The 71,876-nt window shown below is 51.3% G+C and overlaps 1 long non-coding RNA gene across 1 annotated transcript; it reads right to left on the bottom strand.

The window, feature by feature from the left end:
- Window positions 1–40,073: 40,073 nt before the first annotated feature.
- On the bottom strand, window positions 40,074–56,346 carry LOC109547593 (uncharacterized). Its single transcript, XR_002173406.3, has 2 exons — window positions 55,977–56,346; window positions 40,074–40,457 (listed from the first exon to the last, which is right to left on the bottom strand). It is a non-coding gene; the product is annotated as an uncharacterized lncRNA (long non-coding RNA).
- Window positions 56,347–71,876: the final 15,530 nt, after the last annotated feature.

Raw genomic sequence — 71,876 nt, 5'->3', positions numbered from 1 at the left:
TGTAAGCTATTAATTAGTGTATACTTCCCACTCCCGTGTGCCAGTGGGCATGGGAGCTCAGGTGGCGTCAGTGTAGCACGTGGCAAGCCTTACGGGAGCCGCTTAGGAGGGGTGAGGCGTGAGGGGCACACCCGTTCCTCTTCACGGTGATGCAGGGGTCACCATCCACGCCGGTCACACTGGTCACGGGTTCCATTGCTTGTGGCCCAGAGCCTCACAGCATCACAGGCTGGGTGGGTGTGGGAGGGGTGAGGCTGACCCTCGCAGTGGAAGGTCACGGCCCTTCCTCAACATAACAACAGAATGTCTTCTGGTCCATTTCTCCATAACCTTTTACCCAAGCTGGGTTTCCCCATCCACTGCCCTCATTCCCGACCTGACGCCACGTAGACCTCCTCGTCCCGATGTTAGCGTGTATCTTACCTGGTTTTAGGTCCTGGCAAACGTTTTTTCAAGCATACTGCTTCTTTTGCAGTTGCTCTGTCTTTGTAAACCGTCCTAATCATTTCCCCTTGCCACTTACTCTGTCGAAAGCAGAGCTCCTGATCAGCGAGAGAAGCACTGCAGAAGTGCCTCTGAACTGCTGGGAATTACCCAAGAGAATGACATGTCACGCAACTTTATACTTAACAAGTGATCTCAGTGTGAAGCTGGGTACATTTTTATTTGGAAGACTGTACATATAAGTATAATGATATAGCTAAATCTGTTAGCTTGTACCTAGAATCCTGGTTCAAAAATACAGCTTTTAACCAAATGGGTAAGTTTCCTAGAGGATGCGGGATTTTGAGTGGCCTTTTGAGTAAGGCTGAGTGACAGGTTTGGGGCAGCAAAGCGCTGCAAACAGGGGCTCGGCTAAGCGCAGGCGGGGGTTGGGTGGGGCAGCGGGGTGAGCATTTTGGGAATCACAGGCTCCCAGGCCTGTTCCCTCTCTCCCCGGCTTGACTCGTCAGCGTGTGGACAAAGCAGGGCTGGCAGAATGTCCACTTCCTGTTAGAGACGATGTTTTCTTTGTGGCTTCTTTGGCTATTTTGTTATTGTGTGATGCTCATCGAACACCAGGGGTGTGAGTGCGGGACGTGGTGTGTATAATTAGCAGAATCCCCGGCTTTCGTCAGTTTAGACGTGAAAATCTGTGTAAGGAAAGTGGAACAGAGCAGAGCCGGCAGGGGGAGAGGAGAGTGCCTGAGTCACATCAGCGACTCGTGCTCCGGGTGGTTCAGCTCGTAAACACGTGCAAACGCTTCCAGTGGACGTGTCGCAGACGTGCACACAGACGGTTACCTACCTATCTGTGCTCTCTATTTATCTGATACAGGCCCTCTGGAAATAGCGTGTTCGTAACTTTGTTTTCGTTTGTTGCCCAGAGCCCCACCCTAGGGCTGGCTGGGGCCTCATTGACCTCAGCTCCTCCCTCTACCCAGCCCTGCCCCGCCACCCCTCACGGAGGCTGTCTTCGGGAGAATTCCCAGTAAACTTCCCACATGCAAAACCTGGTCCCAAAATCTGTTTTCCCAGGAACCCAAGCCTGGCGACTCTTTTAGGGAAAACGTTCTAAACTATCCTCCTTCGGAGAGAAGCCCATACACTGATGGCTAATTAGCTTGCTTGGCAGACAAAGCCAACGCCACCCTCTGTGAGAGAGTCACGGTAAAGCTGCACAGTCCCAGGACGGCCCAGCTCGACTCACACTCCGCTCCCGGGGACGCTTCCGGGAAAGGATGGGTGGTTCTCCATCCCGTCCCACCACGTGGAGCCTGTCCAGCCTGGGCACTTACTAAAACTCCGAGTCTACGGGTCTTCTGTGAATTGAGGCCGGTGGCAAAGAGGAAATGAGGTCACCAACGAGGAAGGCCAGGCGAGAAGACCCTCAGCACACACTCGCCCATCCGGCATGGTGCTCGGGTGACAGCGCCCAGAGTGGGAAGGACACCGGGGGGGATTAATATCTGACGCTCGTCCGTTGTTGGCAGGCTCAGAACGCCAGCTGGGAGACACCTAAGCCAGCTTAGTCTCATTTTATTAGCACTTAACCACCCAAAAGGATCAAAGTCAACAGAAATTCTGCTTCATAAATATCCCCAGAGCCCCAAGTCCTTGTAGGGAACGTACCCATACTCAAGCTTACCAGACGTCTCCCAGAACCTGTCTGGAGGCAGAGGTGGGACAGTCTAAGGTGAAGACATGTCGCGATGACGCGCCAGGTAGCGGCCGCCTCCCCAGGCACCGCCTCATCCTGCGGCGGAGGCTGCCTGCCCAACAGGTTTTAGGAGAACAGAATCCTGACTGGGTTTTCTTTCACTCCCAACATATGCCAGCCTCAGCCAGCCAACAACAGAAGCTACTTCAAGGCCCTGTGAGCGGCTCAGAATCGATCACGCCCTCACCTGCCGTCCACCCCGCGGCAGGTACAGAGGGCTCAGGAAAGCAGAGGACAAGGCACGGCACCTCCACCGGCCCGGCCAAGCGGGATGCCGCTGGACTTCAGCCAACCGCTGGATTACAGTATCCCGTTTCTGACAAGATTACAAGAAGCAGATTAATCCTCTCAGTGCACCTTAACTGCGGGAAAGGTTTCCATGCCCGAAATCCACCGAAGGTTGATGACAGGTGTGTGTCAGAGCAAGGCCACCGCGATCCCGTCCCACCACCCAGAAGCGGGGGGTCCACCCGAGACAGCATTCTCTCTGGAGCACGTGCACACACCCACGAAAAGCACTCTCGGGAAGGCGCATGTCGATTTTAAACGAGCAGGCCTCCACAGTTTTTCAGTTTCAGTTTCATTTTTTCAGTTTCTCGATTTAAAAGCATTCAACAATTTTACTTTCTTACCATGCTTTTAAATTATGAAAAAATGTATAGAAAACCTAAAAAGAAAACGATAACACAGAGGTTATTTTTAGATATTTAAAACTGGGAAGTATTGCTCTTATTCCTAAAACCTGGCTGACAAAGACCTACTAAACTCACGAGGAGGCTGAACTCAGATTCCTGATGGTATTGGCTCTGAGCTTCACTGCAAAATACACCTGGCCACCCATTTGGGGACAAGAGCATTCCTTTTCCTGCATTCATGTGTGCAGGACAAGGACCGGAAAGGCTGCTGCTATGGGCTGAACTTTATCCCCCCAAGTCGATGTGTTGAAGCCCTAACCCCCCCAGGACTCAGAACGGGACTGCATTTGCAGATGGGCTTTTTTTTTTTTTTGCGGTATGTGGGCTTCTCACTGTTGCGGCCTCTCCCGTTGCGGAGCACAGGCTCCGGACGCGCAGGCTCAGCGGTCACGACTCACGGGCCCAGCCGCTCCGCGGGATGTGGGATCCTCCCGGACCGGGGCACGAACCCGTGTCCCCGGCATTGGCAGGCGGACTCTCAACCACTGCGCCACCAGGGAAGCCCCAGATGGAATTTTAAAGAGGTGATTTAGTTAAAATGAGGCCACGTGGGTGGCCCTGATCTAGCCTGACTAGCGTCCTTAGAAGAAGAGAAGATCAGGACACAGACGCACGCGGAGGACGACCACCTGAGGACAGCCCCTGTTTTGCTCAAGTTAGTTTTGGTTGGGTTTCAAGCATTTGGAATTAAAGTCTAAGGCACGTACAGCCAGAGAAATGTGCATGGCGACTTTGTTTATACTCAAGGCTGACCAGACAGGTGCGACACGGAGCCGCTCTTCCACCATATTTATTTGGAAAACGTACACAGGACCTCACAGTGTATTTATCTGGATCCCATAACATGACGATCTACAGAATATATCAGACAAGCTTACTTTCTTACATGAATTAAAAGTACACTGTGACTGATGCCTTACCTCCTTCAGCTGGAGGAAAACCCCTGTCTGGATATGGGTATGTAAATTTCAAAGCTGCCCTTTTTCAATAGTCTTTTTTAAAACTGAAGTACAGTTGACTCACAATATTATATGACTTTCGGGTGTACAGCACAATGATTGACTCAATATTTTTATAGATTATGCACCATAGAAAGTTATTATATTATTGACTATTTTTCCTGTACTATATATTACATCCCCATGGCTTACTTATTTTATAACCGGTATTTTCCACCTCTTAATCCCCCTCAGCTATTTCACCCTTCCCCTCACCCCCCCAGCCCTCTGGCAACCGCTAGAATGTTCTCTGTATCTGTATTTCTGTTCTGTTATATTTGTTCATCTGTTTCGTCTTTTAGAGTCCACATATAAGTGAAAACATACAGGGTTTGTCTTTCTCTGTCTGACTTATTTCACTTAGCATAAGAACTCATATAACTCAATATCAAGAAAACAAGCAATCTGATTAAAAAGTGGGCAGAAGACCTGAACAGACATTTTTCCAAAGAAGACATACTAACGGCCAACGGATAGCTGAAAAGATGCTCAACATCACTCGTCATCAGGGAAATGTAAATCAAAACCACAATGAGCTATCACCTCACACCTGTCAGAGCAGCTATTATCCAAAAGACAACAAGTAACAAATGCTGGAGAGGGTGTGGAGAAAAGGGAGCCCTCCCGCACTGCTGGCCGCTATGGAGAACAGTCCGGAGGGTCCTTAAAAAACTACAAACAGAGCTGCCATACGACCCAGCAATCCCAGTCCTTGGGCCCATCCTTCCCCGTCCGGGGCAGCCGGTCAGCGGAGAGAGAGGACAGCAGGGCCGTGCCCGTCTGCCCCGGCGCATCCTCACCCCGCCAAGAACTGGGGCCCTGCTCACTCTTCCACGTGGCGTTTAGTCTGAGCAGAGGCAGGAAGACGCCTCCCCCCATCCCACCGCCAGAACAGGGTTTCTGCGAGCTCCTGACACACAGTCACACCCTCCGGACCTTCAGAGCCAGTTGACGACAATGAAACGGCTCCACACACTCAGGCAAGGCTGCCCCGAGAAGGGGAGTTTCTGAGGGGCCCGCTGCGTCCTCTGTCCTGCTCCTCCCTCGCTCTTCCCACCTGGGACGCAGGCAGCTCCCCAGACAGGACCGCTGAGGGCAGGGGAGCGCACGGGACCCGGAGCCGAAGCCACCAGGGTGGGTCTGTCACAGGCCGGGACACAGGACGAGGGAGCGGTGAAGACAAAGCAGGTCTCTGCGAGCCTCTTCTCTGCAAGGAGACCCTCAACTGCGTGCAGGAGCTGGGCCGGGGCCCGGAACGCGGAGGCTGGGCCTGGGGTCACGTCCGAAAATGCGCCTTTGGCCCAACCCATGGTTTCAGATTTTACTCCAAACAAAGCATATTTGGTGAGGAGGTACCAGCGTCCGCCAGTTTGTCCTCTTGGGTTAGAAGGATTGATCTGCTCTATACAACTCACTGCTGGTTGTAAGAAGCGAGAGGGGGAACGGGCCCCGTTTATTTAGATGTGGAAGTGTTGGAATTCCATTTCCTCTTTGATGAAAAATTTGAAATGTTCACCCTGTCACAGAACAAAGGGAACTGTGACTTCTGTTTCACCATCTGCAGAGCTGATTTCATGCACTTTTGACAGTTGCTATCATGCTTCTGACAGTGACGATTTCCCCGCCAAGGGAAGCTGGGGGGTTCTGCACCTAACCCGTATCGCTCATTCCCAAATGCCAGCTTTCTGTAACCTAAGGAATGAGTTTAGCGGATAGCTTTGCCTTCAGTTTGGAAAACAGCCCCACAAATCCCTACTGAGGTGATTTCCTTAATGATCAAACAAAACCATCCTGATAAGTCACCTGCTTCGACCTGCAAAACATTCAGGGTGGGATCCTCACAGGACATTCTGGCATTGGCCTTGGGCCTTGGGGAACGTGGCCAGGTGGCACCTGGGCCAAACCACACTGACCATGAGCCATGCTTCCCCGAGCGGTGCTGTGGGCCGGTCCTGTGTTCTCCCGGGGAACCCCCGACAAGGAAAGCGCGGCCCCCTCACGGAGCTAGCTGTCCACAGAGACACGGCCACCACTTGCATAATCACAGACGTTGGACTAAAGATACAGAGACAACGGAGAGCTTCCTGAAGGAGCGGTGTTTGTGTGCATCACGATGCCCCACCCTGCTGCCCCGCAGACCGGGAAAGTGGACGCTCTCTTTCTTCACAGCCCTGGTCTTCCTCTCCCACCAGCTCGAGGCCCCTCCCGCACAGAGGACCCAGGATTTGACAGGAAGGTACGTCCTTCTGGCTCGGCATCACCCTTCCGAGCCTTCAGCTGCTGCTCTGGCGCCTCCGCGCCCTCTCCACCTCCCGTAAGGACCCGCCTGGGCAGCCTGCACCTAAACAGGGTGAGAAGGGAGGGACAGGAAGGTTCGAACATACCTTTCCCCACCCGCTCTGAGCGGCAGAAGATTTTGAACACTGTGCCAAAGGCCATCCGTCAACAAACTCTCAGGGCAGGCGTTCCTGAGACAAAGCGAGGGAACCCGTGGATGCAGGCTCGGGGCATGTCAGCCCCCCACCCCCAGAACAGTCTGGCCCAGCAGGAGAACTGCTCCGGAACCAGGCTCTAAAAGGAATCACTTTTCCAGTTTAAAAACAAGAGGAAACAGAGAGATGTCACCACCATGAAAGCAGTGTGTCCTTCGTGGGAAATTTCAACAGGAACACTAGCCCTTCTCTGGTTTCTCAGTGCAGACTGACTGTTTCCCTGGTTCCCTTTTTAAACACCACGAGGTTCACATGGGTTCATAATAACGGGCTGAAACACGACCGCCCAGCCAGTTCCCTGAAGGGCGCTCCTTTCCATAACGTTGATGGTAACCCTGTGCTGTTTAGTAAACAAATGCCGGCTTAGGATTTCCCAGACAGAAATGAGCCGCACCAGGGAGGCCACGCACATAGGCAGGCGCCCCGCAAGACGCTCCAGGGGACACACCTGCGTCTTCACTGACGATCAACGGGCCACTGCGAGGTGGGAATGGGTTTCACGAGTCCAGTTCATAACTTGCTGGCCGAACTTAATCAAATGCACAGGACGTGTCCTTCGAGTAGGAGCACAGAGAGCCCTTCTAGGAAAATTAGGATGCTACTGAGCTGCAAAACGGGGTCCTCTGAAGCTCCTTCATGGGCGTAAAAATAGCTGTACTTTCTGGAGAAAAATTATAGCTCCCCATTCCCAGGTTTTCTGTGGTCATTAACCTAGAAGCGCGGGGTGACACAAGGCCTCCCTAAAGACCCCACCACTCAGAAAAGGAGTGTTTCCCTCCCGTCTCTCCAGACAGTGTCATCAGGGTGTTTGCTGTCAGGCAAACAATGCACTTATCTGGCTTCTTTTCAAGTCACCCGATTAACTGGAGAAACAGAGAGAAAAGAGCGTGTCCTTGCCCAGGGCGTAAATGTCACAGAAAGGCCAGGGGACTGCGCCTTGGCTGCAGCTCTGCTGGGTCTCCTGCAGCACTCCTGGGCCTGCAGGTGGCTGGCTCCATCCCCCCACCGCCCTGCCCACTGGGCTCCAGGGCTGTGAAGGATGCTACAAGGCCCACGTCACAGCTCTCGTGAGCAAGGCCGCAGCCTCCTCCGCGGCGGGCGCGTCTGGAACTTGTCAGGGGAGGGTCCTGGGCGGGACGGGGGCGCACTGGGGCCTGCGAGCTGGTGGCTCCCTCCTCTGGTCCAGCCTGGCCTCGGGGCATGAGGGGCAGAGAACCCGGGGCCTCCCAGACCCAAATGCGCCCTCGAGGTAGAGAACCCGAAAGGAGTTTAGCTTAAAATGGAACCAGGGACGTGAAATAAAGAACCTCACACCTGCACCCACATGGAAAGGAGGCCTAAGAAGGGAGAGACTGAGCTCCCCAAACGCCCGATTTACGGAAAACCAAAACCCACCTCCTGACCAGCGACCGTCCGCCAAGACTCTCTCCCGTCCTCAAGCCACCGGACTTGCCGTTTGGACTCTGCCCCAAGCCCTCAAGGCCTCACCTGCGGTGGCTGCATGTGCATTTCCATAATTGCCAATTCCTGTGCTAGTTCCATACAGACTCACTTTCGGTTGTCTGCACTTGCTTCAGTTTACCTCTTCATTTAGGTGGATAAGGACGCGTCTTCCTGGAGGAGGCGGCTTGGCCACCACTGGCGTCAGCGCAGGTGCTTGGCGATGAAGGACTCACAGTGACAACGCCACCAGCTGACCTTCCTCGGGGCAGGACTTCGGACCCTACGTACCTTGGAGGCGACCTGAGCCTCCAGCGCGGTCTCTCTGGGGACCCTTAGGAGGACGGAAAATGCCAGGCTCCTGCGAAGGTCTGGAGACGTTGGTTTTCAGTGATCCCGAGGACATGTTTCTTGTAATAAAATGCAGGAAGTGAAGTGTGTGTGCATCTAAGTGCGTGTTCATGTTGTGTGCACGTGGGTGTGTTTGTACACTTTCGTCTTCCTGGCTGGCGCTGTGTGGGCATCAGAGGGGCAGTGCCACCGGCCCGGCTCTTGGGAGAGGGAGGTGCACGCCATAGGGTTACCCCTGGGCCTACCTGCCGGGAAATGGGCTCCGCGCACCTACAGGGCGCGCCCTGGGTAACCAGGTTTGGGGCCGAGGCTTGACGTCAAATCCATTTGTCCCCAAGCCTCCCTTGGGGACATTGCCGGCCCAGCTCACAACGCAGGCGCGTGGCCCCTGCCCCTGACCTGTCCCAGCGGCTGGCCTGAGCTGGGGGCGTGCAGGGTTTGAAAAGTAAACGCTCTTCTGAACCCTGTGGGCTCATTATTCCCTAGAACAGTGGTAACATAGTGCATTTTCATTTACTTAGCCTTAAATATATGTAAATTAAAGGGTTTTCTTTTATTAAAAATAACACTGAAACTCACCACTGATGTGTTTTTGTTATTCTAAAAAGAAGCAGCACCGGAGGAATGAGGCTCTAATGACATTTCACATTCAGACATGTGTCTTGCTGCAGAAAGAGGGGCCTCCGCGCCCCAGGTCTCAACGCCCAAATAAAGCGCCGCCCGGCGGCGACTCACTCCGCGCACGCGCTCCTGGGCTCCAGTCAGCATGGGGCGGACGGCTCAGCCTGGTTGGAAGCCTGACTGTAGCCAAGAAAAAATAAGAAACTGCATCTCTGCCCACTGGAACCGTGCAAGGCTGGCGCCCAGCGCCGGGCGGGGAGAGAGGTGCCGGAACTCCGGTGACGTCTGCTGGCAGGCAGGGCTCAGCCACCACGGTCTGGCCTCCGCGCGGCCCGGCCGCAGCCTAGACATCACTCGGCCCTCATGGGCCCCTCCTCCACCCGGAGCTCCGCCCCCTGGGCCCCTTGGAACCGGCTGGACCCGCTGTGTCCACGCCCCGGGCTGCCTCGGAGCCACAGGAAGGGACGCTCGCCATTCGCAGGGCAGAGGCCGAGCTGCAGGGGCCGGCGGGGCAGCGCCCCCTCCCAGTTCCCGGTGCCCGGGAGCTGGTGCCCCTTCCCTGGCTCCACGCCTAAGCCTCTCGCCACCCGGCATCTCCCCTCTGCACACGGTGCCTCCTCTCCTCCTCTCAGAAGGGCCTTGAGCCCACTGGAGGAAGCGCCCACCCTTCCCCACCATGACCTCGTCTGACCTTGACGAGTACATCTGCAAGGACGCTGTCTCCTGATAAGGTTGCATTCTGAGGTTCCGGAGAACGTGAATTTGAGGCGAACACTTTTCACCGCAGCGCGCCCCTCGTCTTGTGAATTCCCGAGGGCCATGCCGGGCGGGGGGGCACGCCTCTGGGATCCCCAGGAGGATGTGGCCCGCCAGCTCGGCATTCATCCCTGGTGCACTATTTTATGAGGACTTGAGCCCAGGCCACCAAGCGCACCGTCTTACACTCGTCTCGTGGCGTACAAGCCTTCAAGGACCGTGGCGAGTCCTCGCCCCTGCGGCCCCAGGTGACAGGTGTGCGTGGACGGGCCTTGCAGTAGCCTGCCTCCGCCGCGGCCTGGACGCAGCCATGCTGCTCCCATTCCGTCCTCAGATGCGCTCACCCTCACTCTGCCAGTGCTAAGACCCTCTTTCCTGCAACGTCCCTTCCAACCTCAGGACAGGGGAGGCCACGGCTGTGAGGACAGTTAGTAAGAACCTGTGCTGGAGAAGGGGAAAAGTGGCGTCTGGGACGTGGGCAAGTCCAGCGGGTGCCGAGGCAACAGCCAGAGGAAGGAGTGAGGTTAGCAGGCCAGGAGACAGGCAGCGGTGCAGATCCCCCTTCAAGAACCGGAGCACGAAGTTGAAATTGAACGTTATCACCCCCGTGTGCAAAACTTCACCCTAACCTCACCTTCCGCCACAAGCCCAGGGAAGAGCTCCCGGTGAGAGCACCTGGGGATGGGGCAGGGCAGCGTGGAGGACAATCTCCTCCCCTGGGACCCCGCCTTGTCTCCCAGCCCAGGGAAGGCCGACGGCTCACAGCTAAGACCCCCTCCAGAATCGTCTCGGCCAGAGGAGGCCATCCCTCTGCAGTAGGTGGAATACTCTCCCCCAAATTTATGACAACAGGAACCTCAGAATATGACCTTGTTTGCAAACAGGGTCTTTGGAGATGCAGTTAGTAAGATGAGGTTATATGGGAGGGGGATGGGGGCCCTGATCCAAGATGACTGGTGTCCTCGTACGAGGAGACACAGACACAGAGAGAAGACAGCCATGTGACCAAGAGATGTTGAAGAGATGCTCCTACAAGCCACAGAGCTCCAGAAGCCAGAAGGTGTGGGAAAGACCCTCCCCTACAGGTTTCAGAGGGACCACAGCCGGGCCGTCGCCTTGACCTCAGAACTTTGGTCTCCAGAGCTGTTAGACAATAAATTTCTGTGCTTTTCTGCCTCCTGGTTTGCAGTACTTTGTTCCAGCCACCCCAGGTTACACCCCTGCACCTCCTGACCTTTCCCAGGCCTGAATCTGAGAAATCTTGGAAGGGCCATTGCACCCCGAGCTCCCCACGGGGCTGCCCGAGGTGTCTCTTAACCTGCACTTCAGCCCAGTCCTGCGTGCGGATCTCCACCTAGCGAGCGACGCATTGGCTGCTGGGATGCACAGGAAGACCTTTGCGTCATTTCGTAAGGAATCCGGCTAACGCTGCTTTGGTGTGTCGTCATATCCCAGAAACCTGTGATCCTAGCGTCAGCAGGTGTGCACGTGCAGGCGCTCACACTCCCACACACACACTTCTGAGAAGGGAACCCGGTGCTCCACTTGCTGGGGTCACAGTTCGGTCCATCAAGGGTGAAGCCCAGGCAAGTGGTGGCTTCTTAAATAAACTTCACCGAGATGCCAGCAGCTTCCACTCCTCTGCTCCACTAACTGCTAAGCTGGCAGTAGAGTTGGGTCATCTGCGCTCAGAGCTTCTTTCTCTCTGCACTTTTCTAGTAAATTGTTAGAACTCTGGAGGGTGGGGAGGGGTCAGTGCTCCACAACCTGATGCATCAGTGGGGCGGCCCTCCCCTCACAGTGGCAGTGGGCCACTGGCCGTACTGGTAGGGACCCCCAGGCCCTGTGGCTGTCTGGACTGACCACTGCCATCAGGTGGGTCACACAGGGTGGGGCGGAACTTAATGATTTATTTGGACCCACTGTAGCCAACACGCTCTCAGGCAGGCAGACACCATGCCTTGTGCTGAGAGGAGCCACGACTGCCCCCCAGGCAGGAGGGGTCGGCCATAAATAAGGGCGGCCATGGGTGCTGAACACGGGTTAACACCTCAGGGGACCCCAACAGGGCTCCTCAGATGAGTTTCCCTCAAGTTCACCCCCCAGGGTCCAAGCAGAGCCGTACAGATTATCTCTGAATTCACCCCGTAAGGACACTGGTTCACGCAGAACCTTCCAGGGGCTGAACACACACTGGCACCAGCCCTTTGGTCACGCGAAGCTGAGGCTCAACAACGAGCAAAGGAAGTTCCCTCACCCACCTGCAGGACACTTCCAGGACGGGTGGGTGAACCTGGACTCAGGAGGGCTGCACACAGGGGAGAAGAAAACAGGCAAAGCCTGACGCGCGGGAGGGCATTAAGCAACAGCTGAGAGGCTCCAAAGGGGGCGGTGGATGTTGACTTTTGTGGCAAAGCACAGCCGGGTCCTTTGAAAGAGCAACATCTGACGCACAGCCCGGCTACAGGTGTGTGGCCCCAACCATCCGAGACGAGGATAACTGTGTCGTATGAAGTACCTTCCATAGTTCTGGGCCCTGAGAGGCAGGGAGTAGGCATATTTTTTATGGACACATGAGGTGTTGGGTTTGATGCACCACTAGACCTGGGGAATGGGCTACACCTGCCAGCTCTAACCTTCTAAGACGTCGAAGCAGCTATCTTCCCAGTCCCTTTGTTGCCATGAGATCGCAAGTTGGCAAAGCTAGTAAAACGGCATAGCAAGAACCCAAATCTGTGACTCCTGGAGATTCTTTACAAAGACCTATGACGTGACCACTTATTCCTTCTTTTAAATAACTTCCACTTGTATTTTGTTACCTCTAATCCTTCTTGGAAGTATTCTATCAATACTACAAAAGGAACCATTTTTTTTTCTAAAAAAAACATCGTACTCAGGTAGAGAGGAAACAACTGGCCCAGTTTGAAAGCCAACAAATCCATCCCCAAAAAGATGGTGCCCCGTGATGAGAAGGGCGCAAGGGTCCTACCACCACAAACTGCTTCCACGTCAGCTGCCCTGTTAGGTGGCGGAAACGTACTGAGCATCTCGCGGGCTTGGGCTTAGGGATAAGAAAGAATGAAGAAGCAGGGGCCAGCACCGAGAAAGCAGCCATTTGTCACCAAAGCAGGAATGTTTACCAAGGTGACAACTTCCTTGCTTTCATTAGGCCCCAAATGTGCACCGCCAACCCTACGGGGTGCGAGGACGGTCTCGTGGGACGGTGCTAATGTGCCCCCAAGCCCCATCCACAAATACAGTCGACCCTTGAACAACACGGGGTAGGGGTGCTGACCCCCCAACGCAGTCAGAAATCTGCCTGTAACTTCTGACTCCCCCAAAACCTAAATACTTATAACCTACCGTTGACCAGAGGCCTTACCCATAACGTAATCAATTAACATATATTTTGTGTGTTATATGTAGATATAAAATTTTATGCATTCAAGCCGTACCTAAAATTTCTTAATTTTCTCAATATTTCTGGGTCGCATGGTTCACCCGTGAGTTCTTTTCAAACTGTCACAAAATCTGCAAAAAAATTTCCAATACACTTATTGAAAAGAATTTGCATGTAAATGGACCCATGCAGTTCAAAGCCATGTTGTTTAAGGGTCAACCGTATTTTTTTAAATGAGAGAAGCACACTCATAAAAGGAATGCTTAAGAAATACTTCTAAAGCGTGGAAGGATGTTCAGCAGCTCAAGCAGCTACTCTGAGCAGAGCCTGCTTTCTTCTGTGGATAACTTCCTGAGTCTCCGCATAGCCTCCTCTGAGCCTGGCTCTTTGCTGGAATTTCAGATCCAGGTGCCCACAGACAACAGTTAGGCAGGCTGCATGATGGAGAAACTAATCTAGGCTCCTGTGGTTCCAGGTATTCTAAAATTCCTCATTTGCCATGGACCGCTCAGTGCCTTTCCTCAAACTGAATAAATAAATTATGATTACAAGTGTGTTGATTCAGAAGCCGCGCACCGGCTTTCAAGGAGATCTCCCGAATTTCAGAGAGGAACACGTGTCGTCCAGCCACGGTATCCAGGCCGGAGCAGACACCTCCGTGCTCTTGTCATGATGGGTGGTTTAGCTCAGGGAGAAGACAGCATCAACATGAACACCGTTCTCCCTTCATGCCTGCACAGGGCACCTGCCTTCAGCATCTCAAGGGGCCGATTTGGCCACATTTCTGTCTGGAGCAGAGGGCAGGGGTCAGGGGCTAGAGCCCAGCCCCACGAGGGAGGCAGAAGGATGCACCTGCCCCGCCCCCGGCTGATCGCGGCTGCGTGGCTCACAGCAGCTCTGTTCACAGGCAATACGGCCCAGGGAGGCTAACGTCTCCTCCTAAGTTCAGGTTAGACCAAAGCTCCTTCCTCGCGTTTCATCCAATTTGTCCTTCTCCAGGCCACCCCTGCCTTCCGGATGCCTCCCAGGGCCACTCACAGGGGATGGGCCAGCCCCGTGGGACATCGGGCCCGGCAGCCATCTGGGGGCACCCCTCTCTTTAACAGGCCGTTCTCGAGGAAATTTGGTAAAAGTCAGGGAACCGGCAGGGTGAGAGGCACTTCAGCGCCCAGGACACGAATACCGCAGGTGGGTCTGGAAGGGTCCCGGCAGGGCAGAAGTGGCAGACACGCAGGGGTAACAGGGCGACAGCAGTAAGAACGTCTGCAGGGCTGCGAGCCGCCCGTACTGTGAGTACAGGCTACTGGCCGCAGATCACAGGTCCCTCCGAAAGGGACAGCCCATCCCAGGGCAGCCGGAGGCCCCTCCCAGCAGAGCTACCCATCCGGCAGCCGCGGACGCATCCTGAAACAGACCCGCGCCCAGCCCACGTCTGCGACAGCCTCGCCCACAGCAAACAACCTGCGAGGAGCAGTGAAACGGTCACGTTCTGTCCACCCCGTTCCTCCCCCGTGCCGGCCTCAGCCAGGGGCCCAGCAGTGACGCACTTTCTCTTGATTAGTTTCCGAACCTGCCACCAAATGGCCGTGAGGCTTCCCGTGGCCGCGGCGCCTCTCCGGAGCCCAGTAGCTGAGGCCACGCTTGCTCAGCAAGGGGCCGCGCTCGAGAGTGACTCAGCAGCACCCCTAGTGACCAGGAGACCCTGGAGCGAGGGAAACGCAGACCCGGGGAAACGAGCCCACCTCCTTCCAGGGGTGGGGAAGGGAGGGAAGACACGCATTTCCAAACTTCGGTCCTGTCCCTCTGTAAACTCGCTTAAGATGCCACGAGACCGTACACCTGTCTCTGTCTGTATATTGAAAACATATTTATCCCACTGTTGCTGTTTTTTTTTTTTTAAATAGATGGGAATTCTTCCACTTCACCATGAGGAATGCCAAAGAAATGCATAATTAAAAATGAAAAAAAGAAAGTCTTTTAAAGGCTGTTTACTTGGGTGATGACGGTGACACAAATGTTTCTTTCTCCTCACTGGGCCCACCCACAGAAAGGACAGACAATGGCGCCGGGGGCCCCCTCGGCACAGACAGCCCTGGAGAGCCCTCCGGCCCAGCCCCGGCCCATTCAGCTCCGGCCTCCCTCATGCCGCCCGCCCGCTAATTACATGTCAGCCTAGCGGCTCCATCCCGCCGGCCACCGCCAATCCCAGCCTCGGGCACGGCACTCAAGCAGTGCCTGTGATTACATTCCACCTGCCCCCCCTCCCCACAAAAAAATGGGAAATAACTCATATTTAAGAAAAAAGAGCGGGCTGGCTAGGGAGAAAGGATTCACTTTGCACACGTACCAGTACTGAGCAAAAAGCCCAAAGTTCCGCTCTCATGCTGCCCTGGCCTTGGATAAACTTCGACAAACCACCCCGTAACTCTCAGGGCAAAGCCCGAAGCCCCCTTCAACCTGCAAATTGATGGATGTGTGTCAGAATCGGGCGGCTCTCCTTACAGAGGGCTTAAGTTACCCGAGAAAGTAAATAACAAAAGTTACATCATTTTCATCAACATTCATGATTCTAACTGCCTGAACCTCCACCAGAACAAAGCCACGCTATAGTTTTATGGTATTTGATTAATGAGGGCAGGGAAATTGAAGTTTTTGCAATAAAACTAGAAAAAAATCAACAGACTTTTATCGTTTTTTCCCTTATGATTTTAATTTAATGGCTCGTGTTTTCATTACTGCAGAGGCTGTACACTTTAGCTTGCAATTATGTCCCATCTGTGAAGCACTGTGTTATTACAGTTTATTCTAGTAGCTTTTCAATCACTTTTGAGTTGGGCTTTACAAGTATTCTTGCAGCAGGTGGGCTCCCTGGCACGAGCCCAGGAACACACAAAGCGCAAAGCTGGAGTTTAATGGCAGCATATGCACGTGGCACAGAGCACCAGCCTTCCCCCATATGCTGCGCGGCAGCCTCTTCAGCCTGCCAGTCACTCTTCTTACTGACTACAGTCTCTAAGTAGTTTGCTGCCAGGGAAAAATATACCAAGGCAGCAAATTTCTCCAGTGCACCATCCTTATTACTGAGACAACCCTGTCATTAGCACAAGCACAATGAACCTGAACTGGGGATGCATACCAATGAGGTGGCACCAGCACTCTCGCTTCTTATCTCTATGGAAACGCCCCCCCCCCCCCACCGACGCCTGGCGGCAGTGGACAGGCAGGAATGTCCCCCACCCATATGTCACCTAGTTAACACTACACTGTCATGTGAACCGAAATCCGCTCTGGCCCTCGCAGCACGGAGAGAAAGGAGAGGGAACAGCGGAAGTCCCCGCGGGCGTGGGGGGCGTCTGCCTTTAGAATGCTGGATCCTGCACGGCTCACAGCCACGAGCATGGAACGATGCTTAAGTCTATAAATAATGTTCTCCCATTAAATCCAGCAGGGAGAGTTCGAGCAATCGAAAAGAAATTGCTTGATCCCAATAAAAAAATAGAAACCAAACATTTTTTTTCTCTAATTAACATAAAGAGTGCTTCACTTTTAAGAGGCTGGGACAGTTCCCGGAGCCACAAGCCTCCCGGCCCTTCTCCCCTGGAACTCTTACCTGCCCCAAGACAAAATAAACCTACAGAGACAAAGACTCCAAATGTTTGTGTGTAAAGACTTTTCCCACCTGAACGCTGTGAACTTTGCAAAGACACACAAATGAAGTATTGTTTACTGTGTGTGTCAGTGTGTGTGTGTGTGTGTGCCAGTGCGTGTGTCGGTGTGTGTGTGTCGTGTGTGTCTGTGCATGTGTGTGGCAGTGTGTGTGTGCATCTGTGTGTCAGTGTGTGTCGTGTCTGTGCATCTGTGCGTATCAGTGTGTGTCAGTGTGTGTGTGTGTCTGTGTGTCAGTGTGTGTACGCACAAAAGAGGAACGCCAAAATTGGGGCAGGGGGTGGGGGGAGGCTTGGATTTTATTTCATAGCTCCATCTGCACACAACGGAGACAGCCTGACTCTCAGGTCTCCTCTCTGTGTTTGGGGTATTTTAACTCCCAGTGGATGACACATCCAGCTGTATTCTTGTCTGCATCCCACCATGAGTTCCAAAATAGAGCAGACCCCACGTGCTGGCACCTGAGACCTGGTCCCCCCTGGACTGGCTGCCCCTCTTCTCTAACGTTCAGTGCCCCTGGTCTGAATGTTTCATCCTACTCTTCACACTAAGTGTGCTCGAGACCCTGGGCCTTACTCTCTTCGTGCAGCGATGATTTTTTCCATCGTCTCTCAGCTGTCACCTCTCGGGGTAGAGACCACGTCCGCCCGCAGCAGGGCGAGAGGCAAGCCCCGTGCCAACGTCTCTGGGGACCCGTCCACACCCTCTGTGTCCCACACCCTGGGTGCCCGAGGAAGGGCAGAGCCCCTCACAGTACACATGCAACCACCCTGGACCTACCAGGAATCTAAATGAAGCCATATTTAAGGCACAAATATGTTGTGATTTTCAACAACACCCATCAGGTATTAGATGCTGTGAAACGAAGCTGTGCTGTAAGAGGTGGTGACTTAGGAAGACGAAAAATAAAGCGGAGGCAGGGAAACTGACTTCTGAGCCCAAATCGACTAGACATGTCAGGGTTGTGATATTCCCCCGGTACCATCACTTATAGAACATTTATTTTTTATTATAAAAGCACTTCTAGATACATGTGAAATTCACTGGGTTCTAATGGGAATAATTTCCTCCTGCGTAACGTGTCCCGATGGGAATCCTGCAACTCTTTGATTTTTGTTTTTAAGTTAAAGACATCGAGGGAAAAGAAAACTTTTTTTTTTTTTTTTTTTTTTGGCTGCATTGGGTCTTCACTGCTGTGCATGGACTCTCTCTAGTTGCGGCGAGTGGGGGCTACTCCTCGTTGCGATACGCGGGCTTCTCATTGCCGTGGCTTCTCTTGTGTGGAGCATGGGCTCTAGGTGCACGGGCTTCAGTAATTGTGGCACACAGGCTCAGCAGTTGTGGCTCACAGCTCTAGAGCGCAGGCTCAGTAGTTGTGGCTCACGGGCTCAGTTGCTCCGTGGCATGTGGGATCTTCCCGGACCAGGGCTCGAACCTGTGTCCCCTGCATTGGCAGGTGGATTCTTACCCACTGCGCCACCAGGAAAGCCCCAAGAAAACTTCTCTACAAAGAGAAAGTGAGGCTCTCAGCTCAGACAAAGTGGAGAAAGCCAGAGAGCGCCGGGTCCAGAGGGGTCAACTGGGTGCGAGGGGCTGTCGGCCCTTCCCCACCACAAGAGGCATTAAGGAGGCACCTTCCACCGCTGAGGGGATCTCGGTGGGAGATTTAAATAATCATGAAGAACACATGTTCCGTGACCGGGATGCTACAGCTTAAGAACGCAGAGGACTTCACAGCCTTGGGTTTGCACTAATTACGCGTCCTTCCTTCTCAACGCCAGAGCCTGGAACCCCGGTGCGTGACCCTACCCACTGGTTCCAGGACGCGGGACACGGCTGCAGCCCCCACAACTTTCCTCTCCATCCCTGAGGACAGCAGCGGTCTGCCCGGCATTTACAGGTTCAGCTGGAGAGACGGGAGCTCCTTAAGGCCACAACCCGGAATCACCAGGGGATCCCTGATGGAGGAGGGGCCTTCCCACCCTTGTGCAGGCGGACCTTCCCTGTCCCGGGCCTCGGACACTCCTACCCATGTGACAGACACGAGCTGTGTCTATGTCACAGGAGGTCTTGGCACTCCACCCAAGCCCCCGGTCCCTCGGTCAACACTGGATGTGTCCAGCCTCTGGTCAAGCGAACTCCAACTGCAAGGCATCGGCGGAGCTGGCCAGGGTCACCCTCAGGCAGGCTCAGCCTGGCCAGGGCCTGACCGGGGGCCCTGGTCAGGAGCCCACGGACGGTGCCCATTCCTTTTGGCCGGCGTCCAGTCTCGTCTGCCAGGCGCCTGTGCTGAGTGGTCACAGCCTGAGCCTCGTGGTTCTAGATTCTTCCGAGTATCACTTTCTCTGAGCTTATGCTTTTCCTTCATGGATGCTCTAATGGGTCGAGTCGTGCCCCCAAAAGACAGGTGGAAGCCCTTCCCCTAGGACCTCAGACTGTGACCTTATTTAGGATCAGGGTCATTGAAGATGTCATCAGTAAAGATGAGATCACACTGGAGCAGGACAGTCCCCGAATCCAATACGACCGGTGCCCTTATAGGAGAGGGGAATGTGGACACAAGAGAGGGGACCGCGAGAGAAGGAGGCCACGTGAGAACCGAGGCAGGGACGGGAGGGACGCGTCTGCAGGCGAGGGGACACTCGGGGCCCCAGAAACTGCAAGAGACAGGAAGGCTCCTCTCCCGGAGCCTCTGAGTGAGTACGGCCCTGCCGGCACCTTGAACTCGGGCTTCTGGCCGGAGGCTTGACTGCCAGACGGTGGGAGGACGAAATTCTGTGGCTTAAGCCGCCCCGTCTGTGGTACTTGGTCATGGCAGCCCCAGGACACCAATGCAGGGGCCCTTTACACAAGGGCTATTTTCTAGGTTTGTAAAACTCCACGTTTCATTGAAAAAGCTGTTGGACCCAGGTTCCGAGGAACGCAGAGAAACACTGAGCTCAAGGCCCTGACGCTGACGGCCTGGCTTCTACTCAGTCTTTACAGAAGAGCAGCAGCCGATCTGTGATGGAGAGGAGGCTGGACCCAGCCAGCCTCAGTCCAAACCTCAGCTCTGTCACTGGGCACCTGTGCCCCCCTGGAGAAGTTACTTAGCTTCTCTGAACTTCAGGTCCTTTGTCTATGAAACGAAGATAATCATACCACCTAACCTATAAATTTCCTGTAAGGCTGAAATTGGTTTTAACCCCTATAACAAATAGCACCTAGTATATAGCAAATGCTCAGCGAGTCTTATTTATTATATCCCAATGTAATGAGATTTGTTCAAATAAAATGTTATTTTTTTCTGTTTTTAAAAAACATATTTAATTTTGTGCTCTCACTGCTCAAAGCAGTTTTGCAGTTCTCTGGCAGCCATTTCAAAGGCAAGGCTTCTTCTCACGTGTGAAAGAAAACCCCAGACTTGTCCTAAGCGGGCAAGAAAAGACTTTTACAGACTCAGTGTGCAGCCCAGGCTTATGATGTGGAATGACTCGTGGTCTCAGACGGCCTCCTCCCCCTCCGATTGCACTTCCCCCTTACCATCAGTACCGCCATCTTCTAAACCAGATTAAGAGTCTGCCTTTTGGTTAATTTTCTCCTGTTTATTTTTCTGTATCTCCCCCCAAAATAGTAGATGCCTCAAAGATGGGGATTCTATGTACTAATTCCTTATATCTCTAGCCCTCATGCGTTATTTTGCATGTGGAATGACTTCAAAATATTTACTGAAGAAAAATAAAAAGATAAAAAGAAAGGTAACAGAGCTTATACATCACTTTCAATATACCACCCAGCCTAATAGGACCTGTATTGATATTAATTTTTTGTACAAATGAAGATATAAATGATCAGAGACTAAGCTATTCGGAACCCAAGCCTATGCCCTGCTTAATAGCTCAGAGTGTTCACTTGCTCTTCAATCTTTGATGGGGGTGGGGGCAGGGTGGTGATAACAGGGAATTCTAGGGCTTTCCTACCTGTCTCTGAGTATTAACACCTGGTATTGCTAGTGTTAAAATTAAGCTTTCTCCTTTAGTGAATTGGAAGAATTACAGTCAAATTAAAACTAGAGTAGGAAACAAGACATTTGGGTTCCAGTGCTGGCTTTTCAACTAATCAGTCATCAGAAATTCATCAAGGTATTTTATTTCTTTGGGCCTCAATTCCCTTATATTTTCAGTGAGATAATTTCAAGTAATTAACTCGCCATTCAAAAGGGTTTGCTCTTTTTCCTTTAGTATCCCACCAAATATATTTATTCCTTATCTGAATGCAACACAAATGTCAAACTTAATACATACATGTGGGATTATGGTTCTGCCACTTATAGGCTGTGGAAAATCCCTCCTCTGAGCCTCAGTTTCCTCATCTGCAGAATGGAACACGAACAATTCATCTCCCAAATGTTGTTCTCTGTACCTCAAACAGTTCTAAGCGCTCTACAAACCCTAAGCCCTTCTTCCTTCTTCCAACCTCCAGGGGCTGTTTCCATCCTGTGTCCTCGGGCACAGAGGAAAGGACTGGGGCTTAAGGGCATAAATGGCTCCCCCAAGGTCCACAGCCATGCGGGACAGCGCCCTATCCGAACCCCGGCAGCAGCCCCAGAATCTGTGCCTTCAGAAGGCACAAAACTGGAGCTCCTCTTGGCATGACATGGTGACGGTACAGTTAGGTCCTGAGTGCTCGTTAGGGCTCGGAGGTGTCAGCTCCCAGTAGGGCTACCCCAGTGACGCCACACGTCATTCGGGGAGCACAAGGAAGCGCTGTTAGTAAGTTCACTGGGACCGCGGGCGGAAGCCAGGACCGTCAACTCCTGAGAACAGTAAACTCTACACTCTGTGTAGAGACCATGAATGTCCCCCACAGTGGCGTTTCTCTCTGGAAGGTGACCTGAGGGGAGAAGGATTCCAGCTTCCTTACAGCAGCCCCTTAACCTGCACCCCGGAGTATGAGGCTGGGGGGCTGGTGACAGCCGAGACTGATGTAAGGTTTTCAAACCCCGCAACAGTAAAGCAAATTAAGACCCCTTGGTTATTTTTAATGTGCTCATTTATCACCACGCCCCTCCACAGGGTGAAGAAAGATTAAGACCAAACACTCATCTTATAAAACTCACCATTTAACCTCTGACTTCGTAAAATCCACACCAAGTCATATAATATTTGTGGTCAAACTAAAATTGAGGTATAATAACGAGATGATTCCAATAGGCTAGAACAAGCAGGTCTAAAGAGCCTGTTGTGCTCGGAGCGACTGATGCTTCTGAGCAGGTGGAAGGACACTAGCCAGAGTCAGCGAGTCCCAAGTCCAAGTCACAGCTTTGGTTCATCCCACTGTGGCAAGTCACCCTGCATTCCTATCACCCCCGGGTGGAGATGGGGACACCACTGTCCTACTTCACCACGGCAGGGCGGTGAGAGACCCCAGTAAAACAGTTCAATACATTCTTCCAGTGATCCGCCATTTATTGTGTACCTACTGTGTGCCACATGTTTACTGAGGGTGCAGCACCGCGGGGGGACAGAGGGAGAAATGAACCAGGAACTGCTACGCAATGTGCTGTGACTGATGATCGAAACACGCCCGGGAGCTGGTAGATTTTAAGGAACATGCCGCCGTCTGCCCAGCACTTTGTGCAGATGGACTGGACCCTTGGGCCAGCGCTGCAGATGCCCTCCTATCCGCCCGTCCTTATTAGAAATGCCCTCGTACAGAATTCTGTCCCTTAAGATGGTAAAAGCCCAGCTCTTTGCTCAAAATGGACAAATATCAGTGGCACAAATTCAGAGCAAGCTGCCGATATAGTAAGGCCAGTTTCCACCATCTCTTACAGGTGTTAAAATATACGTTAAAGAACAGCCGGTTCTGTTTTTGTTCCATTTGCTGTGAGGTCCCCCCTGGATAACATTCAAGGTCTGTAGGAACAGACCTGGTCATTTTTCCCGTTCGGAACCATCAATTTACTTCACTTCAGTTATCGAAGTGCAAATCACAGCTCCAGTTACTTCCAATCCTGGCCCCTTTAAGTTGACAAAGCGCAGATGAAATTTCAGCTTCTGTCCCTTGTAATTAGGCAAGCTGAGAGCTTGAAAGCTGGGGGTACGTAAGAACACTTTTCTAACTTGCTCTATTTAGTCCACACGGACGGCGAAGGTAAACAAAAGAAGCAAATGAATGGGTAGCTTCACCTCACGAGCCAGGTCAAAAGCCGCAGGAGCCTTCCCTTTTGTGAAAGCTTTCCTTTCTCCCTGGTGGGTGTGACCTTGACCTCAGCGCGGCATTGCCTCTGGCCTCCATGGCTGCCCTTCGGTGCCCTTCCTCATGAACTTGGTCCCATTTAGGGCCTTTCCGGAACTTCCGCGTCTTCCTCCTCTGTCTGTGCCGTACACGGTGGTGGTTGTGCCGAATCCCCTTGGGTTCGTAACCATTCCCACGTGTGGCAAAGAGACCGGAAGCTCACCAAGCCCGTCCTCCTCCAAACAGGCAGCTGAGCTACGTCCCTCGCCTCCCCGCAGCTGGGCTGGGACGCGGGACCACTGGGCCCAAGAGGTCTCCCGGAGGCCTCTCCAGACGGCCGTTCTACCTGCACTGTGGCTGGAAGGACCCCGGGAGTCCAGAAGAGATGGCAGCATCACAGAGGGAAGGATCCAGGTCGGTGCCCGGGCCTCCGTTTGGAGAAGGATGCCCAGGAGAGGTGCCCGTCGGGAAGGCCCCCAGCAGACAAGTGCAGGTGGGAAATGACCCTCTGAGACCTGGGTCGGTCCGCCCAGCAGCCACGCCTGCTCGCCGCAGCCCACACCTGCGCTCTCCCCTGACCTTCCCTTGCACGCTGGACACCCGTCTGGAATGTTCCACCAGAACCTCAGGACAAACTTGTCCCCCCAGTGAACCCCAATCTGTCCTTGCTCCGTCGTCTCTGCCCACAGAGGGGCCGTTACCTCTTGCGCGCTCGGAAGCCGGTGACGAGTCCTCACCCTTTAGCCCCGGCCCCTGGCCCTGCCTCTCCTGCCTTCGCTCCCAAATCCCACCTGTCTTTCTCCCTGGTCTGGCCCACTGAGCCCTTGCCTGGCCCCCGGGGCACCCTGTCTGCCCCCTTAACGTACAGGGATGCATGTTTGATTAAGACGTCACCTGCCAACCCCCCCAAAGCAGCTTCCGCACGGAACCCCGGGGCCGTTCGGGACAGGGGTCCGGGCGGGATCGGCCCCACACCCGCTGCTCCCCGGCCAGGCTGCGCGCCACCCCTGCCTCCGGACCCTGCCTCACCACCCCTCCCTGGAGGGCGGCTGCGAGCTCCTGGCACCCGATGCGTCTGTCCTCACTGGCCAGGCATTCTTCTTTGTACGCTTTCTGTCTCCTCTGCTAACTGCACACTGCTCCCTTTCCTGTGTCCACTGTGGCATCTGAAGCCACAAGGCAAGGTCTAAAAAGAGGAAGGGTCTTACCAACCACACTGGCCGAGGAAGGAAGGGAGGAACGGATGACAGACACTGCGTCTCCAGCCCCACAACCGCCCCAAACCCACGTTTTGCCCCCGTTACAGAACTGTGCCCCTTGGATCAGGCCCGGGGAGGCCTGTGTCCAGCTAGTGCTCGGAGGCCGACCTCCCTGGGCCTGACGCAGGCGACACTGCCAGGGGTCACAGTGCCCGACACTCAGGACCCGGGCCACTCTCGGCTGCCGGGAGCCCCGGCTCCTCCCTGACAAAGCAATCGAGCCTCCGCTGCATTAGGTCCAACGTGGGCTGAGACGTGGAAGCCCTTTCAAAGCTCGACCAAGTGTTCGCAGGAACCATCACAATTATCTTCAGTACCAGGGACGTTACGCGGGGTGGCCAACACCCAGGCCACACACACCATGGTGTGAAATGTGTCTGTGAAGGTTTACACCTCCCTGGCCTCCAACTCAGCCTGTCCCGTGGGCCCGAGGGGCGGTGGCGTTTCACGGGGAGACGGGTGCGGGGAGAAGCCCTGCTGCACCCAGATAGTGACCCACGAGCCGTGTACCATCCTCCCCACACGCCCCTGCCTCCACCGTCAGACAGGACTCGCCCGTGAGTCGGGGAAGGGATCGTCCCTCCACCTCGTCCTCTGGGGCTGGAACAGGGAGAAATCCAGGTTTATGGTTAACAGCTGGTTCCCAGCGGGTCTTCCAAATCTTTTACAACTTACAGTTAAAAGACAGGTTCAAAATTTAGGTGACAAGACACTGGTCTAGCCATAGGCTGAGGAACGAGGCTGGATGTTGACAGTGTCTCATGCGGAGCTGAGGTCCCAGGGCTGAGATGTCCTGTGTGATCCCCGGATTTCTGCTCTCCCTTGGGGCATCCCTCCCACCGTGTTCTGTGCCAAGGTCCCTGCCAGGGGCATTCCTGGTGCCACAGAGCCTGGACTTCCACGAAAGCCTGTCGCCATAGGAAGAGTTGGTTCTTCACGCCACCCGAAACGTTTGTCACGGTCATGCACTCAGATGACACCTGCGATCCCCAAAGCTCTGCACACCCACCCCCATTACCGCACAACAGTGATGGCAGGTGGTGCTGCTTCAAGGCCCCCTTATACGCAGCAGAGATTTAATATATTTGCCCCAAAAAAGTCCAGGGCATCATCGAAAGTATTTTTCAAGGTTAAAATCGGCACATTTTCTCAGTAGAATTTTAGAACGTGAGAAACAAACGAAAAAGTATCTTTCTTCCTCCTTAGGAAGACTTTCAGATCCCTTAAGCTTAAACTATTATAAACACCCTAAAACTCGACCCGACGGCCTTTCTCCTAAGAGGGAAGGGGCACCACGCCGACATCTCACCTGACCCTGTGTGCAGCCCTAGGGCCACACGGAGGCTGTGTGGTGTCTCAGAGCAGCTCCCGTGAAGGAAGCCGGAGACTCTGCCTGCACTCCCGTGATTCCCTGACCACCCGCTCCGTGGGCGCCTGTCTCTGGAGCTCCCCCCACCCCTACTCCATCCCACAGCCCTGGCCTCATCCAATGCTGTCCTGCAGAGAAGTCGAGAAAGAAAGATGCTGACTTGGCCGAGGAAAAGAGAGGTGATTTTCTGTAACTTGATTTTATGTAACCAAATGTATGCATTTTAAATAGACTCAGGCTAATATCCACAGGTGGAAATCAACAGGAATTATGTTCTCTAGTTATCTGCAGGCCCTCAGAATCTCAGCCCCAGAATGGCCGTTTGAGACCCTGTGCCCAACCTCAAGGCAGGGCCACAAAAACCTTTCCAGATGCAAGAGCCTGACTCTTATTTATAGAAGAAAAGTCACAGTCGTCTGCCAAGGATTAGTGCCTTCGCTGTGAGGAAATTCAGCAGCCGTGGAAAATGCTTGTCTCTGTCTGTCTCTGTTTCTCTCTGTGTCTCTGTCTCTCTGTCTCTGTATCTCTCTGTATCTCTATCTGTCTCTGTCTCTGTGTCTCTCTCTGTCTCTCTCATCTCTCTCTGTGTCTCTGTCTCTGTGTCCCTGTCTGTCTCTGTCTCTCTCTCTGTCTCTGTCTTTCTGTGTCTCTGTCTCTTTCTCTCTGTGTGTCTCTGTCTCTGTGTCTCTGTCTCCCTGTGTCTCTGTCTCCGTATCTCTGTCTCTGTGTCTCTCTCCGTGTCACTGTCTCTCGCTGTCTCTTTCTGTGTCTCTGTGTCTCTGTCTGTCTCTGAGTCTCTCCCTCTGTCTCTCTCCAGTTGGAGGCAGGTGGCTCTGTTACAACCCTCCCTGGTAGACGGTCCTCTGGGATGAAAGAACAGACCCCCTCAGATCTGCCCCGACACCCACAGGCTGCAGCATGGGGTCTACAGTGGCTCAGGCCTAGGACGGGCTGTGATGCCCAATAGCCGCATGGCTGTCGCTCTCCTCCCCCACACAGTGGCAGCTTCAGCGCCGGCGGGGCAGTCGTGGATCCCCAGCGAGCGGCGCACACAGAATCACAGAACGCCCCTATGGTCCCGGCACACAGCAGGTGCTCAACAAATGGCCCGTGCAACTCTCAGGAGACGCGGACCCCTGAGCGGGGCCCCTGCACTCCATCCTCGGCCTCGCCCAGCGACGCGCACGGCCCTATCAGACCGCCAGGAAGACGGTCGGTCCCGTCCCCGCGGGTCTATCTGCTTCCTTCGCGCACCCTCTGGGTGCCTTTCCCACGGCAGCCGGGGGAGGAAGTGCAAGGCCGGAGGTGTGTTGGGTGCGTCCCAGCTCAGAGCCCCAGACGCGGGCAGGGACCCCACCGGCTCAGCCACGCACGCACTTTGGCTGCAGGACCGACCACCCGGCCATCCGAGCTGGTCCAGAGCCGGTGATCGGAGACGGCAGAGGAGGCGCTGGGGGCAGAGGCCTCCTGTGAGACCACAGCTGGGACCCTGCTCCTGTGTTTACAGTGGACTCCGTCACGACGTCTTTTCTTCACATTTTCGCCACAAGCAAAGCCCAGTTTGCAATATGGTGGCTGTTAGTCAAATACCAGCAAAGCATAAGGCGATGTCGGCAAGATTCCCCGGCGTTTGGGTTTAGGAAGACGTGCGGCGCTCGTGGCGATCAGGAAGTGACCAGCGCCCAAATCCACCCTCCCCACTGACCCCTTAATACACGGCGCCGAACGTCAGCACCCAGTTGGCACTTAACCAACATTAGGCCGTTTTGCTTTTTTCTTTCTAGTGAAAGTTAATCAAACCGTAGCAACAGAAGTGAGATCCTATGAAATAACATTTAAACAAAACTGTGGAAAATATAACATACAAATGCTTCCAGCTTGAGGAGGAAATGAAAACCCAAGCTCAGCACGGCCCAGGAGCAGCCGGAGATGCTTCTGCCCCTGGGCTCGAGTCCCCTTTGCTTCCAAGGGGGCAAATCCCGGCAGATTTTCAACTGTTGTCACACTTACACTTGCTTCCAAAAGTAAAGTGAAGATTTATTTTAAATACATATCTTTTCAAATTTTGCTCGTAAGAGGATTTGCAGCCAAGAGATTTTCCCTTGAGGGAAAATAATAGCTTTTTCAATCACTAATATGCTAATATCCAGAAATTCAGAGGAAACCCACCCCGCTGGCATAGCCGCAGGTATGGTTTTAATATGTTTTTATAAGATACTAAGAGATGCTTTATTGCTGTAAGAGGTTTTTGTGTTTTCCATAAAATGAAACAAGAAACATTTTACAAGACAGTATATTTTATAAATAGTAAAATTCTTAATATAAATCTTACTACACAGCTGTAATAGTATACTCACCAAGATTCTTTATTTAATTGTGCTACAAGGTAAAATGACAGATAATTCTTCTCTTCGATAATACTGATAAATGCTCCTTGTTTGCTGCTGAGTTTTCAAAATAGCAAGATTGGTTTCTCTTCAAGGCTGATTAAAAAATCATGCTAATATATACATGCTAATTTTCTTTGTTGCCCTTATAATAAGACTTTGAAGTTGCCAAAGCTACCACTTTAGAACTATTCCAAGATTCTAAAATTAGGAGATTCAGTGAAGTGTTAGACTATGCACGTGGAGACCAAGGACACAAACGTCCTGCACAATTCCAAGTCTCTGAATTTGGAAATGCCAGAAAGTTTCATCAAACAAAGCACTGCGTTCTTCTATCAATTCTTCTTTATAACTGCCAAGGGTGTCAGGATATAAAATAAGGACATTATTCATTCATGCACTTATTTCTTCCCCTCTGGGTCAGGTTTATCCCCCAACCTCACTGATTTACACCACACACGCACACCCCCCTTTCCTGTCGGTTGAGCATCTGCGTGAATCCACGGTCACACTGAACAGAGTGCGGGGCACGTGCAGGACCTCAGGGGCTGTATCAGGTGGTGCTGCGATGGAACCCCTCGCACCCCGCAGTCCCCTCTGCCACGTGATGGCGTCCTCGGACGTACACGAGATGGAGAACTGAGCATGTTCACCCTCTTAGAACAAACTGTGCCAAGCCAAATACCAGCACACCTCGTTTTACTGTGTTTGCAGATACTGCATTTTTCACAAACTGATGGTATGGGGCAACCCTACGTCGAGCAAGTCTATTGGCCCATTTTTTTCTAACAGCACTTGCTCACTTCGTGTCTCTACGTCACATTTTGGTAATTCTCGCAATATTTCAGACTTCTCGTCATCATTATATTTGTAAGGTCGTCTGTGATCAGTGATCTCTGATGTTACTACTGAAGGCGCCGATGATGGTCAGCATTTTTCAGCAATAAAGTATTTTGTAATGAAGGCACATACATTGCTTTTTAGACATAATGTTATTGCACACTTAATAAACTACAGGGTAACATAAGCATAACTTTTATATTTGCTGGGAATCCAAAAGTCCACGTGACTCTAATTGCAATATTTGCTTTATTGTGGTGGTCTGGAACCGAACCTGCAGTACCTCCAAGGTGCCTGTAGATATAGTTCTTACTTTTAAATAATTTTCTTCAAACGGGAAAGGAGTGGTCCTGCTGGGGCCCAAGACACTGGGTGGAGTGACAAGAGCAGTGTACGCTTGTCTTATCTTAGCCACCTTCCCCCAAGTTCAGGCTCCTAGCCGGGCCGTTGGGCACTCCCACGTTGGGACCATGGAGGTGGACCGTCCACCTGGGCTCCACGGAGCCCTCTCTTGCTTCTTCCCTCGCAGTGACCATGACATGGACTCAGTGGGACGGCGGCACATGCAGGGGCCCCGGAGATGTCCAACTCGGCAGCGTCCACGCACACTGTCGGGACCACCTGCTGCTCGCCCATAGGCCGGGGTCTCGGGCATGGAAGTCAGGGATCCCTCCGCAGGCCTGGGGAGGAAGAAAAGCCCTGTCCCCACGGGCGGGGGCGTCCAGGTCGGCCCCCTTCAGGTTAGTGTTTGCAACCTCCCAAGGACAGCGGTGGTGTCCCAAAGCACAGGGACGTGCCCTGGGCACCCGACCTTGCTGCGGTGCCGTGGAAAGGCCACAGCCCTCGTGCAGCCAGGCCTCTGCAGGGTGGAAGCGCTTCATCAACTTGCAATTACACACTGATGAAACAATGAGGCGTCCCGGGGTTCTGCTATCGTCCCGACAAGCACTCATCAGGCTAATGTGCAAGCCCACAGCTCCGAGGGAGCCAACTCCCCTCTAACTCTTCCCTCTAGAGACTAAAGCATTGCTACAGACAGAGCCTCCGTTAGAAGCACCGTAAACTAACCATGAGTCATGTTCAAACAGTCTGACCCTCCCTGCCACAAATCGTGGCGTGTTTTCCAAGAGGTCTTCTTTGGGTTCGGGGGATTTGCATAGTGCAAGTGCAGGAAGAAGTGTCGAGAATAGACAATGACCTGTTTGCCTTGTAACTTCACAGAAAGGGGAAAAAACTGAAATGACGTATTCTTCATCGGCGTAGCTTTTCCTCTTGTAACAGCTGAGAAGGCGAAACAGAACAATGCTCTTGTCAGCCCACAACACCAGACGGGGACGCGGGAGATGAAGGGGGCGGGCTGCAGGGAGCCGGGGCCTTCCAGACGCACGTGCGGCCACCCAGCCCCCCTCCCCACACCTTCCCAGGTACGTGTGAGGGTCAGTGTCTCGTGGGCACCGTGACAAAGTGACACCACAACAGACACAGCCCTGGGGGCACGAGTCCCGGATGGCGGTGTGGGCAGGGTGGGGAGGGTCTGTCCCGGCCTCCCCGAGGCCTCTGGTGGCTCGTGGCTTGGGGCAGCACGAGTCCAGTCTTCCCACGACGTCTCCTGGGGTCTCTTCTGTGTCCAAACTCCCCTTTTATAAGGACACCAGTCACTGGATTAGGGCCTCCCTCCCCCACTATGACCTCAACTGATTCCACCTGCAATCATCCTATTTCCAAAGAAGGTCACGTTCTGAGGTTCTGGGGGTTAGGGCTCCAACGTGGGAATTTTGGTGGGACATTTTCAAGCCACACGGTACTGAGGGTGACATGACAGGTGAGGTGATTAGAGTCAGTGAGGTCGAGTGATACATCGATCTCCTGGAGCCCATCAGGGCTGCAGTCGGCTTGCAAAACACACTGCACTCACCTGAAAGGGTGACCCTTTCTGAAACCCTTTACTATTCCCACACCCTAAGCTTTGCCTCACAGGACATCATCCAGAAAGACAAACGCCTGCGGCCTCGGGGTCTCACCTGCTGTGGCAGCGTCACAGGTGTCGGGGCCAGATATGAGCTGGGAGCAGAAGAACACTGACCTGCAGGCAAAGGCTGGGGGCAAAGGTGGGAAGGGATTCTGCAGCTCCAGCGTCAGCGCCGACTGAAGCCTTTTTAGTCTGTTTTGCTTCCAACCAAACGTGACTCTTCTCCTTTGGAGCCATCGCATCTTACGGGATATCATCGTCTGATGGGCTTGATCTATCCCCACCCTTTCTCCCCAGAGGCTGGAAACATCTCCCGAACTTAGGATTTCCCCGCAGTACCAAGCACGGTGAAATCTGGAAAGTTACTGCTGACCGAGTGCTGTCCTAACCCAGTGAAAGTCACTTACAGTCAAGGTCAGTCTCAAGTAACTCGCGTCCCCACAGCTGAGAGAAGCCAGAAGCCTAGTTTCTAAGCTGGTTCGCACTTCTGCCAGTCTCACACCAGAAGCCCCTCCACTCCCACAGACGAAAGACATCAGGATTATATTAAGGATATAATAGCCTTCTGGCCTCTAGTCAACCAGACACACACCCCTTTAACTTGTTCAGGGGCATTTCAGAGTTTCTGCTCAGAGTTCTGAGCCTGCCCTCTGAGGCCTCTGTGCTCCAGCCTCAGCCTCTGTTCAGACGTCCTCCAACCACAGGTCCTCTGACCCGCCGGTGCCCATCCCCAGGGCCTCTCCTGCAGCCACCACCAGCCTCAGCACCTCCACTTCTGAACCTCTGCTCCTCCCGTGCGTTTTGCTTAGAAGATGCCTCCCTTTCTCTCTGCCAGTCCCAGGGACATCCATCTGCAAACATGTTTCCAGCATTTAAGACAAAGACTAATATCTTTAATAAATAAAGAGTTTCTATAAATGAATGATAAAAACAACAGAAGAAATGGCCAAAAGTGTGAAAAGGCAATTCAAAGAAGAAGAGGAGGAAGAAAGAGAGAAGGGGGTGGGTGGGGAGGAAGAGGGAGGGAGAGGCGGGGAAGCGGGGGGGGGGGGGGGGAAGGAGGCGGGGGGGCGGGGAAGGAGGCAGGGGGAGAAGGAGGCAGGGGGGGAAGGAGGCGGGGGGGAAGGAGGCGGGGGGGAAGGAGGTGGGGGGGCAAGGAGGTGGGGGGGCAAGGAGGTGGGGGGAAGGAGGCGGGGGGGAAGGAGGCGGGGGGGGAAGGAGGTGGGGGGAAGGAGGGGCAAAATAGCTAGGTAGCACATGAAATGTAATCATCAACTAAATATAAACAGGTGGTGAATTTTCACCTATAAAACTAACAAAAACAAACATTCTTAAGGAGCTCACAGGGCAACAGACACCACGTCACCAGACCACCCTGCTGGTCAGAGCATAAATCCGTGCGCTGCAGGAGGCCACCCAGAGGCAGGCTGGAAAAGACCTCTAACACGTACACGCCACTGACGGAAAGGTTCTGAGAACTGATTCAGAGGAAATCACGAAGAATGTGCAAAATGGTTAGAACCAGGGTGTTAGGAACCAGTCTGAGTTCCTAGCAAAAATGGAAAACCCTCCAGGAGGGCCTGTGTCTGTAACTGTTATACAGCTGCTTAATGGAATAGTTCATGGTCATTTAACATGATGCTGTAGAAACACATTTGTTTACATGGGAAAAAATCAATATGCTATTAGGAGAAAAGAGCGGATTGTACAACTCCATGAATGTTATGGTTCTGTGTCTCTCTCTTTCTCTGTCTCTCTCTATGTACACACACACCCTGAGCATAGTGCCTGGCACACACTACGCAGCTCACGACTAGACAATATGCACGACTAAGTCAGTGTGCATCGCAGGGGGGAGGCTTTCTGCAAAGACGCATGCCACCGTGCCACCAGTTTTGTCTTGGTTAGTCAGGTACAACTGTTTTTAGTCTATTTTTTTTTTACTTGTCTGTATTGCCTGATTTGGGGTAATAGCTGTGTCTAGTTTTGTTATATAAAATAATACCGGGTACTACATTAAAATACAAAGTAAATTCTACCCAACCTTCCAAACCACCTACAATTTAAATCCCTAATCATTAGAGAAATGCAAATCAAAACTACAATGAGATGTCATCTCACACCGGTCAGAATGGCCATCATCAAAAAATCTAGAAACAATAAATGCTGGAGAGGGTGTGGAGAAAAGGGAACCCTCTTGCACTGTTGGTGGGAATGTAAATTGATATAGCCACTGTGGAGAACAGTATGGAGGTTCCTTAAAAAACTAAAAATAGAACTACCATATGACCCAGCAATCCCACTACTGGGCATATACCCTGAGAAAACCATAATTCAAGAAGAGTCACGTACCACAATGTTCACTGCAGCTCTATTTACAATAGCCCGGACATGGAAGCAACCTAAGTGTCCATCGACAGATGAATGGATAAAAAAGATGTGGCACATATATACAATGGAATATTACTCAGCCATAAAAGGAAACGAAATTGAGGTATTTGTAGTGAGGTGGATGGACCTAGAGTCTGTCATACAGAGTGAGGTAAGTCAGAAAGAGAAAAACAAATACCGTATGCTAACACATATATATGGAAGTTAAGAAAAAAAGGTCATGAAGAACCTAGGGGTAAGACGGGAATAAAGGCACAGACCTACTAGAGAATGGACTTGAGGATATGGGGAGGGGGAAGGGTAAGCTGTGACAAAGCGAGAGAGAGGCATGGGCATACACTACCAAACGTGAGGTAGATAGCTAGTGGGAAGCAGCCGCATAGCACAGGGAGATCAGCTCGGTGCTTTGTGACCACCTAGAAGGGTGGGATAGGGAGGGTGGGAGAGAGGGAGACGCAAGAGGGAAGAGATATGGCAACATATGTATATGTATAACTGATTCACTTTGTTATAAAGCAGAAACTAACACACCATTGTAAAGCAATTATACTCCAATAAAGATGTAAAAAAAAAAAAAAAACTGAAATGGACTCAAAAAAAAAAAATCCCTCTCGTGAAAACGGTCTCCAATTCCTGCAGCCTGCTGTGCGTTCCCTGTATGTCCCCGTGGGATGAATTCCACTGAGCGCCAGATTATGAGCATTTGTGTACCGTCTGAGCGTTTGCTGCGTCCGTCCAAGGCCAGGGACTCCTCGGGAGCAAGGACTGCGTTCATCTTACTGGGCCCTCAGGGCTGCGTGCAGCCTGTCCTCTTGGAAACCAGTCACCGACTCCCACCGGGATTTGCCAGGGGGCTGAGGCAGGTGCAGGAGTCACGGGGAGGAACAGCAGAGGGTCCGGTTTGGGTGCAGCCAGAGGGAGAACCCGTGGAGGGAACACAGAAGCTTCTGTGAAGCAGGAAGCGCTTAGAAATCCATCACAGGGACCCAGGACCTGCCCAGAATCTCTCTGAGATGGAAATTCAGCAGACACCTCAGTGCATGAAATATCACCGTTCCTTTCATGTAGGGAGGGGCTGGAGCAGACCGAACCGGCCTGGGACAGAGTCGTGCCTAGATTTCGGACTTCAGAGACACCAAAAAACCTAGTGATCGACTTCTTTTAAACCTAGAGGAAGCTTCGTATTTTTTCTCATAAAATAAATTATCGATATGTAAGATACTAACCTCTCCTAAAGGATCAGTATTGCCACTTAAACCAGAATCACATACCGCCTCCACCAGGGAGTGTCTGATCTAAATCTCGGTGAGGAGAAAACCTACACAAAAGCAGAGCAAGACTTTGGCTTTGACCCAAAGTCAAGGTCAGCACAGGGCCTAAGGTCTGAGTACAGCCAGCTGTAACTCGAGCACTAGAAGCCAGGAGAGCCACAGTCAAAGATGTCATTTGCACGTCTCTGCTAACAGAACAGGAAACAGGAAACTATCTTTCCTCGTACTGTGCCTTTTAGGCACCGCTTAAAAATTTTTCCTGAAGTGAAACCTATATAACGTAACCCGAACCATCTTAAAGTGAACGATGTGACGGCATTTAGCATATTTCCAACGCTGCGCGGCCACCTCTTCCGCCCAATTCCAAAGCCCCGAAAGGAAACCCCGCGCCCGTGGAGCAGCTGCTCCCCATCCCTCCACTCCCCAGCCCTCCCGCCCCACACGACCGTCAGCCTACTTTCTGTCTCTATGGACTTGCTTTTCTGGACATTTCACAGGCGTGGGATCACAGATGACGTGGATTGTGTGTCTGGCTGCTTTCGTGCTGCAACATGTCCTCAAGGTTCACCCGCGTGGTGGCAGGTGTCAGTGCTTCATTCCTCTCTGAGGCTGAGTAACATCCCATTGGATGGATGGATGGACCACGTGTCGCTTATCCATCATCCGTCGGTGGCTGGGGCCCCTGTACAGAGCACTGCTGTGAACGTGCGTGGACCTGAATTGTGCACGTGCTCAGGCACTTAATCCCTATTACTGGGGGGACACAGCTAGAAGCAGGGCTGCTGGGTTCTATGATAAATCTACGCATAAGCTTTTGAGGAGCCTAAGCATATATTCTGTGTCACAGAAACACCGTAACTGCTCACCACTGGTAACTATTAACTGTAACTAATCGCCTTTTACTTGTTACCACAAGTTCTACCCCCGTCAGGCTGCTTTCCTGATTGGAAGGCAGCTTCTTTACCTTCTTCTCTTTGCTTTCTCTGAAGGTCTGGATAAGAACGCCAATGCCCAGTTGAAGCTTTCTCTTCATTAATATCCTGACCCTGAGACCAGCTCACAGCAGAAACAGAGGCAGTGGCGGGGACGGGGTGGGACAAGCTTCTCAGCCGCTCCACTGTCCGGCCACGGCCTCCAGCTCCCGATTCTCAGGAGGATCGCCCTCCGCTGCCCAGGCTTGTTTGAGGGGATGCTCCCGCGTCCGGCAGGGGCAGGGGAAGCAGCCTGGACCCTGGGAAGTCGGGGCTTGGGATCCTAGACATCCATTCCATCACCGAAAACCCCCTCCGAGGGCTCCCCCCGGAGCAGTGGCCCTTGGCCTGTCCACCTGCCTGTGTCTCGAGCCGCAGCGGCTCCGAGCTCCCACTCTGGGCGGCACTGCATTACAAAGTCTAGGCCCACAGAGACCCAGTCGTCAAACACTGATGAAAACAAATAGGGGTGGAGGGAGTGAGTAACCCTCTCTCCGAAATGAAGATGCTCACACCTTTGATCCGCTTCTAGCAATTCACTCTACACGAGTACGTGCTGCAAAGAGGTTTACTGCAGTGCTCTATGTGGTAGTAAATGCCGTAAGCACGTGCAGCTTAAATGCATTCAGGGGAGAGCCACAGTGTGAGATACATGACAGCCAGTAAAAAGAAGGAGGCGTCCCCAGGGTGATGCTACGTAGATTTAAGGTGGTCCTACAGAGGCTGCCCTTCCCACAAACGACCACACAAGGTGACCCTGGGAGAACCTGGGCGTGGGGCAGGCCCCATGCATCTGCTCGTTTTGTGGCAGCTCTGTGGCCCGGAGTGGCCTCCCACATTGGCCTGGGGAGGCACGGGAAGGGGACAGGCTGTAAGAGCAGGGCCGCCAGGGGCGGTGCCAGTACAGACTTCCCGGGTGGCACAGCCAGAGCCGCCCAGGGCCAGGCAGCCAGCTGGGGGTGGCAGGTCACCTGGGGACCTGGCCAGTGGTCACTCAGCCTTGTACGAGAGCGTTGGAAAACGGTACAAAGGTGTGGGCCTATGGTGCAGACCAGACTAACCTTAGCTGTGGGCGAGGTAAGACAACGTCAGGTAACCATGCGTGCTGGTAAGAAATCACCTCTAAGAGAGCTCGTGTAAGGTGAAAAACAGTATTTAGAATTTATCTTTAAGAGACACGCTTAGATGTAGTCATAAAGAATTGAATATATAAATTATACATCTATAACACCGTATATATATGATATGTGCACAATTGTAGACGGCTGGGTATACATACAGTATACACTTATGGATGCAGAGATCATTCCTGGAAGTATTTACAGAAGCTGGTCCCAGCAGTTGCCTTTAGGCAGCAGAGCTGCTTTCCATGGCCTGCTTTTTGTCGCTTATTTTTGAACTGCAAACACATACTCCTTTTTTCCAGCGTTTTTTTAGTTGCCGAAAATGAAATAAAATATAATGCACCTTCACCATAAGAAGGAGAAGATGTACTATTTGTTCCGTCCACCAAATGTCATGTGCCTTATTGACGGATGTGACATTTTAAAGCATTTCTGTCACCTTCAAAGGCCCCTCAGTAATGAAATGGAACACATCAGTGAGCAGTTATCTCAAGGGAGGGCATGCACGAGGCAGGAGCCCTCGCCATTTCGCAGCCAGGGAAACTGAAGTTCGCGTGGCTCTGAGGCTCGTCGGAGACGCCCAGAAGCCCTCGGCCTCCCCTGGCCACGCTGGCCAACACCATTAAAAATACTTATTTTCCCGAGAGGACCTCCTCTTCTACCTGCTACACTCCCCTGTGCTGTTATGGCTTCGGCGGGGCAGGCTTTAGATAGCTCAAGACCAACTCCTTAGACTAGGCAGAACAGAGCCAGATGCGTCTGACGGGAAGGGTGGGGCCACGGAAGACTGGCCTCTCCATTCCGCTAGCCTCCCTCTGGTGACCAAGTCCTCCCTGAGCACACGGAGAGTCACTGGGGCAGAGGGACACCAGCCCTCCCCTCCATCCTCAGCCCCCAGAGCCCAGGGCCCTGCACTCTGTCCCACAGTAAACAGAGCCACCTGGAAGGCAACGCGCTGGGACCTGGGTGTTCTTGCTTTGAGCCTGGACCACCTGCCGGACCTCCTAGGACCATCCTCTCCTGAGCTGCCGCCATTGCTATAATTCCTAATGCAGATGATTATCAATACAAAGGATGAAAACCCTTCCATCACCATTTAAAGCAAGGGCTATGAGCATAGGTGATACGACAGACAGATGTGAACTCCACCTGGATTCCAAACTGTGGCACATCTAGCAAGACAACAAACCTCTCAGCACAGCTTCTTCACAGTACACCGGGGCTGGTTAAAGCCCTTACTTCAAAGAGGCATTCGGGAATAAACGAGGCGGTGGACGCAGACGCAAAGCTCAGTGTCCAGCACTCCGCAAACGCCCACGCTCACAAACAACAGGCGGGGACGATCTGTAAGCGAGTCTCTACCTCTGCCAAAGCTTCACCTACCAGCACTACCAGCAATACCTGCCCACCTGTCGGCTGGCCAGTTACACTGTTATCGGCCAGCATCGCAGAATAAGATTGTTGTCTCAGAATAAGAAACTAAGCTTCTTTCCCCCGAACTAATTCACGTTAATTAAAAGTCAGGGAGTGGAAAAGCCAAAACGCCAACGGGAGTTTCAGGCGCTTTACGCTCGGCTTTACTTCTTTCTGGAAACGACCCAGGAGGCGGGGGAGAGGGGGATGCCTGGGGGGGAAAAGCACGATGCTTGTACTTGTCCCTGCCTTATTTATTTTACTGTCACTGGTGCCCTTCGATGCTGACAGTTATACAATAGTCAAAATGTCAAAAAGGAAGCTTGAGATGCCAGATTTCCACCAGCGACGTCACAGCTCCCGCAACTGTTGGCCGCAGGCGTCGGACGAGAGATCCAGCCTTCACCTGGCGTGTTGACAAAGCCACTGGCATCCCAGCGGAGACCGTGTTAGGATCAGCTGCCTGCTCCGCAATGTTTACACCCGCATTGATGTAGTGACAGGCTGATCTCATTACATGTCAATAACCCAGTCCTGAGGCTCTGAGGAGACCGGAAAAGGACGACAAGCTCCAAGGGCAATTCCGAGCACCAGCACCCAACCTTCAGACTCAATTACCGGAGAGCCAGCCAGCTGGTGGGAAAGGGGAGAAACCTCAATTTTACAACCTGACATGCACTCGCTCCCTTTTAAAAAACTACACTTTCTGCCTTTCAAAAGCTTGTTTTCACAGAGCCGATTGGCTCTTATTACATAACCTGTATAAATGATAGATTCCGGAAACTTAGGGCCGAACAGTAGAAAAACAAGTGTGCGTTGGGTTTCCGATTAGCACTGGCCCTGCCCACACCCACCCACGCGCTGAAAACCTGCCTGCACAGAGGGAGGCGCTCCCTGAAAGCTCAGATCCCCCCCCCCCCGACACAGAGGCCCGAGAAGGGAAGCAGAATGCATTGTTTGTCCAGGGCCTGAGCCTGGGCCCTGTGGCCGCTGAGCCTGGAGCAAGCAGGGTTCCTAAATCTTTGATGAAATGCATTGTGTTCAGGAGAATGACCTGTGATTTGAAACTGGGACTGGTTTGCCTGCTGGGCTCGGGTCTTTTAACGTCAAGCAGTCAACCACTGTGTATTTTTATTCATCCATCGGTGTTTATGTCTTTGTTGCATTTTGAAGCTCCCCACACTATGGGTTGAGAGCCTATTGGAAATGTTTCAGAACCACAGTGCCGGGTACCTAAACAGAACCTAGTAGATATTCAGAGCAGATAACGTAAGCGAGCAAAGGCAAGCAAGGCACCAGGAGTGACCTCCAGTGAAGGCGTCAGAAGCTTCTTCTCTAAAGGGACGGACAGTAAATATTTTGGGCTTTGCAGGCCATTACTCAACTCTGCCCCTGCAGCCCCAGAGCAACCATATGGAAATGACGTGTGGCCGTGTGCCAGTCACATTTTATTTAGGGACACTGAGATTTGAATCTCATATAATTTTCATGTGCCATGAAGCACCATTCTTCTTTTAATTTGCTTTCCATCCATTTACAAATGTAAAAACCACCAATCAAAAATGGGCGTGAGCCAGCTCTGGCCCCAGGCTGTCGTTGGCCAACCCCTGCTCCACTACTGAGAAGGGCCTTAACGCAGGCGGTGGCTTCATTGTTATACAACACAAGGATGCTAGGTCTGATGACCTCAACCTGGGGCCCTGTGCTTAGAAAAAAACTGATGTGGGTTTTCTTCTCCCCAAAGACTGACTTAACCCAAAGTATTTTCATCACTGATGAAAACTGGGACTCGCGTGTTCCAGGGTATCTGGCTTCCTGGTTGACCATTTTAAAATAATGTTTTCTAGTACTTGAAGGGACCACCACCGATTTCATGCAACTCAGGCAGTGAAAGCAGAAATGAGAATAAACAGGTTGCTAAACTTTGGGGAAGATCTTGTTTCTGGGATAAACACCCTGGTGTCTCTCTGGTAATTACAACATTCTGCTTTTGTATTTGCATTCCAAGAGCATACCCAGGCATTTGGGGTTTAAGCACACCCGTTTCTGAGAATGCCCCCAGACCTCACTAAAGCTCTCTTGTGGCTGTAATATGACTTAGAGATGAGCCAGATGGCCAGCCCCACAGGTCCTGATGATGCTAATATCCTAAGATTCAAGAGAAATACTTAAACGATGAACAGGACGAATTTTTCCTGATGTGTCACGTGGGCAGAGGTGAAACAATTAGGAAGCAGGAGGCTTTGTCAACGGGGTACTTTAATCAGGACAAGCAGACATTTTCCTTGGTATGGCTAATGCGCAGTGAGGCAAGCTGTTGACGAAGCAGAAGAGGGAAGACAAAGCAAATGAGGGTGATGCTTCTGGAGTGCCCCTCGCTGGGCACAAAACACGACGAGCCCGTCTCACTCTCGGGCACATCAACAGCTGTGTCCTTGGATTGTTTTCTTGTTGGACAAGAGGCAGCATTTTCTGTATTTTTCTTTGAACTGTTAACGCAGATCAGTGCTTTGCAACTGAAAGTTCAAGTTTGTTCTAATGCGCCACCTCCGTGTTTTAGTTCCAAGGTGTTTTACTGTCAACAAAAATGAATTATAATAAAATGATCTACTTGTAGCAGAGCACCTGTAACAAACAGAAAATACATGTACAAATTATTAAATCAAGGTGACTTTCACTAGCTGAAAATTCATCCATGCTTGCATTTGATATTTTTTGTAGGACACATAAAAAGACATCAACTCCCTTCCAAAACCGATTGGCGCTAATGAAAGGACTGAGATGAGAAATACATGCTTTATAAACTCAGCTACTCAGACTGCCTCTCATGCAGGGTCCAGCGCCTCCTGGAACTCAGCTGAGCATGTCCACAGGAAGGGAGGGGTCACTGACAAGGAGGTGCGGGGCAGTGGCACTTAGGAAGGAAGAGATTCCAGTTGAGGACACCGACTGATCTAACTTATATTTTTAAAGTGTGTGAACATTTGTTAGAAGCAGAAACGATTATACAATTAAACCACGGTAAGAACCACCACCATCACGACCAGCTGCAGCGACCAGCATCACTCCCTTCTCCCATGCCTCCCAAACATGCTCTGACGTCTGCTACACCCCTTCCGTCTACCCCCCTCTTCACACTTACTGGCCTTTGTCCCCCCAGTGAAGCTGCCCACTTTGATGTAAACGGGGCCTCAGCAAGCTAGGCTGCTAAGCCACATCTGGCCCACTGTCTGTTTTGTAAATAAAGTTTTCTGGTACCTCGCCCTGGCCATTCATTTACATATTGTCTGTGGACGCTTTTGAGCTGCAAGGGTAGCTGTGACAGAGACTGTAGGACCCACAGAGTTAAAATATCTACTGCCTAGCTCTTTACAGGAGAAGCTTGCCAACCCGGATGTCGACAAAACCAGAGCCGTGAGGAGCCCTTGTGGGCGGCGCCGACCCGCCTGGCTGGGACTTCTGCCCCTGTGACGTCTGGACAATCTGTGCACAGGCTTCTTGGGAAGGTCCTGAGACCTGCATGCCAATTGCTCAGCACAGCTCCTGACACATAATATACGTCCTCAGTGACGATAAACCACATCCCGTATTTTTCTGACTCTGATGCTCCCCGTCTCTCTGAAGCGTAACTTCCCAGGCACACACCTCCTGTCCCTCACACCCTGTCTCGGGGGCCCTTCCCTTCTCCCTGCCGTCACCTGCCTGCCCTTCCCGCCCCGTCTCTTTAACCGTCCAGCCATTCACTGTGAGGACCTACTACGCGCTTCGCGGGGCCTTGCTGCTGGGGATTCAGTGCCTTCGTCTTTGAAGGTCTGCTCTCCTCCTCATCAGCCTTCCCTTTAAAAGCCTCCCCTCTGGGAAATGGTGGATCCAGAGAAGCCCAAATGTGAAACAGCAGCGGCTCTGCTGCGGCTCTTCCGCGTGCAGACCCTCGGGGCCGGTCTCTGAAGGGCCAGACGCCTCTCTTGGCAATCGACTGGCTCCTGGCCGCTACGCTCAGGTGTGCCTCACCGAGACTCTCCAGGCACAGAGGGGATCAGCTGTCAATCCTATTTCAAATATTGAGAAATCAAGGCTCTGCCGACTGGGCAGCTCAATGAAGACAAAGTGAAGGTCACACACATCTAGCCAAGTGGATTTCCTGGAAGTCCGATGACTCTCGGACAGGACTGTGCACGCTCCGAGATCTGGAGATCTCTCAGAGTTGAACACGGCTCAGAACCTCAGGCAAACAGACAGCAGGATATGAGAGGGAGAGGAGCCGGGACTGACTGTACGCTCCAGGCGGCTGTGCCGTCCGCTGCGCACGCAGGAATTTTAATGCAATTAGCCGAGTGCAAGCGCGGAGCTGACGAGCCGTTCCTGTCTTTTGATTAACACCCAGGGTTTACTGGAGAAGATGCATCGCTTATTTTGAAAAATACACAAACAAACAGAAGGCAGAGGATCCTCAGCCTGTGCTTTCACGGTCCACAAGGGAGCACCACTCCCTTTGGGGGCAAGATGATTGTTTCTGATTTAAATGCATCACCCAACTGGAGAAAAAGGGACTGAATTCATCATCTAGTCTCTGAAGTCTTATAATTGCCTAATATTTGACTCCCTGATTACAGTATTGATCTTCTAAAGACCTGGATAAACACACACAGGTGTAACAGCGCCATCACCCACAGCTTTCTTATCTCCGTCCTTTGGGAAATCCTATAAAAGGACTCCATTGAATTTAGTCGAGGCGTCATGTAGCTGATAAATATTTGTTGATCTTTTTACCCAGGGGTGGTCGTGCTCCAGGAGTGGATTAGTGGTCCCTGTGAATCACGGTGGGTTATCTTCATGTGCTAGGTTTGTAGTGCATGGGGATTCTGGAGATGAAAGACACCTTGGAGGGTACGCGTACAGGATTGCAAAACCCCAGGTCAGAAATGTGTTAATAGAACATTGAACAAACGAAATGCTTTTGCTTTCTCCCCACAATCACAGGACCAGAAGGGAGCAGTTCTTAAACACCCACGCTGTGCCAAGGTTGGACCCACGTGATTTACGTGTATTTATATATGTTGTTTCACTTAACTCTCGAAATCCGAGGTGTCGGTGGCACCATCCCACTTTACAGATATGGAGCCTTAAGCTTTGAAAGACCAGATCGCAGGTTGCGCTGTCCTGGGTTGCACAGCCAGAAAAAAGGTTGAGTCGGGCTGTCTCCCCCGTTGACCTCTTTTATGCTGCTCCTCAGGCTGGGCATGTGGCTTCTGAAGATATTAACGTCTCTGGAGAAAAGTGAAGGCATTTGTGCACGTATCTTTCTCCTCCTAACGCATACTGAATACTGCTTCCTCTATAGAGCTTAAAACTGTATCATCAGATAATCTTTCTGAGAGATGTATATTTAAAGTGATGGCCTTCCTTGAAGACAGTGATTTTTAAAAATTTTTTACAATTATTTTTGGTCTGCAAGAGGTTTTCAGTTGTTTTGAATCCAGCCACTTCCTACACTGCAGTAGATCAACCGTAAAGAAGCTGCAGTTAATTAGGAAGGATTTGGGTCACTGCTGATACCTGGGTCCCGACTGAATCCCATCCTGTCATCAGTGACGAAGGTTTCTAGAAATTATGACTACTGAACACTTCGGACACAAGGCCAGGGATGGGGACCTGGCTTTAAAGGAAGTTCCTGAGGGAAAACGCTGGCTGGGTCAACTCAACAAGAGCCATTTACATGGCAGTGGCGGGGGAGCCCCATCTTCCTGGGTGTCCAGGGAAAGCCAACAACAACAACTGTACCTCCTAGGGGTGCTCTGAAGACAGCACCACGTAGCAAATTCCTCAATATCTCAGGCAGGAGGCAGGCTCCTAACGCTGGCTGGCTTGTTACAGAAAACACCTAGAATTCCTAACAAAACTCTCAGGGTAGGTATTTTTATCCCTGTTTGACAAATAAAAACTCTGAGGCACAAGGACCAGCCCAAGATGATGGATTCAGGACTCTAAATCCACCTGGCCCCAGACACGTCCAGAAGGTTGCTGTCTGAACCCACTATGTTACAGGGGACATGAAGCCTACTACGTCATTAGCGCCACCAATAAACCAGCAAACGGGGTTACACGTACTCTCTCTAATCATGAGAAGCTGACGCTACTGTCCACACTTTTTCCATGGTTTCCTTTCTACATCATGCTTAAACCACAAGGTATTACATACGAGTGGAAGGGTCAGAGAGAATTTAGAGCAACAGGAAGGCATCGTGGGTTACCTCAGACTTAGTCTGTTCCATTTATGGGAAAAAAGTTTTCCCAGACAGAAAAGGTGTGAAATTATTTAAACAAAACTAGTAGTTCCCACATTTTAAAACTGAGGAAATGGACTCAAAAAGTGACAGGAAATCATCCCAAGTAAAACTTCTAAAGCAGGAGAACCAGGGCTGAATCTCACATTGGTGTATCTGCAAGTCCGTCGTTTTAAACTCTTTATCTTTCATCTCATGAGCCTAGACTCAGCCAGTAGATAGAATGTGTATTTAGAGCTGTGACACCCCAAAATACTGGCCTCCTTTTCCCACCATCTTCAGGACTGACCCGGGGTTTCAGCCCCTGGTCTGATCTCCCCACAGGCTGCTCTGAGCATCAGTCCCGTGGATCCTCCAGGTGGACGGCTGTAAGAGCAGGCCCACCAGAGCCTCGGGGCCAGTCGCTCAAAAATTCCTCCTGCTTGCCTGAAGGCTCAGGATGTCACTCCTGTCCAGCTGTCCTAAAGAAGTTTGAGTATTAAAAAGTTATGTAGAAATTATCATCATGAATTGGCTAGTGATGTGACCACTGGGTCAAGAGGGTTTTGCTGTGACGATTAATCCAAAGTTGTGTCTGAACTGAGTGGAGAGGTCAGTCGTCAGCTTTCCTCCTCTCCAGGAAAATCGAGAAAGGAGAAACTTTGTGCTGATAAGCTAATTTAAACAGATAATGGCCATGTACATACCACAGCGTGAGTTAGTTTTTAACAGACCTTTAAATTGGAAACTCAGAGTACAAAGCCATAAATCTAATTATTTTCCCCTTCAGCACCCGTATTTTAATAGGAGATGCGCTAACATGCAAACAATACAAAACATCAATGGAAATGGCGTCTGACGGGGATGGAGCACATAGCAAATAAAAGAACGCCACTTAATAGGCCGACATGCACGTTAAGCTTAAAAACCAGAAACCTGATCTGAAGTCTGGGCAGAACACTTCCATCTGTCTCGTTCTCTTGCATTAAAAATTAAGCATTATTTAAACGTCTCTTGATGCTGTAATTGTTCATCCCCGAAGAAATAAAAAGATCAGGAGTGTTTCACACTTTTTGAAGGTAAAATAAATAGCGGTCCGAAGCTATACATCAATAGAATATGAATTTGCTATTTATACAGCGATTTATACAGCAATAGCAAATATGCTATTTATCCTGCTTTCCGGGAAACAAGACCTGCTTTGGGATGCAAGTGATTAATGCAATATCCCTCTCGCTTAACATCCTAAACCCTGAGATGACAGCGTTTATTTACTGACAATAATGCACTTCTAAACAACAGGAGGGTTTTTGTGGGATGATTCCAGATGGGGGGACCAGCAGTCCCAGCCTTGGCTGTGCTGGGTGGGTGGGTTACCAGATAGGAAGTAGGTTACCTTCCTGTCCCTACAGACAAAAACCAAGTCAAGAGGGCCCCTCGCTCTACAATCTTCTGTGTGTGCATCACACGCTCCAAGCGCAAATCACTCTCCCATTTCGTCATCATGGGCCATCAGACAAGTGGTCTTTTGGGCATTTGTTTTTCATTTTAAAAGATACATTGGGAACATTTGCAAGACATTTTTCCTAAAGACAAATTATTGTTTCAAAAGGCCTTGCTGACATAATTTACATCTCGTTCCCAGCTTAATGAAAAAAAAAACTGTATTTTTTATTTTTATTTATTTATTTTTGCGGTATGTGGGCCTCTCACTGTTGTGGCCTCTCCCGTTGCGGAGCCACGGCTCCAGACGCACAGGCTCAACAGCCATGGCTCACGGGCCCAGCCGCTCCACGGCATGTGGGATCTTCCCGGACCGGGGCACGAGCCCATGTCCCCTGCATTGGCAGGCGGACTCCCAACCACTGAGCCACCAGGGAAGCTCCAAAAACTGTATTTTTAAAATAATGCATTTGCCAGCCCTTTATAAACATTACCTGGTAGCAAGTATTCTTCTAGGTCCCAAAGGGAAAACCAGTTTGCCAAAGGCCACACTGCAGTAGTCGCAGATACAGATGCAGAAAGTATCCGTATGTGCTTATATTTCCCACAGGTGTGTTTGAAACAGCAACATAAGTTACATTCTCAGCCCGGTGACACTTTCTCCACTGACACTGACAGAGGAGCCCGCGGAGCATGAAATCTTTTAAAAACTGTACTTTGCGAAGGGAGGGCCATCCCGGGAACAGATTCTCAGCTTCCATTAGTTACCTGGGCAGGTGCTTGCTTCTTCTGTAACAAACTCAAGAAAATAAACTGACTTTGGAAACGCATTCTAAATATAATAGAGAGAAAAGGAGAGTGAAAACTAGGTTAAGACCAGAAGTATTTCTATATTGTAAAGGTCATAAATTTTAAAAAAGAGAAAGAGAAATAGGAAATAGTAAAGTTTATCAAAATCATGCCAGAAATGTCTCAGGAATATTAGGTATAAAAATAAAGATGAACTTTTGCATTACGCGCCGTAGCCAACAAATGGACCATTTCATAAGTGGGAAATCTCAGGATCGTGACGATAGTGACCTGAATTATCTCCACTTATTCCTTTCCCTCCCCTCCAGCCCTGTACTTCTTACCCAAGAAGCTGTCATAGTACCGGCCTCCTGCTTTTCAAAAATGAAAAAATATGTAGCCTCACACAACCCATAAAAAGTTGAATTTGTAATTTAAAAGCTCCAGAAAAAGAAATCTCCATGCCCAGATGATTTCACTGGAGAATTTACAAACATTTAGAGAATTGACATCACATTTACAAAATCTCCTCTGGAAAATAGCAGAGGACACAGTACTTCCCAACTCATTTTATGAAGCCAGTATTATTCTGACACCCTAAACAGCCAAAGACAAAAGAAAACTACAGACCAATATTTTCCATGAACTTAAACGTAAAATACTCAGAAGATTTAGCAAACTGAATCTAGTAATGTACAAAAAGCATAATACACCATGACCAAGTTGGGTTTATTCCAAGTATGCAAAGATGACTCGATATTCAAAGATAAATCAATGTAATCCATACATCAACAGACTAAGGAAGAAAAATCATAAGCTTATATTAATTGGTATTGAAAAAGCATCTGAAAAAATCTAATACCCATTAATAATTATGATTCTTAGCAAACTAGGAATAAAGGGGAACTTCCTAAACCTAGTAAAGATCAGCTATAAAAAACACTTACAGCTAACATCACACTTAATGGTGAAAGACTGAACATTTTCTCCTGAAGTCTGGGGAAAAGGCAAGTATGTCTGCTCTCACCACTCTAACCAAGCCTAGTGCTAGAAGTTCCAGCCAGTGCAATATGGCAAGAAAGAGAAATAAAAAGGAATACAGATTTGAAAAAAAAAAGAAAATACAGCCTATATTCACAGATAATATGATTGTCCATGTAGAAATCCTAAGTAATCTGCAGAAACTTCTAGAATTAATGAGTTCAGCAAGATCACAGGATATAATATAAACATACAAGAATCAACTTTATTTCTATAAACAAACGATACACAAGGAAAAATCAAAATCAGAAATGTAATACCATTTATAACTGCTCCAAAGAAACAAACACGTACTTGTATGCTGAGAATTACAAAATGATGATTGATGAAAGGAATAGAAAAAGACCAAAATAATTGGAGACACACACTGTGTTCACGCATTAGAATACTCAACATAGTAAAGATGTCAGTTCTCCCCAAACAAACCTATAGGTTTAATGTGACTGCTGCGTAAGTCACAGAAAAGTTTTTTTGTGGACATATATAGGCTTATTCTAAGATGCGTATGGGAAGGGAAATGTCCCAGAACGTGCAACAGAGCTAACCCTCATGTGTAGGCTTTGAATTTATATTGTACAAAATCCCATGTGCAAAACTAATTTTTTTCCAACACGTAGTTTTTGTTTTTGCTTTTGCTTGGGGGGCGACTATAAGAGAAAGCAAGATGTTTTATCACGCTCTCTGCTTCAGGCACTTTGGGACAAGGTAAAAGTCCTAAATTCTAGTAACAAAAAAAGAGAGAGAGAGAGAGAAAGTCAGAGACACAGAGAGTCTGGGCGGGGGGATCTAGGGAGGCGGTCTGTCCCAGGCGTCCTCGTGGCTTTTTCCTCACCTGCCCCCGACGTTTGCCATTTTTATCTTCTTTAGCAGCCATTCACCTGTTGCTGCCAACACCAAAACTACCAGATGGACTCAGGACCCCATGAAGCCACTGAGGCTGGGGTCCACCTGGGGGCCAGTGCCACAAGGGTGCTGCTGACGTGGCCCAAGGGAACACAGGGTGCTGCCACCCCGGCCTGCCGGCATCTCCCTGCTCCTTCATCAGGATGTGCACTAGCGCAGCCCACACCCCGCCCTGCACCCTGTCCTGAGGGTAACCCCACAGGGGAGAGGAGCCCTCCCACCCCCAGACCAGCACTCTCTCTAGAGGTGACACAGTGCTTCCTGTGTCCCCAGCTCATTTGCGTTTATCTGCTGCCTCCTTTCCGAAGAGATTGCTTTCAAGTGTATGGGGCTATGATGCAGTCCATTTGATGGTCACCACACCTGCTCAGAAGTTCCCACCTCTGTCGGTGGCCTTGTCCTCGACCCTCTGCAGCCCTTGACTGTACCTCCCTTGGGGTGAGCCCTTGGTCGGGATGCTGGTGAGTGCTCAGAGCCGACCGACTCCAGCTGGACTGACCACCAGTCCCCCTCAGGTCCAGGGGGTCCTACACTGCAAGACTGAACCAGCTGGCTTGCCCAGGGGACCCCAGGACCAAAGTCCCATCATCACCATTCACAGGACATGGCTCAAGACAGGGCTGGCAGAAAGCACCCTCATGAAAGTCAGGCAGGAGAGAGCGTCCCTCCCACTGCTGCACAATTCCATGGACATGTCCTGTTTTACACCTCCTACCGCTCAGAATTCAACACGGATGGTGGCTTTCGAGCTCACTGCCTGCCATGTTGTTCGGCTCATAACATTTCTCCAGAGACCCGTTCGGGGCCATGTGTACAGGGGGTGTGAGAGATGTAATTACCTTTGAGCGCGAGTGATCAGGATGAGATAGGCAGGAAGGGAGAGAGAGACAGAGAAGTGCCCACGGTGGAGAAGGAAGGGTCCCCGCCAGGCACATCCAAGGAGCAGCTCCATTAGCTTCCATTAGCTTCAAAGGCACCGTGTATGGGGCTGGGCTCCGCGGGCACGGGTGGAGAGGAGAGACAGGCCGGCGCGGGCGGCGGGGCACATCAAGGACGCGGGGTGACCTCTGACTGCCCCTCCCCATGCACACTCGGGGGCCATAAGGGGCTCCCTCCTGCCCCATGCAGGACAGCCGAGCGTTTGCCCCAAAGGGTCAAGCATCCGGTGCTCTGATGGCTGTGCCCACGGGGCCACGGAGCAGAACACAAAACGATGACAGGAAGAAACCAGTGCCCCGGCGGGGGAGGGGCGCACAGGAGGGGAGCCCAGCCAAGCCCGAGCTTCCCTGCCCCAACGCCCCGGCCCCTCCTTGGGGGGGGGGGGGTGATTGCAGCAGGAAAGTTCCCTTGCAAAACGGAGGAGGGAGGCGGGTCCAAACCCGAGCAGAGAGAGAGAAGACTGGTCAGGGGGGCAGGAAGGATGAAGATTACTTTCTGGCCTAATTGGGCCTCTCCTCGGAGAGGTGGCGTGTGCAGAGCCCTGGAGCGGGGGCCCCTTCACCCCCACGTCACGCCAGGAGTGGTTTGCACGTCTCGGCTGACGGCTGTACATCTTTCTTACGGTTCGATATTTACCAAAGAACTGCAAAAGTAAAAGAGATCCCATAGCTGCCGAAGACAACGTAATTATAAGGGTTAACTTGATAAGACATACAATCTTCAGAAACCTGCAGGCTTGCCTGATAAAATATTTATATCAGTCACTGCTGGACACCCAGAGAGAGGAGTGAAATGATGCTTCCACCTCCATGTTTCAGGATGTGCAAAAATGTCACACGGGCGCCATATGCAGGGGCTGGGGGTATGCGGGGGGTGCCCATTTAACCAATTCAGGTCCTTTTGTCTTACAGTATATTGACACTAAAGATTACCAAGAAACAATGACTTTGCTGTCAGGCTTGAATTCAATTTCTTTTATAAATCTGAAGGAAGCCATTTTTTCCTTTAGTTATTTCATTTAAAAAAAAAAAAAAAGAACAATAAAAACACTAACGGAGGGCTTCCCTGGTGGTGCAGTGGTTAAGAATCCGCCTGCCAATGCAGGGGACACGGGTTCAAGCCCTGGTCCAGGAAGATTCCACATGCCGCGGAGCAACTAAGCCCGTGCGCCGCAACTACTGAGCCTGCGCTCTAGAGCCCGCGAGCCACAACTACTGAGCCCATGCACCACAACTACTGAGCCCGCGTGCCACAACTACTGAAGTCTGCACGCCTAGAGTCCACGCTCCACAACAGGAGAAGCACGTGCACCACAACGAAGAGTAGCCCCCGCTCACCGCAACTACAGAAAGTCGCGCACAGCAACAAAGACCCAAAGAAGACAAACATAAATAAATAAATAAATTTATAAAAAACAACACTAACGAAACCTGATCCTTGGCACCACGTTCCATTTAGGAGAATTACACAAGATTTACTTTACACCATAGTTTTTACTCTCACACATTTTAATATTTTTAATATAGTACGAGCATGTTCTTTTGAATTGTTATAATCAAGCATCTTATAATAATAAAACAATACAACAATCAAAAGTCACAGTTTTATTACTTTGCTGTGTTGACTTTAATCTGTGAGTTTTTCTCAGTCGCTTTATCACAGGCCTCTTTCTGGCTCTGGGTTATTGTTATGCAGATTGTCCTGCCTACACAGACCCAGCACTTAGAGACTGGAAACTCTCTGGCGTACACCTGGGTCTAGAACAGAGAGCATGGAGGCCCCTGGAGGTGGAGGCGCTTTCCCCAGGTCCACGGCGTCCGGCTCCTCTGTCGTGAGCTGCGGGCCTGGCACCAGTTCTTACTTAAGCTCTCAGCACCTCGTCTCCTTCCTCTGTTGATGGGGCTAAAAATGACTGCTTATAAAATCCCGTATCAGAAGTTCTCCGTCTACAGTAGAGACTCACAGAGGACGGCTGCTCTTAGTATCACTAAGATCACTACGACGTCTGTAACACTAACTTCAGATGAGGAATAAAACCTGGGTGTCTTCATCTCTAAGACCAAAGATAAATTGGCAACGAAGCAAAACAACTCTCTAGTGCGTTCAGAAACACAATAAAATAGGGTTGACAACAAAATTTTTTTACCTGATGCACTGCAAGTTTTCTCCAGCTGATTATTTTATTCTTTTATGTTATTTGTCATCTTATGGAGACCACCTGGCACTTGGGGGGCTGGTTAAAAGGTATCATTAAATTTGATTTATGAAATTATGGAAGCATTTCCACAAGTTGAAATCCTAAGGAGCTCACTAAAAATATAGCCTCAAGAAATGGCAATAAAAAGTGGGAGGAGGTGGGGGAGGGATGGACTGGGAGTTTGGGATGAGCAGATGCAAACTATTATATAAAGAATGGATAAACGACAAGGTCCTACTGTAGAGCACAGGGAACTCTATTCAAAATCTTGTGATCAACCATAATGGAAAAGAATATGAAAAAGAATATATATGTATAACTGAATCACTTTACTATACAGCAGAAATGAACATAACATCATAAATCAACTATACTTCAATAAAATTAAAAAAAAAAAAGAATTGGCCATCATGATGTTCCTCTAAAGGGCAGAGATGGTTGAAAGCCCGTGCGCTTTTCACTTAGTCACGCCCAGCACGCTCTGTCTCCGGTCACTCTGTGCTTACCGGCGCCCACCCAAGCACCGAGACCAGCACGGCACGTGTGTTGTCTCCCCCCTCTTAGCCAACATCCCTCACTGTCATGCTGAACACGCCCCAGCTTTACAGATTTGGAAAACCAGAGGCAGAAACGGCAAGCACAGACCCAGTCCAGAAGTGTACATCTGGATTAGAAAACAAATCGTTACTTGGTTTAAACGTTTTACTTTTAGTTGGAAAGAAGCAGCCAACTGAAATGAGGGCAGAGACCATGCCTTCGTGTGACGGCGTCTGGGCCCTCGGCTGGGCACGTGGGCGCTCTGTCTGTGATGAGAGTTCAATGAACGGACACTCAAGAAACGACCGTAGTAAAAACTAACAGGTCAAGGTCCGAGGGGACGAGGCCGTGAGCTCTGTCCGCGTCCGCGTGCCTTCTCCACTGGGGGATGGGTCCCACAGGCTGTGTCGGCGGCGACAGCTTCCCAAGTCCCAAGTGGAGGCCCGTGGTCCCCCGTCGCCGAGTCTGTCCTCTGGCATCTCAACCCCAGGTCAGGAAAGGGCTGGCCTGGAGGAACCACGGGATCTGGTGGGGGACCTAGAGGGTTGTCCAGTAACAGAATCTTCTAGAGCAAAGTCCGAAACAGACGGTTCACTCTTCCCCTTAGGCCACCTGCCATCACCAAGCTGTGCCGGAATACGTAGAGCAGGACGCGCCCAACGTTTATTAAATTGTCATCATCCCGGGCACCCCGCCAACTGTCGACTACAGTTCTGTGACAGCCCCTGTGGGAGGAGGCTGTCACACCCCTGGGCCATTGACGCAACGGAGGCCTGGAGGGCACACGTGGCTGGCGAGAGTCAGGAAGAGGACACAGCTTCTCCCCTGGGCAGGTGGCAAGACAGGGAACACCGGAGGAGCAGCGAGATGAAGCTCACTGGCAACCTGTCGCTGTCTTCTAAAACTTTTTTTAATCTCCAGAATTTTGCATTATTTTCTCAAGAAGCTGCCCTGAAAGCCAGGACCAATAGTTGCATCAGGCCGTGCACAACTTTTTAAATTTTCTTTTCTTTTCTTAATTGAGATACAGTTGATTTACGACGTCGTGCCCGTCTCTGCTGTACTAACGCCGCTTGCAGCAGCATGGATGCAACTAGAGATGATCACACCAAGTGAAGTAAGTCAGAAAGGGAAAGACAATACCACAGGACATCACTTCTATGTGGAATCTAAACTATGACACAAGTGAACCTCTCTACAAAACAGAAACAGGCTCACAGACATATGAACACACTCGCGCACGATTTTGAAGCAGAGGGACCAGGTGGCAGCAGTCATACCTGGGCCCCCCTTCCCGCACCGATGGTCCTTCTCAGCTTAAGGGCCTCTCAGTGCAAAGAGGTGCCCTGGGTGTGTCTGTAACGAGTGCTACTAATTAAGGGTTACTACGAGTGACTGAGGAAAGAAACTAGTGTATTAGGAGCTGGGAATTATATTTGATCTCTGTTCATGAAAACACGTGCTCACCTACAGCTGATGCCAAAGACCCAGCGGGAAGCCCATCCCGGGGACCTACCACACCACCCAGCACTCCGCAGATGTGACCCCTTGCTCCCCAGAGGGTATGTTATGGTCACCTCCCCCCGCCCTGTCTAAATTCTGGCGGAAGTGTGGGGGGAGAAGGACAGAGTGACATGGGGAAATCCTCGGTGCTCAAGGCGGGAGGGAAAAAAACAAATATTGGCAAACACATTTAATAGGAAAAGGCAACGTGACAAGTCATGCTCTCAAAGCACAAAGGACTTTAATTCTCTGTCTCGCCATGTGCATGAGAAATTCCAGTTTTGTTCATATTGCTGTAGTTACGTTCACGACAGGATAAAGTTGTTTTAAAGCTGAAAATTTGGTAATATGATCTTAAAAGTCATTCTGAACCATCTGAGAGTGAATGACTCCACAATTATAAAAATTACTTTTGTAATGCTGGCTGCACTTGGAGATATGATCAGATAATCACATTGCTAAAATAAAATGTGTTAAATCTAACATTATGGCAATTCTGTCATTTCATTCAGCCCCCCGTAAATTGCTGCAGCATTCAGGGTAAACCATTAGCTTGCTCCTTTTCTTACCTTCCTTTTTTCTTCTCTTTTTAATCCCAAAGAAATGGCTATAATGAGTTGCTAATAAAATGACAAATAGGAACAACCCCAATTCATTCACAGGTTGCATATTCAGAGAAGATGCAATTCTAATTCCATGAGGAGCTAAGGAAGGTCACCCTGACCAAGAGGACCCCTCGTCTGTCGCTCCACTGGTGGAATGGGCCCACCACTCCCAGGCCGGAACTCCTTCCAGCCAGCAAAGCCTGGGGCCCATGGAGCCAAGGCGCTTTCCCACCTGACCGTCATTAAAGCCAGGGGACACGTCTGCAGGCTCTGGACACCCTCACTTTTAAAGACCGCACCCCAGGCAATCTCAAAGACACACGTGCCCGAACATCCCACATCTAACCTAATGTTTTGTTATAAAGTCTTTAGAAGTATTTTCTAATTGTTCCTCTAAGAGAAGGCATGGAACGGTGGTTAAGGGCTATGCTAAAACCCCAGTTCTGTGTGACCTACAAGAAGTTACTTAACATGTCTCTGTCTCATTTATAAAACAGAAATAACAACAGTGCTCTTATCACCGGTTATCATGACGAGTAAATTAACTAACATGCCTTTGGAGGTAGAAACGTGCCTCACACGAAATGAGCCCGATGCAAACGCTCCTTTGTGCTACTGTTGTTTCACTGGGCAACAAATAACTCCCTTGATCAGCAACTGGCTCTGCTGTCTGGGCAGTTATTGTGCACACTCAGGGATTCTTGTGTAAGAAAAGCTAGCTTCTAAATTATTTCCAAAGGTAATACAGTGTTAATGAAAACTAAATTTAACCATTAAAGAACTTGACGTGTTTTTGAAACATTTCATTAAAAAGTTTAAATTCCAGTTTTGTAGTTTTCTTTTCCTATTTTAGAGTCACTCATCGCTTTTTTTTTTTTTTTTTTGAGAATTCTTCATAGATTTATGAACATCCTCGTGGGTTTCTGAGCAGCTAGTGGTCCCTGCACCCAGAGCATCTATGGAGGCACTGAGCCACATGGCCTGTGGGACTAGGCAGCCGGGCAGGACCTGGAAGTCCAGAGGCTCCAGGGCTCCGTGAGCTCCTGAAGTCCCGGTGCAGAAGGTTTCCTCTCTACAAAGGATCGTGAAGGCAGGGGTGACTCGTGCGGTGCCCGTGGCTTCGTCTTCATCTGGTCCGTCTCAGCTCAGATGCGCCGCCCTCCCATCCTCTGGGGAAGCGTACAGCCTCTATCTTGACCGCATCTCTCTACCCTGTTGGCTGATGGATGTTCTTCCAAATGCAACCAATCACTTCACATATATGATTTCTTCTAACTACTTGTAAAACTTTAAAGAAACAACTAAAAATTTACTGCACAGTCATCCTTTATTTTTATGAGGTCTTCTACAAAATACATTCTGTGTCTAATACTTAATATATAATCCTTAATACATAACCTACAATACATTAATACTTAATATAAATCCTGAAATATATGTAATACTAAATATAAGTGCTCTTTTTAAAAAGTCCTCCTATAAAAATCTTTTTCTCTCATAAGCGATACTGCCTGTCAGTTTGCAGCTATGAGACACTACATGTCACTTTCCCTCATGTCCTCCTGTGAACGCTGTTCGTGGTGGTCAAAAGGGCACTTAATAGCACGTGGCACTGGACAGCCCAGCGATTCCGATTACTGGGAAGAAGCAGCGGGCTGAATGAATTGGCTGCAGACATGCTGACACCGATAGACACCCGTTACCTTAAAATGGACACTAATGCACAAAAAAGCGCGGCAGCGAACGGGCCTTCAGCTCCCCCTGGACGCCGGTGGATTAAGCCGAGTCAATGGGAGGCGCCCGCGGCCCTGATGTCAGCTCTTCAGATAAGCATCCGTCCCACAGGCATCCACACTCCACCTCTGGTCGTGCACCCCAGGCTGACCCCCCGCGGTGGCCGCTCAGCAAAGAGCCCCTCACCTACCTGACCGTGTGCCTTCCTGAGCCGCTGCTCAGTGGTGTCGATGACTTTCCAGCCCGCAGCGGTCCTCGCCCACGCGGGAGGGATCTCAAGGTTCCCTGGAATTGGGAAGCATTGACAAAGAACGGAGTTTCCTCAGCTCACCCCAAAGAGCAGGCTCTCATGACCTGACTCCTTCAGCGAAGGCAACCCGGGCCTCAGCTTCCTCACCTGAGTCCCGAGAGCACAAGCCTCCCTGCTCTTCCGGGTTCTCCCGGGCTGTAATGTGGGAGCGCGAGTGTGAGATGCGTGTGCGAGTCTGAGCCGGAATGCGAGCAAGTGCGTGTTTGTGCAAGTCAGTCCGTCCCTCCTGCACAGGCTCCAGGTTCCTGCAGAATCCTGCGGCCTCCTGCTGGGAATGGAACTTTGGTGCAGAGGCCAGTCAGAGTGACCACGACCCTCGCGTCCAGAACTTACATTCTGAGATGAGCGCACAGCAGGGCAGCAGGGGACATGGCAACAGAGCCACGTGGATTTCTATCAGACGGCTGAGGCAGGGAACAATTCGCATGCATATCTATCCATCTATCACCTGGCCATCTGTCCACCCATCTACCCATCCATCCGTCTAAAAGCAGTCACACAATGTCCAGAGTTTCGCCTCATTTGATCCTTCAGGAGCCCCTTCTCCCATCTGCGGCAGCCTTGCACCCCTAAAGGAGGGGTCACAGATCTGGAGGACACAACACAGAGAGGAAGAGCCACACGCTGCCGTGTGGAGGGCGAGCTGCGGGGCCAGGTGCTGCCACCAGGACACCTCATGTCCTCAGGACCGGGGCCACCGAAGGCTGCCCGCAGCCAGCCCCAAGGAGCTTCCATTCCCAAGAGAACTGACGCGACGGCACGACGGTGACGCCTGGGGGACAGCAGTTTGTAGCAGGAGCGCCCGCAGTCACCGGGTCTGTCCTGCATCTGAGGATATTACTCAGGGTGTCTCTGCCCATTCATGCCCCGCATCTGAAGAAGTCCTGCCGTGACGTCACGAGTAGACGCACCATCTGCAGAAGAGAACAACTGCTCTGTCACCCGGCAGCGTCTCTGCAGAGCTCCGCAGGCAACGGCAGGCCCCATCCTTCACAGACCACGGAGACCACACACTGCGCTCCCGCCCCTCCCACCCCTCCCAGCCACTTCCCCAAGCCCACTCACAGTGGTCAGTGCCGTACACACGATTCTAACACTTCAGTCCAGAACGTTCTCTTCGGTAGGATTTCCTGCAACCTCCCAGATACCCTCCCAAACCCAATCTCTACAGACATCAGCTCCACAAAACCTTCCTGAGATTGTCCCTGGTTTCTACTTCCCTTCCTCTAACTGGAGAGAAGTGGAATGCTTCTTAGGAAAGAAAACAGTAGCACAAGACGGCAGCATAATATTCTGAGGACGAGAGCAGCAAGTTAGGAGGCGCTGTCACCAGGTGTCTGTACGAATCTGAGCAAATGACCCAACCTCCGGGGCCTCAGTTCCCCCTTCGTGAGGGGAGGCTGAACGGAGGCTGGGGCCACACGAATGCCGAGATCCTGGCATGACCCTAACACGACAAGGCACTCCGTGCATTTACGTGGCAAGGAGTGAGGTGTAGCCTCGCACCTGGACGTGTAAAGAGAGCACAGGGGATGGGTTCGGGGGGTTGGTTTCTGAGGAGCCCGTGTAGACTTTCCATTCTCGTGATGGAGGGCAGCTCACGTGAGGAAATGGGAGGTGACAGATTCCTCAAACTCCCTCTGCGCTTTCTTGGTCTGCTGACGTCAGACTCCTCAACACCTTCAAACCACAACGAAGAGGAGGTGAAGGGCCCCTTCGAGGTCACGCCCGTTCGGGTGACCCCTCTGTTCCCCAAGTCACATGGTCCCTCCACGGGTTGAACTGGACACACCCACTGGCGCACCAGCCGTAGAAGTGGGCTAGGAATTCCAACTCTGCAGGCTGGCAGGGCATAACTGCAACCCGCCGGGCACCGTGCTAGCTCTTCCCGTCTCTCTCAAGCCTACACGGGCGTGGTGATGAGGCCGTCTACACACAAGGAAGTGCCGCGCAGCAAAGGAAACCACGTCCCAAGACCACAAGGTAGGAGGCAGCACCAGGTCTTAGATTTACAGAAAAAAGTGTGAAAAGAGCACAGAATTAACACATGCCCTGCACCGAGGCTCTCCTACTCTTCACACCTTATACCGTACGGGACACCTATTACAATTAGTAAGCCAATACCACTACATCATTAACCACAGTCCACACTTTATTCAGATCGCCTTCGTTTTTACCTGACGTCCTTATTCTGTTAGAGGGTCCCATCCTGACACCACATGACACTTAGTCACCAGGTCTCCTCAGGGTCCTCTCGGCTGTGACGGCCTCTGACGCCCACCCTGTTTTAGCGACCTGGGCAGTTTGAGGGGGACTGGTCGGCTATTTGCAGGACGCCCCAGGACGTCACGGTTAGCCTGGGGTGCCCACTGTCCACCATGACTCTGGATCTTGGCCTCCATCCCCTGGGGGAGGTGTGGCTGTCGGGTCTCGCACGGCACGGTGACTCAGCCCTCCACAATCCCATACCGTGCTCCGTGCAGCCCACACTTCAGAAGTGGGCGCTATGCCCCACCTCCTTGCGGGGGTAGCAGCTACACACATTACTTGGAAGTCTGCGTGGGAGACCTGCCTCTCCTCCGCACTTGTGTACTGATGCAGTCGACCACTTACCTCTATCCATAAGGACTTGAGAATATGTATTCTGTGCTTTGAGCTGCAATCCAATGCGACTGTACTTATTCTGTTGCTCAGAATGTTCCAGCTTTGACACTGGAAGCTCTTCAGTGACCCTGCGTCCCTGTGACACCCCGGCGTCCTTGTGTGGGGTTTGTGGGCAGTCCTTACCTGCTAGCTCATCTTGTGTGTTTCTTAGGCAAGCTCTCAGTCTTGGCATCAGCCCTTCTCTTAGGAGAACTAGTTCCTGTAACTGGAGACTGGAATTACAAGCCACGATCTAGGCACTAGCGTGCTTCACGGCACTGCTCCTAGGCCCGCTAAGCTGACAGAGAAACTAACCTGTGTATGCGCCACAGCTACGAGATTTCTGTAGGTAACCACCCGTATCTATGTAAGTTCAAGGTGAGTTTACACTGACATCTCCAACTCTAGTCCCTCATCACATGGACCATTCTAGCACCTCGCCTGCTTGTCTGTAACCTCCCATTCCAACACTGAGGAACGTAGAGAATTTTAATCCAAGTCTTTCTAGGTCAAGGACCCACACCCATAACCACTATACTACACTGCCTCCCAGTTACAGTGATTAAATGGATATAGTTACTGTGTATAAAGTGCAGCTTCTAGAACATAACAGGCACCTGGTGAACAAGCCCAGCCTCAAGCTAAGCCCTCGCCCTGCACCCCAGCCCACAGGGGCCACCCGACGTCTACAATATCGACACCTACAATGCAGATGGATCAGCGCACTGCCTTCTGCCATCCTTCTCTCTCCTGAGTCAACTTCCAAAGACCCTTCCTCACCCAGTGCAGCGTCACCTGTGGAAGAACATTCTCCCCTTTCCCTCACTAACCAAACCGGCTTATCTGGTGGCCATGTACCCAGCAAAAGCTCCACCCGCAGTCTCCCCAGGGCTGCCACACAGCAGAGCTCTGGCCCGTGGGCTGCCGGGCAGTTGCTCCACCCGCAGTCTCCCCAGGGCTGCCACACAGCAGGGCTCTGGCCCGTGGGCTGCAGGGCAGTTGCTCCACCCGCAGCCTCCCCAGGGCTGCCACACAGCAGGGCTCTGGCCCGTGGGCTGCAGGGCAGTTGCTCCACCCGCAGCCTCCCCAGGGCTGCCACACAGCAGGGCTCTGGCCCGTGGGCTGCAGGGCAGCTGCTCCACCCGCAGCCTCCCCAGGGTGTCACACAGGAGGGCTCTGGCCGTGGGCTGCAGGGCAGTTGCTCCACCCGCAGTCTCCCCAGGGCTGCCACACAGCAGGGCTCTGGCCCGTGGGCTGCAGGGCAGCTGCTGGGGGTACGTCCAGGGAAGCTTTCGGGGGCGCCTCGGTCAGCACATCCTCATGTGTTTCTGTTCCTGCCTGCAATGCAGTCGACGCTGACAGCGGACCTGCCCTCCAGAGACCATGAGGCAACAAGATCGCGCCAAGGACACGCACAGGGTACAGAAGACCCTCAGCAGCCCGCGGGACCAGACTGTATCGAGGTGAGCATCCTGGCCTGGCCCTCATCACTGTCATTCCCTGAGCCTCAGCTCAGCGCAAACCGCAAACCCTAGACTCACACGCCAAATGAGGACTCTCTTGCTTTGTGGCTCCTGACCACGCAGGGGCCTTTCACTCAGTTTCCATCTCCTGTGGAGTCTAAGCCCCAGCAAAGGATATTCTGAGGCCAAACAAATGATTCAGCCCTCTTTCAGCTCTTTGAAGAGCCACTTCAGACTTTTCTTCTCAGGAACACAAAACAGTGTTGAGTCATCAATGCTCAGTAAACCGCGGTTGAATGAATAAATACAGTCGAAGATGGTTATCTCCTCCAAGGGGCTCAGCGGTGTCTCACGATTGACAAGGTGAGCTGACGCGACTGCTCCCTTTAGACTCGTGGGTCCTGGGCCGCCCTGCCCTCCACGGTGCCCCCCAGCCTGACCAGGGCTCCCCAGGGAGGGGTCAGGCACAGACCCAGGACCCGGCCCCTCTGCTGGCCCGTGTTCTCTCCTTCCTTCTGCTCCAGGACATCAGGACCTGGACGGGGCGAAGGGACCCCTGGAAGGACCCCCCAGGTGAGGGGCTGAGAAAAGGGCAAGTCTCGGTGCTGCGGGGGGGGGGGGGGGGGGGGGCGGACACAGAGGGATCCTGAAGCTTGCCTTCCAGGCTGTGGTGTGGGCGACGGAGACGGAGGGAGGGAGGGGACGGGGAGGCGGGGGCGCCCAGACGGCGAGGAGTACGTCATAGGGAACTTAGGGGAAACCGTCAGGTCGGTGCTGCTTATGGACGCGAATAAAGGAGAGGAAAATGGGAGAAGGCTCTGGCTCTGTCGCAGTAAACTCACCACTGTCGTCCACCTTTAGCTTACATTTACATTTAGCTTCCCGTTTATGCTAACTCCCGTATGCAAAACGATTGCTGCGCGGGGCATTCACGTGTGGTGGGTAAGTTTTATTTGATTACAGTGCAAACCCTGATCCTCTATGCGTGGCCCTTCGTCTCGCGGAGCGTGGATCTGGAAGCGTTCAGTGAGATCACTGGGGGGATCAGGGCCGGGAGAGGGGCAGTCAGTGATCCGGGCTCACGCGTCAGGGCTCAAAAGGTGAACACTGGGCGAGACAGGAGAGACGCTGTTCCCCGGGACCTCTCCTTACTCAAAGCCTTAGGAGGGCACCTAAGTTTCAATCCAAGTTCAGAGAAGGCAGGAGTAGGAAAGGTCAACGTCATTAACAGCAGCCTGGAATCAGACACTGACAGACCAAAGCATGGGCATGTTTCTGTTACGACTTCTTATCCTTGTCAAGGTCAGATGTTTAACCTTGGTGAGGCCCCCTCTCCTCACGTTTTAAAATATAAGCAATAATAGTTACCTGGGAGGATTTTTCTGAGGATTATATAAGACACTGTCTTAAAGAATCTCACATAGTTTCTGGAACCTACAGGTAGTTATTAAAGACTAGATATTATATCTTTATATATCACATATTGCGTTGTAGCATATATTATATATTTACATGCCACACATAATGTTCAAATTGTTACTGATTAAAAATTAGAAGGAAGAGATGATACCATGGGAAATTTTCAAGGACGCAGGGCTGCTAATCCAGAAGGGACTGGTTTAGCGATGTTAAGTGGCTTCCAGGAGGTCTGCCCACGTAGACACCAAATTAGAGGGCCCCTGTCCCGCCGTGACCTCACAAGGAATCCCGGGCAGGGAACGCCAGCTTTCTAGGACTCCAGTTACTTAGGAAATAAAGGGATGCACTTGGTAGTTTCTAAAGTTTGGGCCAGTCCCACCATTCCAAAATGGCTGAACTGGGATTGTGGCTGGCCTGAAGTACGACTACCTTGGCTGCTAGGACGACGCAACCCAGGGGTAAACCACCACAACTGACTTGGACTCTCCGCTCTTAAAGAACGCAGCGAGGCGTCTTGCCTGCATTCAGTAGCCCTAACTTTGTCCTTTTCCTACAGGTGGGCGCACTGAGGTAGTCCCTATTACTTGGTCTCCTGTGAGGCACATGCTGGTACCAACTGCTTCTCGATTCTTGTTTTCCTGCTGAGGAAAAGGAAGAGACAAGGACAAATACATTCTTTGGGCAGCTGAAGGGCGTCATGTCGAATGCTGCGTCGCTGCATTCTTCATAGCGGGGCGTCCTGGACTAAGTTCACTACAGCTCGCAGGATTTAAGTGCTGGATTTGAACTTAGAGCCTCACCTTGAACTCCTCCAGGGTAGATAGGAAATTGTGCTGGATGAGACCAAGGGCGGAAAGCCGAGTGAAGAGGAGAGCAGCGGTGCAGATGCTGGGACCCTGTTCTGACAGGACCACCCCGCCTGAAGCCACTTCTAACGCCTTGCAAGTCACGGAGACAGGACCGCCTGCTGCCCTGCAGGAACCCCATCGGCTTATTCCGTTTCTCAGCTACCACCTTTGGCTTGAGAAGAAACAACGTACACGCTTATGCATGCTTGACAATTAGCCAGTTAGTCTCAGCTCCTGCACCCTGTCTGCAGCCTTGATTTCTGAGCTTGCCAAGATCCTAAGTAGTTCTGTTTCACGTTCTATATATGGTGCCCACCAGGAGCCACGGGAGGTCAGAGTCCTAATAATAATGGAATTATCTTCAGTGTGGAGGCATCACCGCTGCCCCTCGGGCCCTGGGTGCCTCCCCAGGTAAATCCATTTACGATATCATCTTACCCCAGCACGGCCCACAGCCACCTCTCTTTGTTATGCATATTAGGGATTCTCTAAGTTATACACAGGTTGAAATATTAATTTGCCTTTCTATGGATCCTAACTCCAGAATGCCAAGGAGGAACTGGTGATCGCTATCGTGTCATTCAAACACGGCATGCATTTAGCTGAGAGCACACAGGCATTTCTCTCAGCTGTGTATGTACTAAATATACTCCCACCCATAATTCTCTATGATATTTATCTGAGGGGTATAAGCATTCCTTTGAATAATAATGCTTGCATAACCTCCCAGGACAGTCTGTCTATTAAAGAGGAAATTAAATATACAAGGGTATGGGGAAAATCACGGTGAGGCAATAATGAACTTAGCACATTCAAGAAGGAAAATGAAAGATGACTTGTGTGAAGCCTACACTTAATTCCCTTGCGGTCTCTCATGATTCATCACTTGTCACAGAAACGTGGCTGGAGGGCCCTCCTTGCACCCACACGCGCACAGACCCTGGCTGGTCACGTGCTGGACGCAGACGGAGCCGTGTAAATGTGGGTGACCTCTCCGAGCGGAGCGGAGCTTCTGGAGGAGGAGTTTCGTACCTGTACGGGATGCATCCTCTCTGATTATTCCTAGTTCCCAACTATTTACTTTAAAATATCCCCCCAAATTAGTTTTCAATTCACAATCCCGTTTCCGATTTGAATCATTCATGCAGCCTACAGTCCGATGATTATATTTTCTTAAACAGTAAGAATCACCCTCCTGAGAAGTTCCACCTGATCTCCTGGACTTTTTCTTTTTGAAAATGCACAAACCAGTATAACAAGGAACTATCAGGTGTGGATGCAGTCAAAGGTATGCTTAGCAATGCATTCTTGTTTTAAAACCAGCCACATGTTGACATTCAAACTTTTAAATTTTTCGGAGGAGAGCTGAAGAGTGCTGTCCTTAGCAGCGATAATGATGCTATGAGTGTGAGTGACTTGCTCATGTATGTTACCCATAATATAAGGTGGGGTTTTCTTTTATTATTTAATTATTTCTGGCGGCAAATCTGCCTAAAATTGCCATTTCATTGAAGTTAATTAAATTAAGTCAATTAATTACTTTCAGTATGGCCACAATGACTTATTAATTCTTTTAAAAGGAAGGAGAAAAGTTTTAAATTGGGGAGAATATCTTATCTCCTCAAACGAAGTAATATTTTACAATTATTTTCTGAACTATGAAGAAAAGCTAGACCGCAGTAGTGAAAGTCACACCCCCAGTACAATCAAACGTGCCCCCCTTAAAGCAGCAGCACTCAGGACTCTTCATTGGTGAGTTTGCCTGAACCACGCTCAGGTCAGCTCCCTGTCTAGTCCAAAGCGGGACAAGACAGTGGGTATTGCCGCTATAAAGGAGAAGTCATCATTTGAAAAGCCCTCCTGGAAATGCCTTTAAAATCAGCAGTCAGACAACCATCAGGGTAATTCCCGACCCCCAGAAGCCTGGAGCTTAATCACTTCGGAGCAGAACCCTCTGCAGCAGCCCGGCTGCCCTGCTGCCGCCCCCTGCCACAGCAGCCAGGGGCTCTACGGCTGGGGCTGAGCTGCACCCGGCAGACGCAAGGGGGGAGCTCAGCTTTGCCAGTGGAATCTCACAGGGAGCCCACCACCCAGGCTGACTTAGAGTGGGGCGCAAGCTCAGGGGTGCAGGGCCGCGGGAGGGTCTGCAGGCTGCCGACCTCGAAGCCCCCAGGTCTACGTCCTCCCTCCCGCCCTGCTGGCTCTTACTCTGTAATCACAATTAACAATGATGACCGAGACACTCCCCCCGGGTATGACTACTACCTGACATATTTTACATTCTAAAATAGTGTTACTAATACATCCAGGAAAAGCGGAATTCCACTCCAAATGAAGCAGAGAGTTCTGCACACTTGCTCACTCGCCATGAGTTGTTTTGTCCCTTGTTTGCGTTTGGTTCTATACTTAGAGATGTTGATAACTGGATTATATTCCCAAATCTGATCACACTAGAAGCAAGGGATTAAAGAAAGGAAAAGATATAAGTTCGCTCACGTGTGTGCAAACTGGTCTCATACAGAGATAGGAAGTAGAAACGTTTGAAGTTCACGGTCTTGCTAATGTCTCATCTCCCCTCCCCGCTCCTCTCAAAGCCTGAGGCCTGGCGAGCCTGCAGGTGCCCCGGGGGCTCGCCTGGCCTGTCTCCCCGGCACTCCGTCGGGTGGGTGCGCGCCTGCCCTGGGCTTCCTCCCTTGTCTGGCTTCCTACTCTGGCGATCAGACACTTGAAAGCCATTACTAGGCAATGATGGCAAATGTATTCACCATTCCTGAAGGAGGAGAATTAAACGAAAAGGGAATTTCATGGAAGGTGGCCGAGTTCTTGCCGGTGACTCTCAGTGTCAGCTCGCTTTTGGTCGACGCCTGCCAGTTAACCCTGTTTCTACAGCTGGTGGTGATCTTAAAACGTGGAGCACGTAAACGTACGCTTTTATTCCTCCCTCTCGACTCCGAACTGTGTATACTCAGCTTCTAAATCTAATCCGTAGTTGCAAATAAAATATTCTTCTGAGGCAAAGTATGTCAAGCAACCCTGGGCCTCGGTTTCCTTGTTTACGTGGATGAGAAAACTCTCCGTCCTCAAGTGCTCGGCACTGAGCCCCACAGCTTTCATTTCAGAGGGAAAATCAGCGAGGATCCCAAAGTTACGCTTTGCTCCACTAGAAGAGTCCTGAGAAGAGGTGAGCCGGCGAGGCAGCGGCGACGCCGGGCTGCACAGGTCATCAAGTCCCCAGCACGGGGCAGCCCCGGCTTCCAGAGCCGGGCAGACAGAGCGGGCTCGGCCGTGCCTTCGTCTGCCCAGACGCTCCAGTGGGACAGCAAACGCGGCTCTCCTTAACCAAGCGCCCAGATGGGACAGCCTGCAGCACTCCTCGGGTTCGGAGCCGGCAGAGGAGACAGCGGAAACCAATGAAGTTAAAATAAAAAATTTATCGCCAGTATTTCAAGCCTGACATGAGAAAAGCCACTTCCCCCGCCCCTACAAGTCAATACGCAGCAGTGCGCTGCTAAGTGTCTTCCATTTCCCTATTTCACGCTAGATTTACCTGAGAGATGAGTGTACTTAAGTAAATAGCACAGACAATTTTCATAGGACAGGTGCTTTGAATGTACGTGGAACGTCATTCCTATTATTTCAATTAACAACGTAAGCTACAAAAAACACACGAGGGTGAATTAATTTAAAGCTTCCATTTAATGCTCCCAGTGAGGACATCTTTGGGCCCCCCGGTTGTCTTGGCAACTCCAGCATCCCAGCCAGCAGAAGCAGCCTCTGCCAGCCCCCTTTCCCAGCATACACACAGTTCAGATAGTACATTAGCAAAGAATATGATGTCCATGTAAATGTTGAGATATTTCCGTTGCCATAGAGATAAGAAGAATGGCAAAAATACAGGAGTACTTGACATACTCCGAGGCAGACTTTTAATTAAAAAAAATCTCAAACGACAATGCCAAGATGGCCGAACGCACCATAGGGCTTTTATGCTCACTCACTAGGCACAGAAGTCCCCGGTCCACACGGGCAGAACTGAAGAAACCCGGCTGAACAGCCAGTGAGGAGGCACAGAGCCACCGAGGGGTGCAGTGGCCACGATCGTTACCCTTTTATCACGCACAGAAAAAAGGGATAAAGGATAGTGCAGGCGATTCGTCACGTTAGTTACGTATTTCTTCAGAGATGGGAAGACACATCAGTGACAATTTTTTTATACTTCCACGGCTGTGGCACCTGGGGCGCTGGCCAGGATAACCTTGAGTATGTCATGATCAGTCTCCTTTCAGCCCTTCCCCTCTGTGGAACAGACTGTACAGTTTCTTTAGGCAACGCGGCTTGTGAAACGATGTGATGTGTGTGATCCGCCACAGCAAAGGTGGCAAGAAGCAGCTCTAAAAACCTGTGCCAACATCACTAGGGAAGGGGGAGAATTTTGCTTTTCTCCAAAGTCAGTATTTAATTTTTACAAAAACGGTAGCTATTTCCACGAGCTTCCATCAAAGACATCTGCTACTGAATTACTCCTAAACTGGTTCCAGCCAAAGACCTGAGAAATGCCTGTAACCTGATGGGATAGCGGGAGAGGACGGGTAGGGGCGATGAAGGGCCAAGGCAGGGCGGTGCGCGTGACCTCCTGGGAGCACTGGTAGGTCGGCTGCCACCACTCATTCCTCCTAGTAACTCTCTCCGACCTTCACCCACTCTGCTTCTCCTCTGTCCAGGGCAGTGTCAGCGCCCTCCCAGAGTTCTACCTCATCCTGTTTCCTTTCCCTGTACAATCCTGTCCATTTTCTCTAGGTCAGCCACCCTCGAACACGATGCCCACGTGCCCAGAACCCCTCGCGGTCTCCAGGCTGACTGCTCCCTGGTCTTCCCACCTGGACGTTCCACCCCAACTCAACACTTTCTCATCGTCCCCCCACCCCGCCCCATCCACTACACCGGCTGCTCTCTCTCCATCCTCCGTCTCCACACCCAAAGCAATCTAAGACTGAGACCTCAGACTTTTCCAGATCCTCCCCCTGCCACGGGCTCAGAAAGTCACCAAGTCACCGAAAATCAAGGTGACGCCTGTCCGCTGGCCAGGGTTGGACACCTGTCAAGCCCGGGTCATTCCAGTCCTCTCCCGCAGGACTCCGGGCTCTGGGCAGGGTGTGGCGACTGGAAGCAGGCAGCAACCAGAAGGGGCCACGGATCCCTCCAGCAGCAGCTGCAGGAGCGTCCGCTTCTGCCCTCTCACGCCCCCAGAGCGGCTACGGCTTCTGTCTCTACCAGAAGCCAGTTCCTGACTCTTCCCTTTGATTCAGTCCAAGATAAAAATCCTTTTCTGCTTAAGCTAGCCGGATTTGGTTTTGTTACTTGCAATACAAGAGCCCTGACTAGCAGAGACTGTGATGGAGGAACTGCCTCGGGAGGAACCTGGTGGGATGGCATTTCTTTCATGGACTCGTGTGAGCTGTGAGCTGCACGGGGCCAAGGCACCAGTGCAGAAGGGAGGCTCCAGGTCAAGGCCAGTCTGAAGACCTCAGAGGAGCGAAGGGAGGGCAGGGAAGGAACGGGGAGGAGGCTCTCTTGGAGGGTCCCTGGGGAAGAGGCTACAAGCAGGTGACGCGCCCGAGGAGGTCCACGCTGACTGAGCCAATGCATCTCTAAGCAACACGAAGACAGAGTTCTCAGCGTTAAAGACGTCGCCTGACTCTCCGACCAGAAAAGGGATTTCAGGCTGGGGACAACTGCACATGTGGGTCTGGACAGAAGAGGGTGGCGGTTCTGGGGAACATCTACAGAAGTCCCACAGCCATGGAGAACTTGAGTAGACTGTGGCCTCCCATCACCGCTGTCAGGTGACCCAGGCAGAGAGATGGAGTCACACGGAGAGGTGGGTGTGTGGGGCATGGATCGGATCACTATATCAATGAACACCCACTGTGGGTGAAGTCCAAGGGTGGACCTCCCCAAACCCACCCAACCACACAACACACAGCCTCTTTCTACTCATCCTTCACTGTTCGTACGACGACCCTGTGAAGGTGGCGGGGGTGGAACGTGTGCCGTTACCCCCATATTCAAAATGAGGGAGCTGGGACAGAAGACTTCCCGGAGCACGCGGCTACAACGTGTCCGCACCGGACAGACGCCAGCTCCGACGCTGCGCTGCACTTTTTCTGTCGCTCAGAGGCGAGCGTCCTGGCGCTCCCGACTTAACGCCTCTCCCTGCTGCCTTCAGAGCTGGCCCCTGGGCCATCGGGGTGAGCAGCACAGCCTTTGGGGGATGGCGACTCACTTCACCAACAAACATAACCCCAAGAGCCGTTTCAAACTCCCAGACGAGCACATTCTGATGCACCTTATCCTGGATTCTCAACGGTCAGAGCCATGCTCTCTGATGAAGAGGGACAAGTTCCTACAGGTTGGTACCCTTATGGTCAGCCGTTCAAGTGCCTGGGGAGGGGGGAAGCCCTGTGGGGGCCGGCCTTAGCCCCAGACAGAGCGCAGGGACAGACTCCCTTCCATTTAGGGCTCACGTCAGCTTTGGACCTGCCTTCTGATGAGCACTGTTTTAAATCAGTGGTTGAATTAGGTCCAAGTGACATTTTCACCCACGTGACCTAATATGGCCTTGGAGTTGAGGCACATCAAGATGTCGTCTCAGTTATGCCAGAAGTCAAAGCAGCACCAAATGTTTCCCAGAAAAAAAGAAACTTACGTAAGTTCTGAGGCATCCTGAGCTGCAGCCAGGAGCGCGCACCTGCAGGTTTGCTGAGCGTCATGTTTATTTCTCGGGAGAGCACATCACGCATCGCACAAATGTCAGGGCATGGAGGGCGAGCGCTTTACATTTCAAACTCACGTGGAAACGGAGGCAGAACGTGCAGGCAGCTTAGCAGCTGGACCCGACAGGAGCACCGCTGGTGCACGGGGCTGGCGGGAAGGCTGTTGGGGTATTTCTACAGCCGCTTCTCAGTGGGCCAAACTGAGCCACAGGCCTGGGCGTAGGGAGGGGCCGAGTCCCCCTCCTCAGGGCGGCCTCTTCAACGACTGCTGACAGCTCCCAGTCTCTTACTCTCCCTTCACTCCAAATTCCCGCATGCATTTCCTCTTTAATCCTGCTATAAATCCTATTAACATTTTAATTAACCACTCCAGCTCCTGTACAGAGAGTTTCCCTGAGTAGCTCCAGAAGGTACAGTAGCATCAAATCACTTTAATGATCCCTCCAAATGCTCCTACCACCAAATGCTGGCCAGTGCAGCCACACCAACTCGAAAGGGACGAAGCATCAAAATGGCAACTGCACCTGGAGGCTGGCAGGTGAGCCAGCGGCTTTCAGGATTCATCCTTCTAAGAGACTGTCTATGATACCAGGCAGCAAAGCAGAGTCAGGAAAAAAAACTCAAAAACCCTGAACAACATGCCAAGACAAAGCTACGCTGGCCCTTCTGGCTTTCCTGGGTTTGCAGTGGGACGTCATTAGAAAGCTTAGCAGGATGTTTGCAGACTGAGTATGGTGCTGTTTCTGTATTTGGGACACGTGCAGCTTTCAAAGGAACCAGTCTGGAAGCCGGAGCCCTCTCCTCCCTCCTTTCCTCCCTCCTCGCAGGGGCTGGCGGAGCGCAAAGGGCACAGGCCCAGACCTGCTCTGCGTCCAACCCCTTTCTCTCTGTTCCTGAACGAACGCAGCCACACAGTTGTATGTAACCAGAAGCTGGGAAGCACCGAAGACGGTACCAGCAACAGTGACCATAAACCGCCTTAAACTTCAAAGAATCTGTGTCCTGAAGGCAGTCACCTCAGGAATCAGATGGCTTTATTCTCTCCAGGACAAGATACAAAGTTTGATGAAGTTTATTTTTTTTAAAGTTTTAACAAAACTTCTTAAAGAAGGCAAAGGTGGAAAAGTTGAGAATCGCTAGTGAATGCGGTAAGCACTTTTCATGTTATGCCAGTAAGCACATCCCATCAAGAACAGTTTGTGAAGGAAGTGAAAATGCGCACAAGCGAAACCAAACATTAGCCGTGCTGACTCTACCTGCAGGACTGTCAAGCATCACGCATCACCATATGAACAAGTACATTGTGTGCAGTAATGCCCTGGGGCTGCCGTAACGAAGACCCCCAGGCTGAGCGCTTAAACACACAACTGCATTCTCTCACACCCTGGGGGCACCAGTCCCGGATGGCGGTGTGGGCAGGGCCGCCCCCTCTGCAGGGGTGGGGAGGCTCTGTCCCTCCTGGTGCCCCTCCCCGAGGCCTCTGGTGGCTCCTGGCTTGTGGGAGCACAAGTCCAGTCTTCCCACGGCATCTCCTGGGGTCTCTTCTGTGTCCAAACTCCCTTTATTATAAGGACACCAGTCACTGGATTAGGGCCTCCCTCCCCCAGTGTGACCTCAACTGATTCCACCTGCAATCATCCTATTTCCAAAGAAGGTCACATTCTGAGGTTCTGGGGGTTAGGGCTTCAACGTAGGAATTTGGGTGGGACATGTTCAAGCCACACGGTACTGAGCAGTGAAGCGTATGACTCTAATGAGAGCTCAGCCCTGAAGCCCGGGTCCTTCTGGCACTCCCAGCCCCACCGGAGGTGTGAGGAGTGTCTGAGGAAGAGCTGGAACTGTAAGCTCACCGGCCGCTCTTCTTCCTGGAAGGAACGACTCCCAGACCAAGGGTGTCTCTTCAGATTTGGGTATTCAGCAGATGTTGTCTCGAAAATGCCCAAAGAAGAAACCCTGTTACTTCAAGGAAAGCAATGAGGGTATCTGTTGCCAAGGATAAAATGTGAGCTTTCAAAGGAAACTTCAAACTTTGTAAAATTCGTTTTGGCCTTGGTGAGTCTGCCACCTCGGCGGTACTTAGAGATGTCTCAGAAGACATGGCTGATGATACTTTTAACGAATGTGACCTTTTGGCTTTGGATGATGAAATGTGTGAACATACGGAAGATCTACATAACTGAGGGAACCACTGTTTTTCAAACGACCAATGCATGACGTTATAAAATCATGCTTGGGTAAAGCAGAAGAGTACTCCATTCAAAGTACTCCATTCAAAGAGTAACGGATGTTAGCGTAACAGAGCACGGAAAGTTCATGATGTGGTTTCGGATTCCACAATGCAACTACCCTTTACAACACTTCAGCTTGTTGAGTTTTGCTGTTGTATCAAAGAAGAATATCTGAAAATATCTGAGAAGGCTATTAAAATACTCCTTTTTCCAAATGCCTAGCTGTGTGAGGCTGGATTTTTTTCGTCTATTTCAACCAAAACAACATACTGTAACAGATTGGAGGCAGAAGAAGTACGAAAATACAGCTGTCTTCCTTAAACCAGACATCAAAGAAATTTGCAAAAATGTAAAACAATGCCACCCTACTCACTGATGTTTCTTGTTTGATGAAATAGGTTTATCG

Source organism: Tursiops truncatus, chromosome 18, assembly GCF_011762595.2.
Source record: "Tursiops truncatus isolate mTurTru1 chromosome 18, mTurTru1.mat.Y, whole genome shotgun sequence".
In the NCBI taxonomy this organism is placed as follows: Eukaryota; Metazoa; Chordata; class Mammalia; order Artiodactyla; family Delphinidae; genus Tursiops; species Tursiops truncatus.
The sequence above is the reverse complement of the archived record's forward strand: the minus strand, read 5'-3'. Positions and strand labels throughout refer to the sequence as shown.